The following is a 72,089-nucleotide window of genomic DNA, read 5'->3' on the forward strand; positions in this document are numbered from 1 at the left end:
ATAATTTTTTTCAACTGTGCACATATCATAAACAATATTCTAAACCTTATGATGGTATTGGAAAATTATCCAAATATAATTGAGTTTGTTTGTGCTTTGGATATCTTATCGTAACAAACAATAAGCACTGAAATTTAATTTGGATAGAACATGAGGCGCGCTTTGCGAGCCGTATCCTGATAGCAGTGATTAATATGAACTTTCATTGTCTCTGGATTCTGGAAGAGCATGACTGCAGAAAGAACATTTACACAAAAATGGCTACATACTGCCAGTCCAAAGAACAACAATGGGTAATAATAAAAAAAAAGTTCACCAGAATCTCCAAGAAGATATAAAGATTTATTTATGATATTCATTTAATTGCACATATAGAGAAAACTAATCATTCCATTGCCATAAATAGGCACTCTATTTTTTATCTATTTTATTACCCTCTTAGTCGAGAACTCGAAATCTAAAATTTTAACCTGCAAATGAGAATGCCTAATGTGGTTGATTAATCACACCTTGAGTGAAAGCTGGGGAAATTTGATGATTGATTATTGAAAGGAATACATGGTACATTATATAGGCAAGGATCGACTAGGGTTTATAGAACACACCCAATCAACGGAAATCCTTGCCTAATACACATCAATCTACCATAAAACCCACGGCAGTCCAGGCCACTAGCCGGCGCCCTAAGCCCAATGGGCCAGCCCAATCTATCACGCTAACATTGAGGAACAATACCCTTATGTACCTTAAATCGAGAAAAATAGTGCAGATACATAAAATCAAATATAAACAAATAGGAAATAGAGCATTATACTTTATTCTTCGTAACCATATTTTTTTCAAAACTGTAACACGCTAACACATTTTGAAGGAAACTGGTAAACTGTAGCATTAGCAGTCTTGCATACACCAAAGGTGCCTCCGCAGCTGCCTGTGCTCCCCCCACATTGTGCCTAAAACGTTATTAAGAAAAGCCCGAGTTCCGAACATGGAATCATTAAGATTGGCCTAGAAACTGATCCACGTCAATGAAGATTCAGATAATGGGTATAGGAAAAGAAGTCATCTTAAAAAGAAGAACAAATGGCACCTTTAATTATGAAAGAAAGAAGCCTCTGTTGCATGTTTTCATTCTTATTTTTGCATGTTTCTAGCTGAATGAAGAAACTGGTCTTTTCAAACATCATCGACCGGAAGCAGTGCACTTGCCTTCAGACCTGAATTTCTTGCCAACCAAATAAACAGAAAAGCTGAGAGCAGAACATAAGTTTCAATAAATCATCAGCGGGCACAGGTGAGATTTCTTTAGCCTCTTTCTAGAGCTTTTTTTTACCCAACACACATAAGTGACATTCTTCTATCAAACTAATATTAGTTGGGTGAAGTTTGTCCTGTCAGATTAATTATCAGTGTAAGGTTATCACTACGTAAGCAAAATAAACAAAAATATGGACATTCTTGTTGTTATTCACTAAAAAATTCCAGCTTCCTAGCTCAGCTTCCTAGCTACAAAGCATTGAGTCCACGACAAACTACAAAACTTCATCTCTAGCTGAGAGAACCGGAGGTGAGAAACCAGAACCTGCAATGCTGCAATAGTAAGGAGCACGGATAAGGCACTGTTCGCCTACATGGCCGTTTACACCGTTTATACGGCGTGTAAATACTACTCGATGGGTAGCTGTATAAACCGATTAGCTGTGCAAAACCATTTCGACCATTTAAAAGGCCGTTTAAATGGCCGTTTATACCTACTTTTGCTAAATGATAGGTGACCAACCGTTCACCGTTTAACATTTAGGCTGACATTGATAAGGATAATCTAAATCGTGTAAGTATCAGCCACAAAAATGCTATGATAGCTATGATATCAGTGTAGGATTACCCTAAAAAAATAGCTATGATAGAACAGTTCTCTCGGGCAATCATAAACTTTGCTATTGTCCTTTGTCTACATGATATAAAATTTCTCTTCATACAATAGTATAGCTTCAAAAATCTACATGCCCCAGCATGCAATCCCTTGTAGCATCAATTTCACACATTTTATGATATGGAAGCTGCCAAGGACCTCTTTGTCTAATATGGAAGCTAGCTCACTTAATGAAGGCTACTGGTTCAATCACGAGAGGAAAAATAAGCAAGTTATGTACTTCAAGTAACATAAGTCAACAAAATTCAATTAACATACTCCACAATGAGAATTGAAGTTGGAATTAATAAAATAAGAGGGTTCCTTTATATTAACAGATGATAGTTTATTTCAAAAAATAATAGTTTCAACAAATGGCACACATTAAGTTATGCATTGAACAATGGAATGACAAATTATTTTTCCCTTTATGAAATCAATGAGAGCCACATTAAATTATTTTTACTTTATAATGCATTAGTTGTTTTTCCTTTATGATATAATAAGCTCAAGGTGTTAGATTCTATATGTATCCAAAGGTCCCTGGCATAGCGCTAATATCAGGACCATCTTTATGAGAGCCACAATTTTCAGAGAAGAATGTTGTATACTTCTTCCAAGAACCCAGTAAATCTCAATTCTGCATTTTTCCTTTCCACCAAATTCCTACTCTTCTTCACTCTGTAAAAATGAATCAGTTAAAGTCAATCCAAGGTAGAACATATTGCTTCTAGGATCACACTATAAATTATGAATGAACCCCTACTCTTGATCTCTCTAGCTCCAAACTCAAAGGCACACAATTATAGCTGTTGTGTCGACAATGATAAGCACTTGATTTCGAGAGCAAAGATGCGACTGTGCAAGTTTGATTAATTCAGTTACTAGCAATTAACCAAGTGTAGATTATGCCAACATTGCCTTTTTTTGTTTTAAGAAGTTCATTCCAACCATATCCTATGAGTTTCCGTAGAAACCAAATGCTGTTGTTGACTAACCATAAATGATTTACCTGACTCAAATTATCGTGAACTTTCTGGTGTAAAAACAAGTTTGTACCAACCATATCCAATCTCACACACTGACATAATGTCTTATAAAGTATACCAAACAAATTTCAGTAGTTGAGACCTCTATGATCAGAATGTTCAGAAAGCTTATGCTTTCCTGCTGCAATCACCAGAGCTTTGGGTAAAGCATCAGCAATCACGGGTGGGCAACCTGCAACATTTAATATGTTCGAAATGATTAGCAAGGAGATAGACATTGATGCATAAATCGCAACAGGTAGGAAGCTAGGCAACATTCAGGAGGGCATTGAGCTCAAAGATGTTTACTTTTCATATCCAACAGGCTTGACAAGCAGATCTTCAAAGGCTTCTCTTCCCTTGCATACAGACCTGGAGGAGGTGGCTCCCACCATCGCTGTGGCTGCGGCGAAGGGTTCAGCGCTCCCCATGTTGCTGAGAACGTGTGGCTCTCCATGCCCGAGCGACGGCGACGAGCAGCGGCTACGGTGAAGGGGAGAAGATAGAGAGAGGAGATAGGGATTGATCTGAGAGAGCTAGGGTTGCGTTGCCAAGGGGGTTTCCAAAAAATCGCTGGATTGTGGGTTGAGTTTGGATATATTAGAGGGTCATTTTACACAAATGCCAGAAGACACGTGGCAGCACAGAGGGCAGTGAGTGTTGTGCTGCCTCCAATAGGCACCTCTCTTTAATAATCCCGATGTTTGATTTGAGATTTATGGTTTCTTAGTTTTAAATCTTGGTAATTCCTAAATAATAGTCGAGTGATTTTGTTCCTTAGATATTACTTGAATTTTGTTTTGAGTAGCCGCCTACCTGGGTTGCTTTCTCTTGGATCATTTGTACTTATGTTGTCTGGGCCACTTATTTTTTCCCCCTTTGTTGACACCAGCTCTCATATCCATACTAATACTAATATACATGTGGCACAACAAAAATAACGAATAACGATTGGTCCAGCTAAAAACATACTTTGCTATCTTACATGGGCTGGGCGTGGACTGATACTCAAGAAAACAGCCCACGCAGGTATGTGCTGAAGAAAACAGTGCGTCAACGTCTTTGATGATGGACCTAGCGTTACACGGCCCAGAACCAAGTATTTGGCCCGCAACTGGTGGGGAAGTGAGGCCCAGTTTAGCTGAGAGGGTCTTGCGTTAAAAGAGAGAAGTCTGTACTCTGTAACGTGTGCAAACCTGGCTGTTAATTAATGGTTTGGAAACTCTGCACCCCGAGCTGAACATGGCAGTGCAACCACAGATTTTTCCCACCAGCAGCAGGCCGAGCAGATTTTCCTACCATAGTTCGTCGTGCACCCCAGCCACCATACCCAGTATCCTAAAATGTTTCTTCATCAAGTATCCGTGAGGTTCGACATGGTGAATCAATAATAATCTGTCATGCATTTATCCAATCAAAGTATTTCAAATCAATGATCCAATCCCGATGTAAATGTCCTTGAAGTCCTGATGCAGCAGTTTCCATGAATTGTGGTTATCAACCTACCATGACCTGGGCATTACAGAAAGTGCTTTGGTTTATTAAGCACAAATTGGCCACCTCACGCTCCTCATTTACCCAGTCCCAGTACATCCAAGATGTACAGATTTTCTAAATTTACTTGCAACCATTTGAAGACAGAATAGCTCTCGGTAATTTCAGTTTCACACCAAGAGTATCATGGAGCCAGGACAGCATTTAAGGCATGTGTGCCGGCCAAACATCACAAACATTTTCATGAAGAGTTCATGTCTTTTGTAACCTTCATATATAATCCAGAACAAGGTACAATATTGTACAAATAGCATTTTATGCATCAAGCAAAGTTACTTGAGACTAGACCATTACAATTTCAACTGTAGGGAACACAGACTGAGATGTCCGAGCTCCTTATTTTCAATGAATTATACAGCTCAGGAGATTGACATACTAAATCTGAGCACGTGATTCATGCAAATAAATCATGATACGGTGCCAAGAAGCTTCTCGATGTCATTCTGTAGAAATCGCAACAATGAAATGCATCAGAATTTAATGGAACAAAGATATGCAACAATGTAGTTGGCAGGAAGAGAAACCCACCTCTATCTTCAAAGGAGAAGTTGTAGGAGCATATCGCCCAACAACCTTGCCATCTTTATTGACAAGAAATTTGGTGAAGTTCCATTTAATTCCATCTCCAAGGAAGCCTCCTTTCTGTGATTTCAAATACTTGAACAATGGCGCGGTATCCTTACCATTCACATTAATCTGGGAGACAGTGAATGACATTTTGAGTATGCATGTATGTATATCCAACAAATATATAGTTTGCACAGAACACCAGTCACCAAGGGAAGCAGGGATCACCAAATACTCTATCTGTGTTATGGTGGGCTAAACCTACCAGCACCACAAACCGACCCGTGGCTAAGTGTGATGTGCCAGAGTGCGGTCACCGCGGCACAGCATGATGCCAGCGCGTTCCAGGCGTTTTGGAGAAGATTAGATTGGGTTGTTAGTTTCATTAGCATTCTTAGAGTTTGTTATTGGATTTGCCTATAAGGCTAAACAATTGGTTATTGAAAGAGGTTAGCTGGTGATTGATTTCAATCTCTTCCGCTCCCCCGTGTCTTCGCCTCCTCTCTTGTCCTCTCGCTCGTGACGCAGGACACCAGGACGGCTCCAGCCTCACCGCCGCCCGGGACCAAAGCCCCAGCCACCTACTTCCCATGACTACAACCTGTGCAATCGAGTCGGCTCTAACAATCTGATTCCAAATGGAATCCATTTGGTCCCATGTACAGGAGTCAATATGTAAAAGGAGAAATGCCAGATGGAGACATATTTGGAATAAGAATTTGTTGATCTACTTCCATCTTCTCCTTAATAAAAACTATAAACTCTTTGTATTTCTTTCTAAAAAACTCACTGACCGACTAGTCTAGCTACCTACCATCGCAACCTCCATAATAGATTTATCCCACTCTGTCGAAGCAGCACCTTTCCTTTTTTCTAAATCAGTCGGTCATGATTTTTTCTTTTCTCTTTCAGCAGAAGAAACAATTATTTTATTTGATTATTTATTCTTTTACTTTATTTTTTTCTGCAGATAATTCTGGTCAATTTACTAAAACACAGAGAGACTTTCCTGATAAGAACTGTCAGACCTTGTAAGCTATAAGCTAGCAACTTACTATAAAAACATATTTATCAGAGGATATGAGTATATAGTGACAGGATTGATCATGAGTTTGTCATGATCGGGCGCACGTATGCCAGGCGCCGACGGGCCCGAGATGTGCGGCGCGAGTCCGAGCACGCAGGAGGCGCGGTGCGCGCGCACCATGAGGGCACGAGTGGCTAGTTAGGAAGGTCATCATTAGTTGGTTTTCAGATCCTAAATTAGAGGACTCGGTTTGGGCCTTTGGCCATATATGCATGTATCGTGAACACTGGAGAATCAAGAAAGATATTATCTCCAACTTCCTCCATCTCTCTCTCTCTCACGTAAGCCTGCGGCTAGGGTTTCACCTTGCCGGAGAAGACGGGTCGAGGCTACGAACTACGTAGCCGAGGTCCAGCTACCCAGGGGTTTGAGGCCCTTGACAGAGTTTTGGCAGTTTCCTGTTCTATTCATTGTGTTCATAGTTCCAGCTGGAGGTATAGTACATTAACTGGACTTTCGTAATGGACAAAGGGACCACAATAAAATTCAAGTATGCAAAAAACAATAATAATCGAAATAGATGTGGAAAGTTGATGATTGTTATGAAATGTGCCCAATAGAATCAAGACATGACAATTAAGGTAGAAGACCCCCAATTTATATATTGATGTTATTATTATTGTTAATGCAAAAGAAGTAGAAGTAACAAGTACCCCAGAATTTAAGTTTCTTACCTTATCAAAAATAGGAAACTCTGCTTTGAACCTAGTACAAACTGTCTCCTGAATATCTTCATTACTGCCAGGCTCTTGACCAGCAAATTGGTTGCATGGAAATGCAAGTATCTCAAGGCCTAAACCCAAATAAAGAAAAGAATCTTGATGAAGTAAGGTTTGTTTATTAGGTAAAAAGACATGTTTTGATTATCTCAGGTTAAATGAGTCTGCACAGGATCTCAGTTCTGTAAACATACCTTTTGTTCGGTACTTGTCATACAAGACATTCAGCTCTTTGTAATTTGAATTAGTCAATCCACTGCAAAAATAGAGTCAAACCAATGAAACTCCAGTTTATATATACTTCAACTGTGTAATAAAATAAGAACACAGCTATATGGCATATATCTCAGCTGAGACATAGAGACATCTTATCCAGTCCTACAACTGTTACCCCGACAAGAAAAGAACACGTACAACAAACCACAAGATTGCTACACTGGAATGATTCGTTTGGAACATGATTGGTCTGTAACATGGCCAGCAACAAGCTACAATAAATATGCGACTAAGAACAGAATACCTAATGTCAGATTCACCATTCAGAAACAACACAGAGAAGCCATTATTTCTCAATTATAGCAGAACCAAAATGCATTCTTTGGCAACATGAATTCATTGCGTGCTTCAGTTTAAATCAGGTACGGAATATTGTTATCATGGCATTCTAAGGAAAACAGATACAGGTAGGTCTATAATCTTGTTAGACAAACTATGCGTTTATGAACTTCCCCAAATATAGAAAAAGTAGATCAACAAGATTTATGATCAAATGAATGAATCAAAATATTTGTAATAGCGAACCTGTACTCATGAGAGGACCAGTATTTTTCACAAATTGACAATATTATCTGATACTAACAGCCACACAGATAGAAACAGACAAGGAATTCCAGGTTCAGATTCAAAATTACCATTGCGATGCAACATTAACAATAAGAAGAACCTTTCCAGCATACTCACTCAGTTTTATGTCATTGCCCCTAATATCCTTGAGAAGAACCAAACATCAGTTCACAAATGAAAATGTGAAGAATGCTATTGAGTACACAAATAACTATTTTTAGTTACAAAAATTATAAGAAACTCTTTTAGTTAATCATGCCAAGTGAAAAAGGTGCACAACTTCCTCCTAGACTATTGAAACTTGCAAGTTATGAATCTGGCACAAAAGGTACCATACCAAATACCAAGTACCTTGCCGAATAGTGATCTTACAGCTGTCTATCACGCCCTGAGCGAACAGTATATGCATACACACGCTGTGATAAAGATATTAGATCGCTTTTGACATAATTCTAGCCAAAAAGTTCATCTTTGCAGTGACAGTGACAGCAACAGAATCCAGCCAACCTAAATAAGGAAAGGGTGGCGTTTCAGCTCCAGAGGGCGTAACAAAGAAAAGCCAAATCCTACGATTCCACTATGGGGACATGTTCCTTCTCATGTTCACTCAAGTCAACACATTTATTCCCCATACACCTGTAGCCATATACAGATCGATCATCTACATAATCTTCAGAACAACGCAGCAGGCAGTAGGAACAATAAAATCAGCACCCCATCCGCAATTAATACCACGGAAATTTCACAACAAAATGAGCAATCTTGGCCACTAAAACCACCATCCTACTACTAATTACTCCAATTGCAAGCAAGATTTCACTACCCTAACAAAAGAAAACCCAATTATTCCACGAGACCATGAGGCAATCAATTGGCTGGAAAGCAAAGGAGAAGGACGCTTAGCAGATCTCCCCGTATCAGGAGGCAACAGCTACCAACCTTGACGGCGATGTCGTAGATGGAGGCGGGCAGGTCGTCGGCCATGTCTGGAACCGTGGGGGCGCGGGAGCGGGAGACGAAGGCAATGGCGAGGGCGAGGACCGCGAGGGATAGCAGGATTCGGGGGCCGCTGAGCCCGCCTCTAGTAGCCGCCGCAATCATGCGGGTTGTCGGAGGGCACGCCAGCCGGCAGCCGTGAGTTTGGTTTGACTGGGAGTTTGGGAGCGTCCACACCGGCGTACCCGTTTTCGATCGCGAGGACGCGAGGAAATGCAACGTCAGTTTTTAGTTTAACTAGACCTTTTTTAATTCACCGAAATTTTTGAATTTTGATGCGTACCACTTTCGTTGTTATTCGATAATCAATATTTAATTATGGACTAATTCATCTTATCATCTACAGTTAAACTGTGTGATTAATTATTTTTTAACTATATTTAATGTTCCTGTCTAAATAATGGATGGGGTGGATATTATACAAAATTTTTGGAAACTAAATATGATCTTACTTTTTCTCCAAGAGAAACATGTACCTTAAAACAACTGATGTGCTAATGCTAACATGATAGTATTCTAAGAAAGTAAAGTACACACATTGCAAGTATGAAATACGGAAACGTAAAAAGGAGAAATGAGAACGCAAACTCTCAACATGAAGATTTATCTCGTGGTATCAGTAGGCACTAAGCCACTTCTAGTCTACGTTGTTGAAGCATTCTATCGAGAGTATTGCTTCTCGGCCATCAAGTCTCTTCTGGGACTCTTATTGACTGGACACCAAGGCTTGCCAAATCACCGCGATCACTTTAACCCCATTTTCCACTAAGGAGTTTCTCCACAAAGGATGGGAATCTCCACGTTCCTCATACAAAGCCGTCCACATCGCTCCACGCCAAACCTGAGGATCGTAGACTTACTGGCGACACACCAAGACTCAAAGGATGGCTGACACACCAAGATACAAGATTGAGCAACTCTAAAGCACAGCACACATGTCACACAACCTTGCTCTCACACTCAAACTTGTGCTAACCTAACTCTAACACTCACGAAAGGTGTGCTAAGGACTACAAATATGATCACTTTGCACTTGGATGTCTTGTGGATGTTCTTCAATGTGTATGGGGCCTTTTTGAACTCTAGCAAACTTCAAATAGCCGGGTGAGATGTATATAGGCCATCAAGACGAACTAGCCATTTGTAGCTATTATCCCTTTCTACATAGAGCATAGATAAACTGATGGGGGCATCAGAATAATAGGTCACACTACACTTAAATAGTAGCCATTGGGCAGCTGCCACAGTGGTAGGCTTATGTAATTTCTCCGAGGCATTACTCCTATGGGGCATCGGATAAACCGGTGCTGAAGAGATTCCTATTCAACTTTCCTGCAGCGCTGATGTCAATGCTCTAATGGATTGGATCGATGGAGCATTGGATAAAAATCGGTGCTAAAGACTTTTCTGATCCTCCAAAACATCATCTCTGGACAATGCTCCAGTGGTTACTCCGATGCTGAACCTCGTCAGTTAAACTGGTGCAACTAAGATTTCTTTACTTGGCTCCCAAATGCACAGTGGATTGCTGGGTACTAAGGAATCGGTTATTCCAGTGCATGGTCATCAGAAGAACAGATGGCCAGTGGTTAACCGGTGTAGGTGATTTTTTCTTATTTTCTCTTTGCACTTGTATAACTCATCGTGGCAGTTATTCGGGTACTTGAAATATATTCTATCTATGCTTTTTCACACTACTATATAAATCTTTTTAGAGACGTGCATTTTTTATTTTCAGAGGTGATTTTTGGAAATGCCTTAGAGTTATAGTCAGTGTAAATACAACATTTCAGAGATGTTTTTTGCCCGCCTCTGTTAATAAAAAATAAATAAAAAAGGTTAGCCCGCCGAGCCCATCTAGGCCCGGCGAGCCCATCTGAGCGGCCAGCCGGCCGCGGCCGCCCCTCCCAATGGCCTCCGCGCGCCGCTGGCCGAGGCCTCCGTGTGCCGCCGCCGCCGCCGGCCGCAGCCTTCCACAAGCCACCGGCCGCGGCCCTCCGCGCGCTGCCGGGCGCGGCCTCCGTGCGTCGCCGCCGCCGGCCATCGCGCCACCGACCATCGCGCTGCCGAGCCGCCGCGCCGCCGCGAGCGTATCCGCCGCCCCTCCGCTCCGCGCCGGCCGGGGGAGGCCGGATCCGCCGCCTCTCCTCTCCACGCTGGCCGGGGAAGGCCGAACCGCGAGCAGCCACCACCGCTAGGTCGGGTCACCGTGGGAGGGAGGGGGCGGGGCCGCGCCGCCGCTCAGGGCGCGCCGTGGGGCGCTGCTGCACGGGCCGCCGCCTCTGGTCGCGATGGAGGGCACGAGAGAGGGTGAGTGATGAATGAAACCCTAAGTGGTGGAGTATTTATAATTGAAACCATCTATCGGGCCGAGATGGGTTTTTTGGGGTGGGCTTTTTAACTGAGACGGGCCATTGTAATGTGACCGCCTCTGAAAATAGGAGTATTAACAGAGGCGTTCACGTTAAAGATGACCACCTCTGTTAATCAATTTTCTGAGGCGATTTTCGTAATCGCCTCGGTTAATTAGAAATGACCGTCTCTGTTAATGATGGGCATTAACAGAGGCGGTTGTTTTTTATGTCCACCTCAGAGGCATTTTTGAAGTGCCTCGCAAAATCCATAATTGTAGTAGTGTCACTACACCTTGAACATCTTGACTGCGAATTGGACATCTCCACGGTAAATTGGACATCTCAAATATGGTTTGGACTTCATCCATGAGAACTAAAAATTCTACAAGATCTCACAAACTTGTTAGTCTCATTGATTGAGTTATCACTCGAAATGGCCTAAATGAAGCCATATTCTTTACAACCTCCTCCCCCAACCTCATTGCCAAAGACAAAATCTGAACCACCTTTGCTTCGTCCACAGAGTTAATCAACTGGCGCCAATAGAATTGCTTGGGGGTGTGTTTAGATTATTTTGGCAAAATTTTTTGAAAGAGAATCTTGCTAATTTGGAGTACTAAATGAAATCTATTTACAAAACTTTTTGCACAGATGTGTTGTAAATCGTGAGACCAATCTAATAAGCCTAATTAATTCATGATTAATCTACGATTAGTGGATGATTATTGTAGCATCACTGTTGCAAATTATGGATTAAGTAGGCTCATTAGATTCGTCTCGCGATTTACAATCTATCGTGCAAAAAGAATTTTAAATAGACTTCATTTAGTAATCTATTCATGTATCCAAATATTTGATGTGACGTTTTGAGGGGGAAGTTTGGAGATCTAAACTGACCAGATCTACGAGGTTGTTTGGCCAAATTCTTCTTCTGCGCGCTGCTGGTCAAGTCTCATCCCACACCCAGTCTTTTTTGTTAAAGCTGCAAAATGTAGTTGGCAAAAAAAATGCTGCATATTAGTTTGTGTGTTCTAATAGTAATGTTTTCTAAAAAATGTTTAGACAAAATTTCTTCAATAAATGTATTGTTATGCCACAACAGTAAAATTGCTTATTAGCAATTAATATTATTGCCTCCGTAGAATAGTTTTATTGAAAACTAACATTAAATAGTCTATATGAGATAGAAAAATGACCTAACCGACCTAATTAAAATGCCTACTCCCTCTGTCCTGAAATATAAGATATTTCAATATTTTTGGAGAGTCAAAGTTTTTTAAGTTTTACCAAACTTTTAGAGAGGATCATAAAAATATATGGCACCAGACAGGTATATTATAAAATATATTTTTGATGGAGAATCTAATAATACATATTTGATATCATAAATGTTATTACTTTATTGTATAAATTTGATTAAATTTGAAAAACTTTGACTCTCCAAAAATATTGGAATACCTTATATTTTAGGATGGAGAGTATAGGAGAAAGAAAAATAACATAACTGACCTAATTAAAATACCTATACGAGCTCGGGATTGCAGGTGTGGGAGAGGGAGGGAGGGAGAGAGCACATGGACCAAGCAGATGGAGCGCCTAGGGGGGAGTTGCAGCGGAGGCCCGGCCTCCGGAAGCGGCAGCGCCCCGTGCCAAAGAGGGTCCACCCTGACCCGCGCCCCTAGAGTATTTAAAATGCCCATATGGGAGAGAGAGAGGGAGGGAGAGGGAGGAAGAGAGAGCGCGCACCTTGCAGATCGAGCGCCCACGGGGCGTGTCGCGGCAGAGGCCCTGGCCTCCGGGAGCGGCGACGCCCTGCGTAGGACGAGAGCGGCCGTGCCCCCCAGACTCTGCGCCGGCGTGGAGCTGCGGTGGCCCCTCCGTCCCAAGCCCCCGCACCTTTCGGGCTTGCTGCGTTGAGAGGGAGCAAGCAGTGATTAGAGCAGAGATTAGTAGAGTAGAGATGTAGCGGAGACTGCGAGGGAGCAAGGGTCTTGTTTGGTTTTCAGAACTCTAGAACACCATTTTTGAGAAAGGAATCTCGCAAATACTAAATAAAATTTAATTGCAAAATTTTTCACGACGAATCTAATGACGGTAATTAATCAATAATTGGCTACAATAATACTACAATAACCATTATTTAATCATGCGGTCAAAGGTCTTATTAGATTCTTCAGAGTTCCTAACGCAAGAGTTCTGGAGTTATTTTGTAAACTGACTTAGCTTGACACTGTAATTAGCGGTCAAAATGTTGATTTTCTAGAATTCTAGAAAACCAAACGGGGCCAAGGAAGACGGGAGAAATAGAGAAAGCGAGCGGTGATTGAGAGGGAGAGAGGAGGCTGGCGAAATGAATTAGCGGACGGTGGCTGTTGCAACTTGAAATTTCAGTTGGATGGTTATCTAAGAGACACTATGTCCATGGTCTGATGCAAGATGGATGATAGATGGAGGCGGCCATGTGGATGTGCAAACACTCGGCCGGCTGTAACTAAGTCATTATCTATAAAATTTAATAGGAGAGATCTAAATGCTTTGTTAAACACTAGCTAGAATTAACTATAGATTGCCAAACTCTTGTTAGAGTAGTGTTGAAAACTGATTGAAAATTCAGAAAACAAAATCAGCATATATTTTTTGAAAAATTCAGTGAACAAAGGATTGGGAACAGATTTAGTAGAAAACAACTCTTAAAAAAAAATTGAAACAAAAAATTCGGAAGCAAAAGCTTGGACCAGAATTCAAAAATCCAAAAACAGAAACTCAGAACCAAAACATGTCAACAAAAAGCTGAACAACAGATTCATAAAACAACAAAATTTTAGCAAAGTAAGGCTGGATATGGATGGCTGAACATCCGAATTATCTGGATTCATATCCGTTTAAAACACTAATATAGATATCCGTATTCGTATCCAATTTTGATATGGATGTATCCGAATTTGAATTTTAGAATTTTTCTTTGTCCGACTCCATATCCGTATTCGAAATAAATGTGGAATATCCTATTATATCCGTATCCCCAAAGAAAATTGACTAGTAAAACCATCTTAAATTTATCTCTATAGCTAATTCCTAAATGATGTACACCGTTTAAATTATTTAAAAAGCTAGATGACCACAATGTTAATTCCAATATTATTAATGACATAAAAATTAAGTTTAACTATTTTAATATATTTATTTAATGAAAAAATTATTTTATATGAGTCAAATTACTTATTTATTTAATGGTGAAATCATTTCATATATCTTAATTATTAAGTATTTAAATATTTATTTACTTTGCATTTAAATAGTTTATATATTTAATATAAAAGCTATACATAGATAAATATGTTCTTTATCTTCTAATCTTTTACTCTCTACTTGTATAATGATTCCGTTCTACTAAAAAATCGTTGATAAAATAAATTGATACTCGCATTGGCACTATGTTTCAAATCAACAAGGTATCCAGATTCGAACCTGAATTCAAACTATTCGTTCCGTATTCGTATCCGAGAAAATCCTATTCACATTCATATCCGAATTATAATATGATAAAAGGTGAGATCCGAATCCGATTTCATATCTAATCCGAATCCATCTTTAGCGTTGAGATTTCAGGGATGCGGATGTTAGGGCCCTTGATGTGAGATCGTACGACGCAGAGGGTAGCCAACTGATCAGAGTAGTTGCTATTCGAGTCCAACACGACGGCCGCCAACTGATCAAAACGACCAACCTACGCGAAGACCAGAATTTGCAAAGGTTCGTTCTACTCGCTGCTCTCTCTCTCTCTCTCTGCGATCGCCACGCTCGTCCCGACGGCGGCGGCGGCTTGCTGAATCTCAAGGAGACGATTTTGCTTCGCCAGGCCGGCCGCCATCTGGAGTCGCCGCCGTTGATCGCGACGCCGCCGACGCGAAGATGTCTTCAGCTTACGTCTACGGCTTCAAGTGCATCGTCATCGGCGACACAGGTCCGTGTGCGTCGTCGCTCTGATGGGGATTGCCTCTGGTTATCCCTCATACGTGCTCCTCAATGGTCGGTTGCTGTGCTGTGCGTGCAGGCGTGGGGAAGTCGTGCCTGATGCTGCAGTTCACCGACAAGAGGTTCCGGCCGGGCCACGACCTCACCATCGGCGTCGAGTACGGCGCGCGCATCGTCCCCGTCGACGGCGTGCCCACCAAGATCCAGGTCTGGGACACGGTACGTTCGTGCTACTCGTAGCAAGGGCAACTGCTGGTGCTGCTTCTTTTGCTCCAAAATCTTAGGGATTATGCACTGGCAGCAGTTAGGACTGCCAAATAATACACCTGCGTGCACATCTCACATTATCATCTCGTAAACTTAAAGGCAGGGCAGGAAGCGTTCCGATCTATAACAAGATCATACTACAGAGGAGCCGCCGCGGCGGTCTTGGTTTATGACATCACCAGGTATTAGCACAATTTCTCCCTTCTGTGGTGGTATTCATCTTTCTGAACACATACATTGGTTGGTTCTTATGCGCCCTTGTGCAACCTGATCATCAGGAGGGAGACCTTTAATCATGTCGCAAGCTGGCTAGAAGATGCCAAGCAGCTTGTTAGTCCCCACCTGACAATGGTGCTCGTTGGAAGCAAATGTGACCTGAGCAATAGGCGCTCCGTCAGCTATGAGGAGGGTGAACGGTTTGCCATGGAGCATGGAATGATCTTTTTGGAGGCGTCGGCGAAAACTGCGCAGAATGTTGAGGAGGTGTGATTAGGCCCCCTGTGTGATAGTGACTTGGACTGCAATAATTGCACTTAATTTTTTATGGGGGAAAACTAACATTTTTTTTGTTGTGCAGGCGTTCACTGCTGCTGCAAGAATAGTGATCAAGAAAATTAAAGACGGTGTCATCGATTCTTCTGGCACCGTAAGTTTTTCATTTCCGTAAATTCGCACCACCACTTTTTCTAACGTCAGTTTCTTCATGTTTGTGCTGACCAAAAGATTTTGCAAAGATATTTGGCCATCTTAAAAAAGACATCCAAATTTCGAGATCATAAGAAATCATGCCTAGCCACCTTGTTGAGATTTATCCTGTTTAGGCATTTCAAATTTCTAGCTAGCTGCTAAGGGCTACACGGCTAGTCCGTGCTGCCTGATTAGTACGGGCGTGGCTCATTGTCGCTTCGGGTCATAGTTTCGCAAACCATCACCCGAAGGAACCACGAGTGCTTCTATCTTCTTCCTCACCCTTTCTTCTACCTCCAGCTCCTGCTTTCCACCACCCGCCACCCAGCCCCTCCCCCACCCACTAGCGGGACCCTAGCCCACCCGTGCCAACTGCCCTCCCACCGCCACCGTCGTCACCGTCGACTCCCCCGCCCTGGCGCCGCCCCAACCGCCATCTCCCACCGCTCGGCCGGCGGCATCCCCACCGCCGGCCTCGCTACCCAAATGCCCCCCTCCTCCGCCAGGCCGACCTGCCGCCGCCGGCCCTCCCTCTATGGGTGGTGGTGAGCAGTAGTCCCCCCCCCCCCCACTCTGAAACCCTAACCTAGCACAGCGATGGTGACGGCAAGCGGCGGCAGGATTAAGTGGGTCGAAATAGTAATTTGGACAAAATCATCTAAACGCCTGCTTTCGCGATGGCATTGCGTGCGCGATGTATAGCTTCTGCGGATTAGTACCTACTAGTGCAACACTGGACCTTGGATCCTTATAGTAAATTGATTTTTTTTTCGGGTAGGAGAAAAAGCAATAGTTTGGGAGTTTTGGGAATGCAATCCTTATGCCATTTGTTTACTGTACAAATACAAATGATCATAATAAGAGAATAAATCTTTAAGTGTACAGTGATCAATATCTCAAAATTGTCGCTTACAGAGTATGTCATTGTTTACTAAGGTCAGTTTTATTACATTATTTCACTGTATATTATTTCCTTCTATTTGCTGCAGTCAAGTACCAAAATTATCCCGGACAAAGATGAATCCAGTGGTGGTGGTGCCAAGCCCTCTAAGGCCGGTCGCTGCTGTAGCTAGCTGGTGGCGATGAGACAAATAAACCGAAGTCCTGAATCCTTCGAAATTCAGATGGTGCATAATGAAATTACTATAGCTTGTTGTCAGTTAGATCTTGAAACATACGCCGTCATGTATTTAACTATTTAAAAACATAGAATATATGGTACATGATGTGTGTTCCGCCTGATGTTCAATTGGAATATGCAACTGAATACTACTAGTAGTAGTGTGTTTTGGGATTTGTTAGTCAGTGTAACTAGAACAGAACTGTAGCACATAAGTGGATAGGAATAACTTATTTGTGTTTCAGGTACCTATTGATAATAGAGACAATCAGTTGATGTATTTTTTAAGTCATTCATGTTTTCAATGAGAGAAATTTTAATTGTCAAATTAATGTAGAGTGTGAAGCCAAGCCAGAATTATTTGTTGAACAATCAATTGTGGTATTTAATTACTACCACGCCTAATTTTATATATGCATGATTATATCTTTAACGAAATTGCCAAAGTTTCTATTGGTCATCACGTAGATTCCATCACTAGGATTATAGTATGCCACAGGTCCTCGGAGTTTGAATCTCTAACTAGAACTGGCGCCCTTTGCACGCCCTATCATAAGTTCATGACCGTATAAATAGAAACAATTTTGAGGAATGAGAACAGATAAAGTTAATGAGAAGAATAAATCCATGACAAAACGTGTAGTAGCAAAACTTTCATTCCACAAACTTTATCCCGCATGTTTATGCCCATGTAGAATCAAAATATAGTTACAATGTCAGGAACCCTTTTTCCAGCAGAGCAATACACACACGGTATATATATACAGAGGTAGGCAAATGAACAAATGAAAAAGTGAACAAGCATCAATTTTTTTTATGGAAATTCTGTAATTCAACTCCGTGGGATACCGTAAATTCAAAATCTTACAACAGTGCCTCATCAGTCAAGAGATTTAAAAGCCAATCAGATTCTTCATTCAAAAGCTCACTGCAGTAATATAAAAAAATCATCAGAGTCTAGAAACCAAGTATACAAATTCTACCATTTGTTTCAACTTACAAAAAGCCTTAGGTAATTTGATAACACTGTCAACAGACGTGCCAACAACCTGATGCAGTGAAGAAAGCACAGAAGTACGCCCACTCTAGTGTTTGGGTGGATCCTGTTACCACCTCTAGAAAAATAACAGACTATTATTATTATTATTATTATTATTATTATTATTATTATTATTTGAGATTACACGGTACAACTCACACACTCACAACGCACGCACACTCACACTCCTATGAACACACGTACGCAAACCCTACCTCTATGAGCATCTTCGATGACCGAGCCGGCAAATCCTCGAGATTGACGAAGTCATCACAGGCGCCTCGCTCTCGACGGGAATTTCGCCTAGCACTGAATGCACAACGCCGTTAAATCCCAGAATATTCACTCCCATGAGGAGTCGAACCCAGGACCTCAGGTGCTACCGGGGCTCTTATAACCACTAGTATTATTATTTGATCATTGAATCGTTTATTTCTCTTGAAAGCGGTTTAATTTTTTACAGACATCTTTTTCAGGAGGTCGACATCTATTATAGGGCATGTTGGAATTTATGGGCTTGGCCCATTTAATTTTATTAGCAATAAAAGAATTAAAAGCCTACTAATAAATGCTAGGGAATCAAATGTTTAATTTCGTATGGGGATTTGAGGAGGATCTCAACCGACTTAAATGATGGACCTTGTGTACACCCCTTGTGAAGCCAGTAAGAGGAGATTAGCGAGCCACACGCGCGCTCGCTTGCCTCGCCAAGCCGAGGGTGTGGACGTGCGGTGCAGTGCGATGATGTTGAATGCAATTAATGCTAGTTATCGGTAAATGATGACTGAGAATTAACCTTGGCTGTTAATTGTGATTCTCATTGAATTTGAGGCACCCCACACCTATATAAACTAGCCCCTCCTCTCATTCTCAACACAACACACAACCACTCTGAATCAAAATCTCAAGATTTGGAATTAAAGATTTGATCTCGTGGCACAGACTATATCCTGATGGTTTATATAAAACTTAACTGCTCAGAAATAAGTCAATCACAGGATGTCTCCTGGTCTTCTAGGAAATCACCAAATTGTCACCCGGTGGTTTTATTTAACCGCACGATGACTCTCTAGGGTTTTTACCCCTTCGCTCTCCTGGCCGCCGCCATTTCTAGATCTGAGCTTCCGCCTCCATTTTCTATCTCCAACCAAATCCTTGATCCCCTCTGATAGCCCCCAAGGGTCTCTACTAGATCATCTCGTGACATTTCAGATGGCTCCAAAGAAATCCAAAACCAAGACGGAAGTTGTCAAGAACCTTGCAAAAGGTTGGAAGAAATGCAAGATGACTGAATCGGACATCACCGCTTTGGTTGATGAGCGTCTGCTTCAGTCCCACGCCGTCATCCAACGGCACCATGCTGTAGGAGAAGATCGTCAGTACGATGGTATGAACGAAATCGTGCTTTTCTACGATTTCGTTGAACGCGATCTTGCAATCCCAGCCTCTGATTTCCTCCATGCTCTTCTGAAGTGTTGGGGAATCCAGCTTCATCATTTGACCCACCAATCTATTCTTCATCTTTCGATTTTCACCCATTTGTGCGAAGCTTTTATCGGCATTGAACCACATTTCTATCTTTTCCAACATTTCTTCTTTCTCCTCCCTCACCCAAATGCTAGCAAGCCCGTTGAAGTTGGTGGTGCTGAACTAGACCTTCGTCCTGAGAATCAGGACGAGAACCTCTTTTACCAGCCCTCTGGGAAGGGGATAGAGTGGAAAAGCTTTTGGCTTTATATCGAAAACCATCAACCAAGTATATTAGAGCGGACTCACAAAGCCCCCAAGGCAAAGGGATGCTGGGCAAACCCGAGCCCTGGAGGAGATCAGGTCCAAAAATTGCGCACAACCATTGCCAGACTGAAGAAAGTTGGGGTAACTGGTGGTTGAGTGGTGTACTCCTTCATGAGTCGCCATGTACAACCTCTACGGAAAAGGGCACACCCTAGATTCCGTTATGAAGGCCCAGACGATCCATCACGCTTTTCTCCTGAAAAGCTAACTCAAGCTGAGGTCATCAAGAGGACTTGTCGAGTACTTGATGATGTCGACAAGCTTCCTCTTATCCCAACTACACTCTTCAACGATCGGCATCCACCTGAAGAGGCTTGGGTAAGTACTTGATAACCAATTTTGAGTAGTTTAAACATGTTTTCTTCCACTATAACCATTTGAGTGACTTTGTAGGTTAGTGTCAAGAAGTATAAATGTCAGCCTACCCTTCCTTCATCTGATGGCCAAGACACCCAAATCTTGGAATTGCTCGAGAAGTCTGATGATGACTGCACCTGTAACATCCCGGATTTTTCCGGAATATTTAAAAGTAAATAATCGTGAATTTCAAAAAAAATTCTGGTATGCAGTAGTTAAATCCATGTAAGTGCTATTTCTGCCTCCTAAAAATTCTTAGTAATTAAAAACTTGCAATTAATTAAGGATTATTTGATGCTAGTGTGGAATATTTGGAGTTTTTGGATTTTATCGTCTCTACGTTGTTTATTTGAACTCGAATCGGATTTAATTTCTCTTGCTTGAAATTTGGTGGAAATTAAATTGAGGTGTGCCCCTCAATTTAAATTTAAAATGCTAACTACCCTACCCGGGCCTAACTCTAATCCACTGACCGACCCGCTACCCGGACCTGTAATCCAAGCCCTAACCCTGACCCGAACCGACCCAAACCCTAGTACTGGATCCAGCCCAAACCTCAACCCAATCCCAAAACCCGGCCTGCTAACCCATGCACCCCAGCCGTCCTGCAGAGTAGTCTGCACTGGCCCGTTCGGCCTGCTTCGCCCTTGGCGGTCCAGCTCGCCACCCCTATCGGGCCGTAGCCACTCCGAGTGCCGGCCCACCCTGCCAGCCCACACCTGCAGGATACCCTGCTCCTCCGGTCGCTCCTCATCCCGCCCGCGCGTGCTGACCTGCTAACGCACGCGCAAGCCAGCGCGGTTCCCCGTGCCTCGCTGCAACTGCTGGCAGGTGGCCCCCACCTACAGCTTTCCCTTCCACCCTGTTCCTCTTCTCCCTCTCAGCTGCTGCTTTTGCTATGCTTTGCGACGCCACTGCTGCCCTGCACTGCAATGCCACGCCGCTTGCGTCACCGCACACCTGCACCACTCCGCGACACCACCTCGCAACCACTTGCTCGCTTTTTCCCCCCGGCTTGACCGCCCATGTGCCTCGCGGCACCCATCACCATCGTACCGCGATAGGACTCGCCGTGGCTGCGCTTGCTCTGTCTTGCAGCAGACCGCACCTTGCGCCAGCCGCACCTGCTGAGCCTGCCCCCTCTGCTTTCGCTATCGGTCCCGGCACCCGCCTGCCACACCTACCCTCGCCGCGAGCGCTAGCCGCCAACACCGTAGAATCGCCTGGCCGCGCCATCGCCCCGCCATGTGTAAGGATCGATATACCAAGAGGGGGTGAATTGGGCCTTTTTCAAAAATATAAAAAAAAATTAAGCAACCTTAACCTATGCAATACTAGTAAGGCTCAATTCACCAACCGGCTAACTAAGCAAACTACACAAGCTATAAAGAATACAACAAGATATGAAACTAAGCAAGGTAGAGCTAAGTTATGATCTTTAAGGTCAAGCACATGAATAATTGCATGAAAATAAGTGCTTGAAAGTAAAGAGTGGGCAAGAGACAACCGGATTTTTTTCCCGTGGTGTCGATGTGTTGGCACACACCCCTAATCCACGTTGTGACACTCACTAAGAGACTTGTCACCTCCCATGTCACCGATACGAGGGCGCTCACTAAGAGTCTCCGTTCACCATCCCGGCGTGGTGGAGCTCAAGCCACGTACAAACTTCTTCGGTCTCCCACAATCAACTTGACAAGCTCCGGAAGAAACACCTCAATCACCAAGATCGCCTAGGTGCTGTCAATCACCAAGAGTAACAAGCTAGGGCCTTCACTTGAGCAAGAACCGATCACCAAGAACAGATGCACACAAGCTTCTCTCTACTCAAGTTCTTAGTCTTACTTCTTGAATGATTGAATGAACAAATGTGTGGAATATGAAGCTCAAGGTGGCTCTCAACAATAGTATGAGTGTATGAATGTTGCCTGGTGTCAAGAGAGCTCAAAATGACCCATTGGATGGGTATATATAGGCAGCTCACGCGGATAGAGCCATTGGAGAAAAGCTGCCAGAAAAGTACGCAACACCGGTTAATCCGACGGTCCTCCAAAAGTCATCGTCGGTTTAACCGATGAATGCAAACTGCCCATCTGGAAAACTAGCCATTACAACTCGGGTAGATTAACCGACGTATCATCGGTTTAACCGGTGAGTGTAGTTGTCCACTGATCAACTGAAAAACCAACTCTCTGGACAACTACACCGACGTTAACTCAAATCCATCGTCGGTTTAACTGGTGAGTATAACTTCTGAAATCCCTGAAAAAACCAACTCTCTGGACAATTGCACCGATGTTAATTTCAAATATCGTCAGTTTAACCGGTGAATGTAACCTTGAAACACCCTAGAAAACCAACGTTCTAGACAACTGCATCGACGTTAATTTTCAAATATCGTCGGTTTAACCAGTGTATGTACTTGTCCAGACTCTGATAACTGCATTTAATCGATGTATAGAAAATTGGAGTCGTCGGTTAAACCGGTGTATAGACTTTTTCTGATTTTGCCTTTTCTGATTTGAGTCTTGAATGAAATCCAAATATTCTTGAGATATAAGTTGAAAATTACTTATTTGAACTTCTAGGAACCTGAGTGACCATAGTGTGCATCCATTTTTAATTGACCATGTCCATGCTCAAGTTACTTGGCCTTAACCCCTCTTAATAGTGCGATCTCTACAAAACTATAAAACCTAAACTAACCTAAGTGTCCTTCTCAACCTTGCGACACTTAGGACTAGAAAGATCCTTAGTCTTGTTACATACTTGAGTTGAATACAGAGATCGCCTTTTTGAATAATGAAATTGAAGGGCCTCTTTAACATATGACCAAATGAGCGATAATATTTCATTAAGCTGCACAAACTCATTAGTCACAATAATGGTTGTCATTAATCACCGAAACATACCTAGAGGGCCTAGATGCTTACAATCTCCCTCTTTTTGGTGATTGATGACAACACAAACATAACAATAACGAGAGAGCGAGAAAGATAAACAGGAGAAACACAAGCAAACTCGAAAAAAGAACCAAAGAGCTCAATGGCTCAAACGGAATCCATAGATATGTCTCAAAGTACAGCATACGCAAGAGTCAAATGTACATATCCATGAACTAACATCAAATGAGATATAAAACATCAAAGTCCTGTAACTACGAGCTCTCTCTAGCTCTACCCTCCCCCTGACTCCAACTCCCCCTAACTCTCTCCCCCTTTGGCATCAAAGCACCAAAAAGACGAGCTACGGGTCCGGCTGTCGCGGCACGACGAGGAAGCGGTACAGGTCATCGTCGTCGGACGGAGAACCCTCGGTGACGGACGGGAGCTGAGGGTCTGAACTGTCTGGAGGTGTAGCTGTCGTGGAGGCTCTCGTGCTGGCACTGCCTGGGAGAGGGTCCGTAGAAGTGGAAACCAGGTCAGCAGAAGAAGTGTCAACATCTGAAGTCGTGACTGTTGAAGCTGCCGGCTGCGTCGACTGCGGAAGTATAGACTCCTCTCCTCCTCCTCCCCCTGATAGTGGTGCCTGTGGTACGACGGGGAGGGCGACTGACTAAACCGCTGACGGTGAGTCCTGAAAGAGCGTAGTCGCTGGCAGTGGCGAGAAGAGCGGACGACCGGCAGACCCAAGAAGTGCGGACATCAAGAACGTGGTCTCCGGTGTCGTCGAAGAAGCTGGAGCTGCAGTTGGGGCTGGAGCTAGAGTGACTGCAAGCTGAGGTGCTTCAACACCCTGAAGTCCTGGCTGCTGCGGGGCGAGTCTGGTGTGAGTGTATAGCTGTGTGATCATCCCAAACATCGTCATCATGCCCTGCTGCATCTGCTGGAACTGAGCGTCTGTCCTCTGTGAAACTCGGTCAATAAGCCCAACAAAATGCTCCTCGGCTGCAGCACGCTCTCAGGCAGCCTCCCTCTGAATAGCTGCAAGCTGAGCCTCATGGGCTCTCCTGGCCTCCTCCTGTGCAATCCGATCCTCTCTCTGCTGAGTGACAAGCTGCTGAAGGAGAGAGGTGAGCTCGGACGGCTGAGTCACCTGGGACTCTGTGACAATAGCAGCTGCTGGTGGCCATGGAGTTGGCTCTCTGGACCCTCCTGCCTCGTGGTCGTGACTAGCTGGTGCTGCAGGAAAGTACTCGTCATCCTCGGAGGAGTCTGACTCATGCTCAAACTAGGGAATCTCATCATCTCCTCCGGGAAGCTGTGCCTCGGCTGTTAGTAATGCCTCGTCCTCCTATGCCAGTCGGGCCTGCACCTCAGGTGACAGTCGTGCCATAGCTTCTCTGTCTGCCTGTCTGCCCCTCTTCCTGTCCTGTGGTGCTGTGGGATGGTAGACTGGAAACCTGGGAGCCTCATCCTGACGGTAGACACTGCTGATGGGTGACTCAGCTGGCACAATCATAGAGCAGATGTAACTAATCCAGTGAGCATAAGGAAACTGGCGTACTACACCCATCGAGTCAGTGATCACATCCTCTATCATAGCCAGAATAAAATCCACTATATCAAATGGCTCGTGAGTGAGGATGTGTAGGAGCAGTAACTGCTGCAGACCTGTGAACCCCTCTGGGTAGCCACTCCTCGGCAACAAAGTCCTCCGGAGTGCCATGTGAACTGTGTACGCCTCTGGGGTCAGCAGGCTGGGAACTCTGGCATATGATGCTGGAAATGGTTGGCGGAAGCACTGAGAGATCACCTTGTGAGAAGGTGCAATCCCGCTAATCATCGCCCTGCGAGGTGGATCTGCATCTCCATATACTCTCTCATGCAGGGAGACATCGACTAAGTCGACTCCAAGGATCCCTACAATCGTCGCCCTAGACAAACCAAAGACCTGGCCTCCAAACATGAAGTGCACGACTCTGCGCTCGTGTAACACCCTAATTTAAATTCCAGCATTTTATTAATAAATTTAATTAGCTTTATTTAATTTTCTAAGGCTTATTATGTTTAGTCTGCATTTAATCTAATTTTGTTTTGCAAGGAATTAAAATTTTTCTAGGATAAATATGTTTGTGCAATCATGCTGGTGCATAGTTTTATTTGATTGAGTGTGGTTTGAATTCAAATAGTGTTAGTTTGGCTTGAAATAGGAAAAGGAAAAGAGAAAAGGAAATAGAAAACCTCATCTGGACTCAAACCAGCCCAGCATCCCAGCCCGACCCCTAGTCCCTTCCCTCTCCCGTGCTGGGCCCAGCAAGGCCCATTCCGCACCCCACCCCGTTATCTCCCCACGCCAGCTCCTTTCTCTCCCACAGCACGCGCCCCAACTGACAGCCTGGGCCCCCTGTCAGCCCCATCTTCCCCGCCGAGCCGCTCCACTGCTCCGCTCCGTCCGCTCCGCGAGCTCCATTTTTCGCTGCCCGTGGCCCCGCTCCACCCCGCGCTCGCACACGGACCCACACACCAGCCTCGCCCGCGCCCTTCCCTTCTAGAAACCAGCCCGGGATCGGATGAGGACTCGATCCTGAATCACGGCCGCGTTTCTCGCCGGACTTTTCCTTCCGGGGCACGCCCGCCCGAGATCCCGGGACCCCTCTATAAACCGCCCCGCGGAACCCCTGCGCCCACCATCCTCCCATCAGCGCCGCCCCAAACCTAGCCACCGCTGCCCTCCAAGCTCAGAGCAGAGCAGGGCTCAGCGCCGCCGTGCCCTCACCGCTCTGCTGCTCCACGGCCACCGAGAGCCACCACTGGAGCTCCGCCTGAGTGCCAGGGACATCCCCGGTCATCTCCTTAGCCCTTTGCACCGCACTTCACCCGGGATTTCAAACTGAACCCGCCGCCGGTAAGCTACGCCGCCGCGGAATTTCTTCACCGCCGGTGCTTCCCCTGCCACGCTGACCACCTCCCTGGCTTCGCAGCGTGACTCAGAACTCACTCGTGGGGATCAGAAGCCCGGAGCCATCCTGCAACAACCTCGCCCGCGAGCAGCTCCGAGCACCGCTGCTGGATCTCGCCGTCGAAACTTCTGCGCCGGTCCTTCCTTCGATCCCGACCCTCGGTGAGCACTCCCCGACCTCCTCTCTCTCTTGCACTAGGATACTTAGCCCGTAGGTCACTCCAGCTATTGGCACGGCGTACACCGGCGCTCCGCCGCCGCGTGCGCCATGGCTCCGTCGTGGCGGAGCCTCTACAGCACGGCAGCACCCCGCGTGAGCCTAGAATAGACATGCCCCGGCACCGCGCGTGCACGCACCAGCTTGCACCCGGATTCGAGCCTTGACTCGGTCCGAACGTGAACTCCGACGAGGTCAGTGGCCGCCGACCCGCCCTCGCCGGTGAGAACCCCTCTCCCAGTCCCGCACCACCTCTCCGAGTGTTCCAGTGAATCACACATGCCGTTCTCGAGCATTTGGGCCAAATCCCAGGCCAAACCATGCATAGGGGCACCTTTTTGGCCTTCTCCGGTGAGATCGCCGCCGCGGAACTCTGTTCCGGCGAGTCACGCCGCCCCCCCCATGCGTCCATCTTCCCTGGATCGTCCGATCTCAGATCTACGGCCCGGATTAGATCGGCCCGGAGTCAAACAAGTTAAATACCGGTCAGCGCTTGGTCTTTTGCAGAAGAGCCCCTCGGTTTCTTGAGTATCAACCCGCACTCCTTTGTAGTTCAAAAATAATTGCAGTTAGGCCCAAAACTTTGCAAGGACCCCCCTGAGCTTCCTAGAAATAGAACCCGCCGTCCAGGTCTGTTGCTTTTGCAAGTTAGACCCCAGAGTTGTTGTTTAATTATGTTTAGACACTCGGCTTTTGCAGAAAACCCCCTGGAACCCAGTTTTTCTCGCAGATAAGTCCCTAGAACTTGTTTTAGGCCTAGATTTTGCATTTTAGCTCCGTTTTAGGCGTTCTTTATATCCACGGGATCGCTATAACACGTAGAATAGTTCCAGCTTAGTTTTGTCTGCTGTTTTCATGTATTGTTGTATTGTTTCTTACTTTTTGCTATTGTTTGCATGTATGTTTATGTTGTGTATTGTTTTTGGCCATGTGTTCGTGAGTAGACGTTGAGCTACCGGAGGAGCCCCAGTACCAGTACCCGGAGCAGCCGTCTTCCGACCAGTTTGAGCAGCAGCAGGAGCAGTACGAGGAAGGCAAGTATAACATGAACAACATATCACTTTTAAATACATTTTCATATTGCATTTTAATACTGTATGCCTATAAGGACTTTCCTAGCCACTTTATATCCTTTATATATATATATCCTTTGGGTTGCATTTTGGTTAGTTGTGCTAGGTGCCGTGCTATAACACACTTGGTCCTTTTTAATTAATTTGATTAATGGTTTATGCAACTTAATTCTGGTAGTGGCCCTCTGTGCTTCGTGCTTGGGTGGCTCACGTCTCGTTAATGCCTATATGTTTTGTTAGAAACATGGTTTAGGGGGCCAGCACGGTGCTTAGTGCTTGGTTGGCCACTCTCCATAAGGACCGGTTCATAGAGCGACCACCTGGGACAACAGCGCTACCACAAGACTGGAATGGGACGGTCTTGGCATAATAATTAGGTCTTTTTGGTTTGGAGTAACTTACCTGTGTTGCAGGGGCGGTAAGCTTCTATGGCCCTCGTGCTGAGTGGCCTCGTCTGGGCTTCGTGTCTTGACGCCCACTAGACCTGCTCCATAGTCGCCGATCCACCCTCGTGGTTACTCCTTATCAACGAGATTCTTTGTAAAGGCCTCGTAGTGAGTTTGCTAGTCATCTCACCTAAGGAAGTGTGATGAACAACTAGCATAACTCACGACTTGTGGGTAAAGATGTGTAACCTCTGCAGAGTGTAAAACTAGTATACTAGCCGTGCTCACGGTCATGAGCGGCCCAGATCCTCCTTTTGATTAGTGGGGTTATCTTCCTTTGACGAGTCAGGTTTCCCCGGGTGGCTTGGTTTGGTATGGTTCTCAGTAGTAACATGATTAATTCTGATTAATTACTATGTAACTGGGTTTATGATAATTCATCCACTTGTAGTAAATAGCTTTAATAAAAATTTTCCAAGACTAAAAGCTAATGCAGTTGAGTCAGCCAACCTTAGAGCCTCATAGTTTGTGTTATACTTGTTGAGTACAAGTTGTGTACTCACTCTTGCCTACTGTACTCTTTTTCCTCTTGGGGATACTCTACTGTTGCTCAGTTCCTGCCGACACGAGGGAGTTCGCTCAGCGCTACCAGGACTACGAGGACTTCTAGGCGTTCGTCTCCCAGTCGACGTCCCTGTGGCGCCCTGCTCAGTTTCCGTCGAGAGTTATCGTTTATGTATTATGCTTCCGCATACTCTGTACCAGACATTTTGTCATTATTGTAATAAATAACATTCGTACTCGCTTTATTATATTCTTTTACGTGATATGTGCTGTGATATACTGTTCATTCTGTTGTATATACGTGTGACTTGATCCTGGCACGTATATGATTGCTCGGTTTATGTCCTTTTATAAACCGGGTGTTACAGAGTGGTATCAGAGCCGTATCGACTGTAGGACGAAAGCCTAGATAGAACTGGTCGAGTTTTAAGTCTTCTTCTCTCTCAGCCTTATCTGCTGAAACTATTTTGCTATTATATTCCTTGAATTCCAAGATTTTTACTTGTCTTGCCTTGATTTCTCTCTATAGAATAGTTTCCGTAGATTCTGGCCTAAAAAAAATCATCTGACCATCATAGGTATAAGCTAGATGACCCCTTTATAATAATACGATAGCACGTTCTGCGACGCGTTGTGTTAGTCGAGTTGTGTGTTAAACTCGGCTAAGTTGTGAAATTTGTATGCTTGTTATTATGCTACATGTTTGATTTGGATTTTTGGTTGATTGTATAGTTTAGTAGTTAAATTTGTTTAATGAAAATCAGTTTTAAGTTAAAGTTAACTAATTAATGAAACGAGTTAGATCGTTGGGGGTAAAACCGTCCACTCTATCCTGTCTACTTTATCATGCCCAAGTTTTCTTGCAGAAAAATATCGTATCCAACTGAATTTATTTCTGCAATATCCTTACTCATGAAATCTTTTGTCCAAAAATCTGATGGTGAACACCAGGCGTGGTTCTGACCAGCATGGACAGAACAACCAGGGCCAGAACAACAAGGGTACTGGGATCCCGATGCCTCCACCTCTGACCCCAAAGCAGTACTTACAGCTCTAGATGCTGATGATGGCTACCCTGAACAACACTGTTCAGGCACTTCAGCAGGCTCACACTTAGCCTCCGCCTCCTCCACCGCCGCAGACCCGCGACAGGCGTGCTGAGTTCCTGAGGGGTCACCCGCCGACGTTCTCTCACATGTCCGACCCTCTTCAGGCTGACGACTGGCTCCGTGCAGTGGAGCGCCAGCTGGGCATCACCCAGTGCGATGATCGGGAGTGAGTCTTGTACGCAGCAGGACAGCTGCGAGGTGCAGCTTTGGACATGTGGGAGTCCCACCCAGTTCAGGACCGCGAGGCGCAGCTTTGGACATGTGGGAGTCCCACCCAGTTCAGGACCGCGAGGCCTTCACCTGGATCCAGTTCTGGGAGCGGTTCCGCAGCCACAACGTCCCCGCGGGCGTTATGAAGATGAAGCAGAAGGAGTTCCTTGCACTGAAGCAGGTAATCTCAGATATAATCATTCAGCGCTTCCTTTTGAGCTAATACCCCCTTGTTCTATCTTTCTGAGTCATGAATTAATCCTTCGATATATATATCTGTCTTTTTCACTTCAGGGGACTATGACGGTCACGGAGTATCGTGATCGTTTTCTGCAACTTGCTCGCTACGCCCCTGCCGAGGTTGCGGATGACCGCAAGAAGCAGGAGCACTTCATGGAGGGTCTTGAGGACTACCTCCAGTACGCGCTGCTCAACTTCCGCTTCGACGACTTCAACCATCTGGTTGACAATGCGCTCAACACGGAGCGCAAGCACCTGGAGATGGAGGACAAGAAGAGGAAGATTGTCCCCGTTTCTTCCGGCAGCAACACCCGTCCTCGCCTCCAGCCGCCCAGGCAGTACCAGCAACAGCAGTACCGGCCTCCCCAGCAGTACCAGCAGAGGCCGTAGCAGTACCCGCCTCGACAGCAGCAGCAGGCAGGTCAGGGCCTGAGGTTACCGGCACCTCCGGCTCGTACTGCTCCACCAGCTCCGCAGGCTCCACGGCAGGTAGCTCCTCCTGCCGGACAGCAGGCTCAGGGACCCCCCTCGAACTTGCTATCACTGCGGCCAGCCGGGGCACTACGCCAACTCTTGCCCCCGGAAGGCGCAGGCGGGACAGCAGGGGCGCCCAGCTCAGCCCAGGGCGCTAGCAAAGGGTCGGGTGAACCACGTGACGGCCGAGTCAGCGGCCGAGGCTCCTAACGTGGTTATTGGTACGTTCATGGTCAACTCTCACCCCGCTACAGTGCTTTTCGATACCGGTGCTACTCATTCTTTCATTTCCAAGTCATTTGCCGAGAAGCATGGTATACCAGTTTCTTGTATGAGGACAGCTATGGTAGTTACCTCACCTGGGGGTCAGATACATACATGTTCTATATGCTCCAGAGTTAGTATGGTCATAAAGGGGGTAGAATTCCGCACTGGTTTGATCGTCATTGATTCCTCGGGGATAGATGTGATTTTGGGCATGGAGACCCTTACCAGATGGGGAGTCCGTATTGATTGTGCTTAGCGGACAGTTCACTTGTCAGCATCTGATGGCCAAGAGGTGATAGTCAGTGCTTCAGAGCCCTCGGGATTTCTTCATCAGATGGAGGCTAGACCCACGGATGGTATTCGCGTGGTGTCTGAATTCCCGGATGTCTTTCCGGATGAATTGCCAGGTATGCCGCCTGAACACGACATCGAGTTTTCTATTGATCTCTTGCCTGGCACAGCTCCTATTGCAAAGCGGCCCTACCGCATGGCACCTATAGAGCATGAGGAAGTCAAGAAGACTATTGATGAGTTGCTAGCCAAGGGTTATATCCGTCGCAGCTTCTCTCCTTGGGCTTTTCCATTGTTGCTAGTAGATAAGAAGGATGGCTCGAAGAGAATGTGTGTCGATTATCGGGAGCTGAATGCAGTCACTATCAAGAAGGATCTCTTTGATCTACTTCGTGGTGCCCGTATATTCTCGAAGATTGATCTTCGCTCCGGTTATTTTCAGCTGAGGATCCATCCTGGGGATATTCCGAAGACGGCATTCACCTGCAAGTACGGGCTGTATGAGTACACATATATGGATGAACATGATTTTCATGGATTATCTGGATGTCTTCGTGGTGATCTTCATTGATGATATTCTGATCTTCTCCAAGACAGAGGAAGAGCATGAAGAGCATCTGAGACTCGTGTTGCAGAGATTGAGAGAGCATCAGCTGTATGCTAAGTTCAGCAAGTGCGAGTTCTGGATTGACGAGGTTCCATTCCTCGGTCATATCATCTCCAAGGGAGGTATTGTAGTTGATCCGAGCAAGGTGAAGGATGTGCTCGAGTGGGAGACACCACAGACGGTGAAGGAAGTCCGGTCATTCTTGGGCTTAGCAGGATATTATCGGAGGTTCATTGAGAATTTCTCCAAGACCGCAATGCCTTTGATTTCCTTGCTAGAGAAGAAAGCGGCATTCCTATGGACTGATGAGCGTTAGATGGCCTTTGATGAGCTGAAGAAGAGGTTGACTACGGCGCCAGTCCTTACTCTGCCAGACCAGAGCAAGAGGTTCCCGGTGTACTGTGATGCTTCGAATGATGGTCTTGGTTGTGTTCTGATGTAGGAGGGCAGAGTGATTGCTTATGCTTCACGGCAGTTACGTCGGCATGAGCTGAATTATCCCACTCATGATCTTGAGTTAGCCGCAGTCGTGCATGCTCTGAAGATTTGGAGGCATTACTTGTATGGGCAGCAGTGTGATATCTACATTGATCACAAGAGCCTCAAGTATATTTTCTCGCAGAATGAGCTGAACATGCGGCAGAGGAGATGGTTAGAGTTGGTCAAGGATTATGACCTGGAGATTCACTATCATCCGGGTAAGGCTAATGTTGTGGCAGATGCTCTGAGCAGAAAAAGCTATGTCAACATGGTCGTGGCTTTCCAGATGCCTCCAGAGTTATGTGAGGAGTTTGAGCAGTCTAGGTTTCTTGCATCATACTTCGAGTGCAGCATTCGAGGCAGTACCCACTCTAGAGGCAGAGATCCGGCAGCATCAGAAGGAAGATGAGAAGCTGCAGGAGATCCGTGAGTTGCTCAAGAAGGGCAAGGCTCCTCATTTCAGAGAAGATGATCAAGGTACCTTGTGGTACAAGAACCGGATCTGTGTGCCAGATGTGATGGATCTCAGGAAGTTGATTCTGAGTGAGGCTCATGATACAGCTTATTCTATTCATACGGACAGCACGATGATGTACTATAATCTGAAGGAATGTTTCTGGTGGTATGGGATGAAGCATTCAGTGGCAGAGTACATGGCTATTTGTGACACCTGTCAGTGTGTCAAGGCTGAGCATCAGAGGCCAGCGGTTCTGTTACAGCCTTTGAAGATTCCTGAGTGGAAATGGGAGGAAATCACTATGGACTTCATTGTTGGATTGCCTCGTACTCAGAAAGGGTACAACTCTATATGGGTAGTAGTGGATCGTCTGACGAAGGTTGCTCACTTCATTCCAGTGAACACTACTTACTCTGGTGCTAGACTTGCAGAGTTGTACATCTCTCGGATTGTCTGCTTGTATGGTGTGCCCAAGAAGATCATATCAGACAGAGGATCTCAGTTCACTTCACGGTTCTGGGAGCAGCTCCATGATTCGTTGGATACGAAGTTGCGCTTCAGTACAGCTTATCATCCTCAGACAGATGGGCAGATGGAGAGGACCAACCAGGTATTGGAAGATATGCTGAGAGCTTGTGCCATTCAGTACGGTACTAGTTGGCATAAGTGCATGTCATATGCTGAGTTTTGATACAACAACAGCTATCAGGCCAGTCTAAAGAAGTCCCCCTTCGAGGCATTGCATGGCAGAAAATGCAGGACTCCTCTCTATTGGGATCAGATTGGTGAGAAGTAGCTCTTTGGCCTTGATATCATAGAAGATGCAGAGCAGATGGTTCAGGCTGTGCGAGAAAATCTGAGGATTGCACAGAGCAGGCAAAAGAGCTATGCAGATGGCAAACGGAGAGACCTGACTTTCAGTGTTGATGATTATGTGTACCTGAAGGTGTCTCCGATGAGAGGAATCCGCAGATTTAATGTCAAGGGGAAGTTAGCACCTCGGTATGTTGGTCCATTCAAGGTGCTAGAGAGGAAAGGCAACGTTGCTTATCGCCTGGAGTTGCCCACCAGCCTCTCAGGAGTTCACGATGTCTTCCATATATCTCAGCTGAAGAAGTGTCTGCGAGTAACTGAAGAGAAGGCACCACTGGATGGGTTAGAGGTTCAGGAAGATCTGACTTATACTGAGCATCCGGTGAAAATTCTGGAGACATCAGAAAGGGTTACTCGGAACAAGCGCATCAAGATGTGCAAAGTTCAGTGGAGTCACCACAGTGAAGTTGAGGCTACATGGGAGCGAGAAGATGAGCTGAGGAAGACATATCCAGATCTCTTTGCTAGCCAGCCCAGCTAAATCTCGGGGAAGAGATTTCTTTAAGGGGGTAGTGTCTGTAACACCCTAATTTAAATTCCAGCATTTTATTAATAAATTTAATTAGCTTTATTTAATTTTCTAAGGCTTATTATGTTTAGTCTGCATTTAATGCATTTAATCTAATTTTGTTTCGCAAGGAATTAAAATTTTTCTAGGATAAATATGTTTGTGCATTCATGCTGGTGCATAGTTTTATTTGATTGAGTGTGGTTTGAATTCAAATTCATACTTGAATTCAAATAGTGTTAGTTTGGTTTGAAATAGGAAAAGGAAAAGAGAAAAGGAAATAGAAAACCTCATATGGACTCAAACCAGCCCAGCATCCCAACCCAACCCAGTGGCCCACCTTCCTTTCTCCGGGCCCAGCCCGACCCCTCCTCCCTTCTATCTCCCGCGCTGGGCCCAGCAAGGCCCATTCCACACCCCACCCCGTTCTCTCCCCACGCCAGCTCCTTTCTCTCCCGCAGCACGCGCCCCGACTGACAGCCCGGGCCCGCTGTCAGCCCCGTCTTCCCCGCTGAGCCGCTCCTCTGCTCCGCTCCGTCCGCTCCGCGAGCTCCGTTTTCCGCTGCCCGTGGCCCCGCTCCACCCCGCGCTCGCGCACGGACCCGCTCCATCCCGAGCTCGCGCACGAACCCACACGCTAGCCTCGCCCGCGCCCTTTCCTTCTAGAAACCAGCCTGGGATCGGATGAGGACTCGATCCCGAATCACGGCCGCGTTTCTCGCCGGACTTTTCCTTCCGGGGCACGCCCGCCCGAGATCCCGGGCCCCCTCTATAAACCGCCCCGCGGAACCCCTACACCCACCATCCTCCCATCAGCGCCACCCCAAACCTAGCCGCTGCTGCCCTCCAAGCTCAGAGCAGAGCAGGGCTCCGCGCCGCCGTGCCCTCGCCGCTCTGCTGCTCCACGGCCACCGAGAACCACCACTGGAGCAAAGCCTGAGTGCCAGGGACATCCCGGGTCATCTCCTCAGCTCTCTGCACCGCGCTTCACCCGGGATTTCAAACCGAACCCGCCGCCGGTAAGCTACGCCGCCGTGGAATTTCTTCACCACCTCCCTGGCTTCGCAGCGCGACGCAAAACTCATTCGTGGGGAGCAGAAGCCCGGAGCCGTCCTGCAACAACCTCGCCCGCGAGCAGCTCCGAGCGCCGCCGCCGGATCTCCCCGTCGAAACTTCTGCGCCGGTCCTTCCTTCGATCCCGACCCTCGGTGAGCACTCCCCGACATCCTCTCTCTCTTGCGCCCTGCTCAGTTTCCGTCGAGAGTTATCATTTATGTATTACGCTTCCGCATACTCTGTACCAGACATTTTGTCATTATTGTAATAAACAATATTCGTACTCGCTTTATTATATCCTTTTTCGTGATATGTGCTGTGATATACTGTTCATTCTGTTGTATGTACGTGTGACTTGATCCTGGTACGTATATGATTGCTCGGTTTATGTCCCTTTATAAACCGGATGTTACAGCTCGGGAGCAATCCAGGCTGTGGCTTAGAACACTCTGACCCAGTCCTCTATATATCTGTTCTGCTCCATCTCATGTAGCCTGGGCAGATTCTAAAGTGTGCAAAGTGCTCTCTAACGTCTGCTCCCCCTGTGGCTGTCGTCAGCGAAACCCAGTCTAGCACTCTGTGTGGGAAGATCCTGTGCCCTCGCCTCTGGTAGGTCTCGTAGAAGCTGGCCTGAAGAAGTGTCCAGAACCTACGGTCAACCCTGCTGTCACGAGTCACGGGGAACCAGTCCTCCTTTGTCATGCTCCACCTGAGCCTCTTGACCATCGCCGCATTGGCCTTGGTCAAGTTCTGGAGCAGCACACCTGGCTCCAGACGCACAACAGTGTCCATACGGAACACTGCGCGCTCGGCCTCTAGGGCCTCGGCTCTATGGGCTGCTGCTGCTGTCCTACGAGGCACCTGTGACTGGTGACCACCTCGCGTCCTGGGCCCGGTGCGACGCTCGGTCGCTGGTGGAGACTCTGCTCCTGGGGACGTCTGCCGAGTGTGGCCAGACCGTCGTAGAGTCGGTGACCCCTGAGTACTCTCTCCCTGAGACTACTCTGACTGTGCTGCCTCTAAATCTGCGTCTGAATCTGCAGCTGTCGGTTCCCCTTCAGACGAATCGCCCTCGATCTGCTGTGTAGTGGCCCTGGCACCTCGGACCCTGCCCATACCTCTGCCTCTGCCTCTGCCCCTGGCTGGCTGCTCTCGAATAGCGAACGGACGAGCACGGCCTGATGCCTGCTCCTCGGTGGCCTTGGCCACCATCTCGGCCCTCTCGGCCTCCCTCTCTGCACGGGTTTGCTTTTGGACTGGCTTCTCGACCACGACCTCCTTCCCCTTCCTTTTCTTGCGACCCATCTCGATCAGACAAAGAATCAAACACCTTGTGAGCACTGAGTGGGCTGTGGCTGCGTGGGGAATGGCGTGAGGTGCGGCAGCGGCGGCTCAGTGCGTGGCGATGGCGTGGAGTGGCAAGCGGCGGCGGCGAGCAGCTAGCGCGGGTGGTGGCGCACGCGGGCGGCGGGGGCTGCGCGTGAGCGACGCGAGCGCGCGCGGGCGGAGCGCGAGCGGCGGTGGCGCAGGATGCGCGTGGCCGCAACTGCGGGCCGGCGTTGAGCAGCGGCGCGTGGAGGTGCGAGACGCAGTGGTGGTGGCTTGGGCCGGCGGCGTACAGGCGAGCGCGGGTGCGAATCGGCGGCGGCGGCGAGAAGGCAATAGATGGAACTGAAAGAGAAAAAGAGTCCGGCGGCGCGAGGAAGAAACATATATGATAAGTGCGCCCGCGATTTTTCTTAACGCCGGTTAAACCGATGCTTAGGTTTAGAACGCCGGTTGATTGCATCGGTTCAGTTCACCAGAGACTCCAGCAGAAACCCATCTGAACACCGGTTGAACCGATGATATGAATTTTGAACTCACCGGTTGAACACTGCTATCACCGGTTGATTGCTAGGTCAGAACTTCATTACGTTCACCGGTTAATCCTATGCTCCGACATTTGCATACGCTGGTTGAATGCCTGAATTTGACTGAGCTGAGACAGAACTTAGTAACGCCAGTTAAACCGATGGTGTTGTTCCATTAAGCATCGGTTTAACCGGTGAACCCGAAAAAACTTTCACTCAGCTCACTCTTCTATGCTAAGTCCAATAAACTTATAAAATTCAACTAAACACAAGTTAATGGACTTGCATAGGCGACTTTACCCCTCAAAATAAATAGGATAGCACACTAGCTTAAATAGTTTTCTTTTCAAACACAAGGAAAAACCGCAAAGCGAGACAAAGCGCCAAATAAAATGTATGAGCCATGTCATAGGAATATTGAAGATAGAGAGCTTCAAACTCATCATGACATGACTCACTAGGCAATAACGCACCTAACACTTTGTTCTTTTCACTTTTCATGAATTAAGATCTTGCATATGAAACAAGTCTCATTTTCATCAAGTGATCTCCTTTGTGACCCTTACGCATGCAATGATGGTGCAAGCTAAAACCACATGCGAGAGAAAAATAAACATGAAGTGCACATCTATATGACAAGAAATGCATAAAAGAATTTAAGTTCTACTTGTCAAGTTTGAACCCACAGGAAGCTTCTTCATGATGAGCCTTTCTAGAAGCCTAGAGGAAAACAAGTGGACCACCACCTCTAGCTAAACCCATGCTCATCACTATCTTACCATGGTTAGACAAGTGTCCTATATGTATGCATTTTTCTATATGACATGGCAACTTACATGACGTTTGCCGCATCTAATACATTAAGCTCATTCCTTAGACTAACAAATGTACTCTCGTCTAATGGTTTTGTGAAAATATCCGCCAATTTCTCCCCGGATCTCACACCTTGAAGAGATATGTCTCCTTTAGATTCGTGATCACGCAAGAAGTGATGGCGAATATCAATGTGCTTTGTGCGAGAGTGTTGAACCAGATTTTTGGCAATTTTTACGGCACTTTCATTGTCACAAAGGAGTGGTAACCTATCTAGTTTCACACCAAAGTCCAAAAGGGTTTGCTTCATATATAGGATTTGGGCACAACATGCACCGGCCGCTATATATTCCGCTTCCGCGGTGGACAAAGCCACAGAATTTTGCTTCTTACTCGACCAAGAAACTAGAGAACGCCCAAGCAAGTGGCAACCCCCGGAGGTACTCTTGCGATCCACACGGCTTCCGGCAAAATCCGAATCCGAGTATCCCAAGAGATCTAAGCTAGCGCCTTTGGGGTACCACAAGCCTATGCTTGGGGTGTGCTTGAGATACTGAAGGATCCTATTCACAGCCGAGAGGTGTGATTCCTTTGGGTTTGCTTGAAAGCGGGCACACAAGCACACACTAAACATTATATCAGGCCTAGATGCGGTAAGGTAAAGCAAAGACCCTATCATAGAACGATAGAGGGATTGATCAACCGGTTTTCCGTCCACATCCAAGTCGAGATGCCCATTGGTTGCCATGGGTGTCTTGATCGGCTTGCATTCATCCATCTTGAACTTCTTCAAGATATCTTTAGTATATTTTTATTGATGGATGAATGTACCTTCCTTCAATTGTTTGACTTGAAAACCAAGGAAGAAGGTCAATTCGCCGATCATGGACATCTCGAATTCCCTAGACATCATGGTAGCAAACTCATGGCTTAGTAAATCATTAGTTGAGCCAAAGATAATATCGTCAACATAAATTTGACAAATGAAAAGATCCCCGTTGACGTCTTTTGTGAACAATGTGGTGTCCACCATCCCGATCTTGAAGCCTTGCTTGATTAGGAAGTCACGAAGCCTCTCATACCAAGCCCTTGGAGCTTGTTTGAGCCCATAGAGTACCTTGTGCAACCTATAAACATGGTTAGGATTCCTCGGATCTTCAAACCCAGGAGGTTGCTCAACATAAACAAGTTCGTTAATAACGCCATTTAAGAATGCACTTTTCACATCCATTTGATATAATTTGATATTATGATGTGAAGAGTAAGCTAGAAGAATGCGGATAGCTTCAAGTCTTGCGACCGGAGCAAAAGTTTCACCAAAATCCAAACCTTCGACTTGAGAAAACCCTTTTGCCACAAGTCTTGCTTTATTGCGTACCACCACCCCATGTTCATCTTGCTTGTTTCGGAAGACCCACTTAGTGCCGATGATGTTCTTGTTTTTCGGAGGGGCTTCGAGGACCCAAACTTCATTGCAGGTGAAGTTGTTCAATTCTTCTTGCATGGCCATCACCCAATCCGAGTCCTCAAGCGCTTCCACTATGCTAGTGGGTTCAATACAAGAAACAAACGAGTAATGTTCACAAAATAAAGCATGCTTAGAATGAGTTCTTACTCCCTTGGAAGGACTACCAATGATTTGATCAATTGGATGATCCTTGGAGACAGGACCATGCTTCACTAACGGTACATGCGTGAAAGTTTGTTGGGGTGGATCATGGATGACTTGTGCTTGTGGTGGAACATTTTGCTCTTCTTGTTCTTGGACTTGGGGTGTTGGCGTTGGAGCACTTTCTTGAGATTGTGAATCATCCTTTTCTTTATCTTCATCCACTTGGGGTGCCGTGGAGGTGCTTGGTGTAGATGAGGAAGGTCCTCCCCCTTGATCATTGCCTTCATGCACCTCTTCCGGCTTGATATCCCCAATGGACATCTTCTTCAAAGCTTCTTCAATCTCCTCATCGCCTACATTGTCATAGCCAACAACTTCCTCTTGGGAGCCATTAGATTCATCAAACTCCACATCACATGTTTCTTCAACTAACCCGGAGGTTTGATTGAATACTCTATATGCTTTGGAGTTTGATGCATAACCAAGAAAGATTCCTTCATCACATCTACTCTCAAACTTACCAAGCCTTTTCTTCTTATAAATGAAGCATTTGCAACCAAAGACTCGAAAGTAGGATATGTTTGGTTTCTTCCCGGTGATGAGTCCATATGGCATTTTCTTGAGGAGTCGGTGGGGATACACTCGGTTGGATGCATGGCAAGCCGTATTGATTGCTTCCGCCCAAAACATCTCGGACGTGCCATAATCATCCAACATTGCTCTTGCTAGAGTGATTAGTGTTTTGTTCTTTCTCTCCACCACTCTATTTTGTTGAGGCGTGTAGGTGGCGGAGAACTCATGCTTGATGCCCTCTTCATCGCACCATTCTTCAATCTTCACATTCTTGAACCCGGTGCCGTTGTCACTCCGGATCTTCACAATTGGGGAGTTGTACTCCATTTGAGCTCTTCTTGCAAATGTCTTGAAGACTTCCGGAGTTTCACCCTTATCGCCTAGAAACATGACCCAAGTATAACGTGAAAAATCATCAATGATTACTAGGCAATAGAGATTACCACCAATGCTCTTGTATGTGGTTGGACTAAAAAGATCCATGTATAGTAGCTCGAGCGGCTTGGAGGTAGACAACATCGTCTTGATGGGATGATGTGTTGCAACTTGCTTTCCGGCTTGACATGATTTACATAGTTTGTTCTTGTCAAAGGTGACATCCTTCAAGCCGGTGATCATCCCTCTCTTGTGGGCTTTCTTGAGATTGCTCACGCCAATATGAGCAATTCTTCTATGCCAAAGCCACTCAAGAGACGACTTGGTGAAGAGACATGTCATGGAGCTTGTTTGCTTTGAAGAGAAATCCACCAAGTAAATGTTGCCATGCCTAAACCCCGTGAATACCAATGACTTGTCTTCTTCAAGGGATTACTACAACACCATTCTTGTCAAAGGTACACGTTAGTCCAAGATCACATAATTAAGCAATTGAAATAAGATTAAAACTAAGTGCTTTTACAAACAAGACATTAGAAATGGATAAATCTTTAGAAATTGCTATTCTACCCAAACCTAAAACTTTTCCCCTTGAGTTATCACCATAGGTGACATGTTCATGATCGCCGGGGTCTTCAAGAGAAGTGAACATGCTATTATTGCCGGTCATGTGTTGAGAGCAACCGCTATCAAGTACCCAATGTTTTCCACCGGCTTTGTAGTTCACCTACACACATGAGAATCAATTTTGAGTTTTTGGAACCCAAGCGAGTTTTGGGCCTTGCACATGTGTGACAAGAGCTTTGGGGACCCAAAGTTGCTTGGGGAGCTTCTTCTTTGCTTCCTTTGTGATTTTGCCAATGAATTTGGCCTTCACCTTGCCCTTTACCTTACTCAAAAGAAAATGGTTATTTTGATGCATAAATGAGTAATTCTTAGGTAAAGTAGGGAAAAGACGTGATGGCAAGGGACACTCCCTAGTGTGGTGCCCGGTGACTTGGCAATATTGGCAATATGATCCAACTTCTTTTATGAAGCTAGTCTTGATCTCCGGAGATGGAGTAGTGCCTTGATTTGGCTCCGGAAATGAACCAAGACCTCTCTTGCCATAGTCACGAGCATTGTTGAAGAGAATTTCCTTATGGATGTATTCTCCTCGTGAGAGCTTCTCCACACTACTCTTGAGGCTTGCCACTTGATCCATCAATTTCTTTTCCCTAGAAGGAGCAAGCTTGGGCACAACATTAGTAGCACATGCATCATTGAGTAGGTCATCACATGAAGTAGAAGCATTGACCTTTTCAATATTTTCATTGAAAGAGTTCTCAAGACTTTGGTCAATTGCTTCATAGGCAAACTCAAGTTCTTGATATTTGTGAGCTAACTCCCTATGCCCTTGCTTGAGCTTTTTGTGACTCTCTTCAACTTGCTTAGCAAGTGCAAGTGACTCATGGTGCTTTTTGAGCAAGTCATTGTACTTGCCAAGCAAATCGGAGTGAGCTAGCCCTAGCTTGGCATGAGTGCTCTCAAGAAGCTTGACCTTGCCCTTTTCCCTCTTGATGACGGATATATACTCATTGATGAGGTTAGCAAATTCATTAGGATCAAGCTCATCATCACTATCACTATCACTATCCGCCTCACATACCTTTGTGTTACCTTTTGCCATGAGGCACATAGGAGGTGGAGGTAGCGAAGGTTCTTCATTGGTGAGAGGAACGGTGACGATGTCTTTCTCATCACTTGATTCTTCACTTGATGAGACATCGGTCACCCATTCTTGTTTTTCCACCAAGAAGCTTCTCTTGGTGTGGCCTTTCTTCTTTGGGAAGAGCCTGGTCTTCTTGTCATGGCTCTTCTTCCCAAGTTTCTTGTTCTTGTTCTTCTTTTCATCTTCATCATCATCGCTTGAATCATGACGATGTTTGCTCTTGTTGTACTTCTTTCTCTTGTCCGGCTTGGGGCAATCGGGAGAGATGTGACATTTTTCTCCACAATTGTAGCATATTTTGTTCTTGACATCTTCCCTTGGCCGGAATATTCTTCTCTTAGGGTCAAAGTTGTAACCCTTCTTGTTTATCTTGTTACTTAAGCGTGTGAACTTTCTCATCATGAGAGCAAGTTCTCCATCGTCTTCATCATCGGATGAGCTTTCATGATGATCATCTTCTTCATCGCTTGAGCTTGATTCTTGCTTGATCATCTTGAGCGTGCGGGACTTGTTGGCCTTGGTTTTGAGAGCGATTGACTTGCTTGAAGTTGGCTCTTCAGACATACCAAGAATACCCATTTCATGAGCGTGAATTTCACCCATAAGCTCTCCCACTTCCATCGTACCAAGATTCTCCTTTTGAAGCATAGCATTGATGATATTGTACTTGGGATTCGAAAGGAGCATGAGTATCTTGCGGTTGATGGAGCCACTGTCAATTTTGGATATTTCAAGTGCATTAATGTCCTTGACAATGACATTCAAGCGAGAATACATATCATTGCAATTTTCACGAGCTAGCATTTTAAAAGAATCATACTTAGCTCTAAACAAGTGATATTTTTGCTCACGAACTTTAGTGGAGCCTTCATGAATTTCAATTAGCTCTTTCCAAATATCACTTGCCAAGTCCATGCCATTTACTCTAGCAAAGACTTCCTCACTAATGGCTTCGAACATTGCATTTCTAGCCTTTGCATTCCACTTTAGTTGTTCGGGGGTGGGATTTCCGGTGAACCCGGTCTTAGTTGCTAACCACACTTCGGGGGCAATCGCATCAAGATATGCGGCCATGCGAACTTTCCAATAAGCAAAGTTCTTACCCTCAAAGTGAGGAGGCGAACCACCCATCTTGGCCATAGCTCTAGGCGGTGAAGCCTAATGATCCAAATGAGCAACGAGGCTTTGATACCAATTGTAAGGATCGATGGACCAAGAAGGGGGTGAATTGGGCCTTTTTCAAAAATCTAAAACAGAATTAAGCATCCTTAATCTATGCAATACTAGTAAGGCTCAATTCACCAACTGGCTAACTAAGCAAACTACACAAGCTATAAAGAATACAACAAGATATGAAACTAAGCAAGGTAGAGCTAAGTTATGATCTCTAAGGTCAAGCACATGAATAATTGCATGAAAGTAAGTGCTTGAAAGTAAAGAGTGGGCAAGAGACAACCGGATTTTTTCCCGTGGTGTCGATGTGTTGGCACACACCCCTAATCCACGTTGTGACACTCACTAAGAGCCTTGTCACCTCCCATGTCATCCGAGACGAGGGCGCTCACTAAGAGTCTCCGTTCACCATCCCGGCGTGGTGGAGCTCAAGCCACGTATAAACTTCTTCGGGCTCCCACAATCAACTTGGCACTCTCCAGAAGAAACACCTCAATCACCAAGATCGCCTAGGTGCTGCCAATCACCAAGAGTAACAAGCTAGGGCCTTCACTTGAGCAAGAACCGATCACCAAGAACGGATGCACACAAGCTTCTCTCTACTCAAGTCCTTAGTCTTGCTTCTTGAATGATTGAATGAACAAATGTGTGGAATATGAAGCTCAAGGTGGCTCTCAACAATAGTATGAGTGTATGAATGTTGCCTGGTGTCAAGAGAGCTCAAAATGACCCATTGGAGGGGTATATATAGGTGTAAGGATCACCGGGGTGTCCGACCCTAGAGGGGGAGGGGGTGAATAGGGTCGCTAATCGCTTTCTATCCTAGGGCTCAATCTATTTGCATAAGATAAACCTAACACGTCCTACACATGCTAGTTATGACTAGGGTTTACCTTTGCTACTCTCTACTTACCCCAAAATACTTGCAACCTATAGCCAGTCCTAAACAAACTAACTAGGAAAGTAAAGGCACGTAAGATAAAGTAAATGCAGAAATGTAATATGGTAAGTAAAGAGGTAAATGCAAGAGAGATGCAAACTCCCGAGTAGACACGGTCATGTAACGTGGTTCGGCACAAACGCCTACGTCCACGGGACACCGAGGCTCTTCCGATCACCGTCTTGCACTACGCCACCAAGGCGATGCCGGCAAGCAAAGGCAAGTGCCCACAAGACAACGAGTCTCATGCACCGCCACCGTGTCTCTCGGTCACCCAGCCGAAATCCACTACGGAGCTTCTCCACCAAGGAGGGGGTCTCCTCTTCCCCCGCACAAAGTGTCGTTACCACTCCACACCAAGTCGGAGGGTCACACGACGGATCACAAGGATTGCTTGCCGCAGCAAGACTTCTCTCAAGGGAGCTCTCGCAAGTGCCCTGTTGCATCTGCTGGAACTGAGCGTCTGTCCTCTGTGAAACTCGGTTAATAAGCCCAACAAAATTCTCCTCGGCTGCATCATGCTCTCGGGCAGGCTCCCTCTGAATAGCTGCAAGCTGAGCCTCATGGGCTCTCCTGGCCTCCTCCTGTGCAATCCGATCCTCTCTCTGCTGAGTGACAAGCTGTTGAAGGAGAGAGGTGAGCTCGGACGGCTGATTCACCTGGGACTCTGTGACAATAGCAGCTGCTGGTGACGATGGAGCTGGCTCTCTGGACCCTACTGCCTCGTGGTCGTGACTAGCTGGTGCTGCAGGAAAGTACTCGTCATCCTCGGAGGAGTCTGACTCAAGCTCAAACTAGTGAATCTCATCATCTCCTCCGGGAAGCTGTGCCTCGGCTGCTAGTAGTGCCTCGTCCTCCTGTGCCACTCAGGCCTGCACCTCAGGTGACAGTCATGCCATAGCATATCTGTCTGCCTGTCTGTCCCTCCTCCTGTCCTGTGGTGCTGTGAGACGGTAGACTGTAAACCTGGGAGTCTCATCCTGACGGTAGACACTGCTGATTCCTGTGGTGCTGTGAGACAGTAGACTGTAAACCTGGGAGTCTCATCCTGACGGTAGACACTGCTGATGGGTGACTCAGCTGGCACCGCCCGACCTGCTCTTGCCACTCTGTTTCTCGCCGCCATGGCGGACTCTCGCTGTGCACGGTCACCGCGATCCTACCCCGCGATGTCGTGCGCACGTGGCACGACTGTCGCCGCCGCTCTGCTGGCGCTTGCCGCCGCCAGGCCGACCCGGACACACATCTGATCTATACCACGGCCAAAAGGCCCGATCTTTGCCCCGCCGAGTGTGCGGCATGGGCATGCCACGCGTGCTCGCGCACGTCACCCGTCGCTACCGTGCATGGTCACCGTGTTCCGGACCCGCGACGTTGTGCGTATATGTCTCGCTGTAGCCACCGTCGGCCTAACCCCGCGCCACCGCACCCGTGCGACCGGCACGGCCGCACACGGCCTCGGGATGCCAAGAATCCCCACACACGGGTGCACACCCTTGAACCCAGACCCAAGCCGGACCTCGCTTGAGCCCCGGCAGAGCCAACCACCACCGTCGCCTAGGGACCTCGCCACTGCCGTGGCTGAGTCCAGGCCATGCCTTGTGCGCGCCAAGCGCGAGCGTGCACACGTGCACCGGCACCCAAGGTCAAGCCTTGGCTTGCATGGATGTCACACCCTGAAATTTTTGGATTTCAAGATGTGATTAAAATTTAAAATAAATCATCAATTTTCTCATAATTTTAAAATTTTCCCAAGATTTATCTTCTTTACAGAGAATTTAGTGTAAAAGAAAATAAATGTTGGCTGTTTTTCTAAATTAAATGAGGTCCTTTTGTTTGTTAGGCATTCATGCTGAATTGCATTGTTTCATTGATTGAGTTCAGATGAATTTAAATTCTCCAAATTTAAATTCAAATGAATGTGTTTGAATCCCTTTATTTCAAAAAGAAAAGAAAAGCAAAAACTTCTCTCTTCCCTCTAACCCGTTTTCAGCCCAGCCCATCTTCCTCTCTCTCCTTCATTTTCCTTTCTCCCGCGGCCCAAAACTCCTCTGCCGACCCACCTTCCTCTCCCGGGAAGCCCAGCCCGATGCCTCTCCCTTTCCTCTCTATGCCGCTGACAGGCGGGTCCTGCCTGTCGGGATCGTCTACCTCGCGTGAGCGACGCGGACTCAAGGAGTCCGGCCGCTGCACGCCCCACGCCGCTCCTTCCTTCTTGGTCCGCACGCCAAGGCCCCAGCCCGACCTATAAAAGCGACGCCCGCGTACCCCTGGAACCCCAACCCGAGCCGCAGCCGTCGCCCAGTTCGCGCAAACCCTAGCCATCGCCATTGACGAGCTCGAGCTCGGAGCCCGCCGCCGCGTCGCCGTTCTACGTGATTGCCGCCATCCCCGAGCCGTCCGAGAGCTTCGCACCAAGGTTGTGGATCCCGCAGGCCCCTTCTCTCCCTCTCTCTCGCTCTGCTCCGCCCGGTCTTGTTCGCCGCCGCCGCCGTCCGCCATGCGCCGCCGCGAGCTCCGCTCCGCTCGCTCTAGCTCTACGCCACCGCCCTAGATGAGTTGCCCGCACCGCGCGCTTGCCCCTAGTGCAAACCGCGCTCGAATCGAGCACCGGAGGACCAAATTTGGTCTACGCCGGCGAGGCGCCGCCGCCACTAGCTCGCCGCCGGTCGCTTGCGCCGCCGCCCTCCGCCCAAACCGACCCAAGCCGTTAGATCGCGATCCGACGGACCGGATAAGATCTGACCCGAGTCAAACAAGCCTTATACCGGTCAACCGGGGAACTTTTACAAAAGAGACCCTCAATTTAGTGCAAATCAACCCGCGGTCCAGCGTAGTTGAAAAATAATTAGGTTTAAGTCCTTTTATTTCTGTTTTAGCCCCTACACTTTTGCAATTTTGAACCCGCTGTCCCAGAGCTGCAATTTTGTAGGCTAGCCCCTGTAGTTTAGGTTTAATCTCATTTTAGTCCCTGGTTTCTTTAGAGCTAGCCCCTGAAAGTTTAAATCTATCGCAAACAAGTCCTTAGAACCTTGTTTTAGCCATATCTTTCACGTTTCAACTCCGTTTTCAGCGGTTCTTGCGCTCACGTGATCCTTGTTATCCCCTGTGAGCACACTTTGTTGTGTCTTACAAATCTTTTCTGTTAGTCCTTAACCCTTTTGTTAATCGTGACTAGATCCCTGAAGCACCGTTTAGTCTATAGAATCGCCGTTTTAGTTCTGTTTTCCGCGTTTCTTGCGCTCTCGTAACCGTAGTAGCGAGCCCTATCCTTTAGTACGTTCTTTTAAAGCCTTTCTTCGTTTTGGTGTATTGTTCTTAGTTGTATCTTTTGTTTGTTGCTTTGTATGTTTGCCTGAAGATTGTTCCGAGTAGAAGGATCGTTGTTCGAAGATTGAAGATCAAGTTTTCCAAGTGAGCAAAAGCTGAAGAGCAGTAAGAGTAGCTTTTCGTTGGAGAAAGGCAAGTGACCCTAACCATACTTCTGTCTATGCTTATTTACAAGAATGCTTGATTTAGTTGGAACATGGAGACCCACCCAAGAAAACAGTACAACCACAATACTATATGGCTATGGTCTTGGCTAATTAATTAGAGACTCTAGCTTGTGACAATCTTACCGAAAGGGCAAGAGGGGATGCATCGACGGGGTATAGCTCGATCCTCTTGGGGCAATTGGTATTGTTTAATGGTCCTTTGGCAAGGTACCACCTCATTAGGACAGTGTTATGACCGCTTTGGCTTGAAATCTTAGCGGGTTGTCATGAGTTAGGGAATCTTTGTAAAGGCCTCGTAGCGTCCCTATGCAATCACACCTCGGAAGTGTGGTATTGTGCCTAGCTAGCACATTGCGTGGTTGGGTTCAAAGTTCTTCGGAACTTTTACGCGAATTGTGGTGAAAGTGTACAACCTCTGCAGAGTGTAAAACTGATATATCAGCCGTGCTCACGGTCAAGAGCGGCTTGGACCCTCACATGATTAATAAACTTAAAGATGGATATAAATCACATTCTGGTTATTTCTTGTGGCCTTGCTGAGTACCAACCATAAGTGTACTCACCCTTGCTTACTGCTGCTCAGAAGGAGAAAGTTGTGGCGAAGTCTTTTGAAGATGTTGCTGAGTTCTAGGCGTACGCAACCCCCAGTCGATTGCCTGTGAAGTTTGGAGCCTTCGTTTCTAGGATAAGCTGTATAACTCTGATAGTCTTTTATTTGTTGTATTTCTCTTTTTCGTGATACTGTTGCTGATTATTCACTTATAACGTCTCTATATGTATGAAACTTGATCCTGGCATACATATAGCTATGCATTCGGTTTTGTCCTTAAAACCGGGTGTGACAGTGGACTGTTTACACTGGACGCACGGACGTCGCACATGGACCGTTGGCACTGGACGTACGGGACGTGGCCAAGAGAGGACGTTCCTGGCTTGGGATTATCCGCCGAGGACATTCCTGGCTTGGGATTGACCGACGAGGACGTCGGTCTCTTAAGGGGGTGAGTATGTGATATCCTGGCCCAGGGCTTAATAGGATTAATAGGATACTCATACCAATAAGTTGCAACTTTTTTTTAGAAGCCGATCTCCAAAGAACTCCGAGATTAAGCGTGCTTGGCCCAGAGAAATTTGTGGATGGGTGACTGATCGGGAAGTTCTTCCCGGGTGCGCACGAGTGAGGACAAAGTGTACAGAAAAGACTTGTGTTGGTCTGTAAGGGTAGTCTATATCCTAGTTAAACTGTAAGATATAAGCAGGCCCGGCCTCGGGGAGGTGGGATGTTACATCAGGTTCTACTTTCAGAAACCCGGTTCGTTTCATCACCCTTGCTGAGGTGCTTAAAAGGAAGCAAAGAAGTGAAGGGCTAGGGGATAAAAACCCACTAGCTGGTCCTTCCAACATCGCTATTTCACCTGATAGTCCAAGATCCACGCTCTTGAATCGGAAAGCATCTGAGCCTGACGATGCTGAGTAAGTGCCTTCAAGACTTGTTCTGTATGTTCATTTGATATGCTGATGCTAGATTTTATTTCACAAAGTCTTGAAGCTATCAAAGCTGGGGGTTGAAAGGCTCCAGAATCTTCATCCTTAGCTGCCCCTGACTCTCCAATAATGGGGGTGGTCAAGGAAACCGCGGAAAGCATCTGAGCCTGACGATGCTGAGTAAGTGCCTTCAAGACTTGTTCTGTATGTTCATTTGATATGATGATGCTAGATTTTATTTCACAGAGTCCTGAAGTTGTCAAAGCTGAAGGTTGAAAGGCTCCAGAATCTTCATCCTTAGCTGCCCCTGACTCTCCAATAATGGGGGTGGTCAAGGAAACCGTGAGCACCAGAGAAGGCGCAACATCTTCCGGACCATCAGAGCAATCCCCACAACAACTCCGGAGGGTGGGTCTCCTCAAGCTAAAGGATCGCCATCATGTGACCCAGAACAACAAGCTGAAGGATCGACTGGTAGGCCTGCACACATTATCCCGCTGCATACTCTTCCTGCTTCTGTAAGATCCAGGCTATCAGAAGATATCTTCGAGGATCCCTTGCTAACTCCGGAAACAATGGCGGAGTTACGGGATAAGATGAAGTGGACCTTTCAGTTTATGTAGAGGTATGTTTCGATCTCCTCGAGTACTTTTTGCCTTTTGCTGCGAGTACATCCAATACTAAACTTGTAATTATTTTCCCAGACTGTTGCCATTTGGTCCTTTCTGATGTCCCAGGCTTTGCTAGAGACTGAGGATAATAGGGAACTCCTTGTTTAGAAGGATGCATTGGCCAAGAAGTGATTTGATGAGTTCATGGACATGCGAAATAAGCATTACAACTATGTCGGTGAAAGCACCCGCGAGTGGTATCAGCTGAAAAAGCGAGTCGAGGGTCTGGAAAAAGATAAGAAGGAGCTGTAAGAGCAAATTCAATCCTCTCCTGGTGAAGATAGCCGAGACCACAAGTGATCAAGGAGGTAGGTCCTTTTTCCTTCCTGTATCAAGTTGTAAAATTTAACTCAAAGGCTAAAAAAATGTCTTGCTGTTTTTAGGCCACCTAGTGGATCATCGGAGCTTTGAAGCTGCTGCTCAACGCGTTGTGGAGATGGTTGATCCGCTCGAGGAAGGAACGTTGAGTACCAAGACTCTAGTGGAGAGCTTGGAAGAAGCTCCTCAGAAGATCCTCAGCTATGTCTCCGATAACACGAAGGCATATGTGGCTCATGTCCTGGCTTTAGTAAAGTCGTACTAGCCTCAAGCAAAGTTGGCTCCTCTTTCTTCTGGGGTTGCAGTCAACTGCCCGGAGGAAGACTTCCTCTAGTATAGAGAAGAATCTGAACCACTGGATGGTGACATTATCAAGAGCTTAGAATAGGACGGCGTGGTTTACGAGCAAACCAGTAACAGATAACCGCTGCGCTTACGTGATGAAGAATGACAAGTTTATGTGATAAAGGTCATCGAAGCTCTTACCCGGGAGGGACCCCGTCAGGGTATGCACATCACTGGACGTTCCCTAGGTTGACCAACAAGCCTTAGGACACCATCTATGGTCGTGGAGATCAGTAGACGAACAACATGGAGAGGTTGGGAAAGATTTAGTGTTTGGAGGTAAAAAGTAAATGCATAGTATATTAGTTCGATTGGATGTGTCACAATCGGCCATAGCCCTTTATATTTATAGGGTGCGGAGGTTTGTATCTATTAGGACTCAAAACCCTTACAAATCATGTGTCAAAATACAACTTCTAACTCGCATTGGACTTTTCAGATCTTTCTGACCGGTCCCCCAACTGGTCTGACTGAGATGCAGGTCTTCCTGAAGCCATAACCTTTTCATCCGGAAACCAAATTGGATGTTCTATATATGCATTTCAATCATCTCGATGAGAACTATGCAATGATGCAATCCAATTGGCAATTTGACAATTTTACCTATACCAATCTATCCGATTTACATGATCAGTCTGACCAGTTTTCCCAAATTGTCTAGCAAACCTTAAATTGTGCCAATTTTGGGTATCAAAAATCCCTTAATTGTGGACCAAGAAAAGAAAGTATTATAAGTTGCATGATAATAACAACTCCTACAATAGCAAGAAAGAGATCTCATACTCATTGATCTTAGTTTATGAGGTGGTTGTTTTGCCAAGAAATCATACTGTGGTCTCTATCATCCCCTCCATCCTCCACATCATAACAAATCCTACACGGAACTGTACAATACAATCTATGAGAGTGCTGACGTATAGCAATGTAGTTACCCTTATGTCGTGATGAATTTCCTGATAAAAATTAATAGTATAAATCGAAGCAATAGGTTTTTTAACTCTAGTGGATGGATCACCACACCAAGACGTGGTTCTGCCAATGTAAAATCAACAACATATATAGAAAATATTTGTACTCCAATCACCCCTAGTTTCTCATCAGATCACTTTGGAAATAAAAAACTTACACTCATTCAACTCTAATATACAACAAGCCACTACTCTTGTGGCAGGAGAGCATACAGAACGATGAGTTCATTGCCAATTCATAGTATACCTGAATGAAGGATTTCCACTTCACAAGTCGGGCCACCTAGAAGTCATGTCGCGTTTGCTCTGTATTCCGACGAAGATTCGTGTTATTGTTATACTGTGATCCAAATTCTATACAAGAAAAAGGCCAACTTCCGACGGAGCGGAGCGGAGGCCCGTCGCCGGGAGGCTTGGGCCGGAATGGTACATATACCCTTGATTAGGGTTTGCTCCATAGTTCATTGATTCCTCTTGTAAGCCGCCGCTAGGCGTTGTAAACACACACCCAATATAGTGAAGTTCTTGCTGGCTGGTGCCCGTGGTTTTTACCCTTTGCATTGGAGGGGTTTTCCACGTTAAATCCTCGTGTCTTCTGCAGTTTGATCTTCATTGTTCTTTGTCATTTTATCATCGTCGCTTCTAACAAGTGGTACCAGAGCCATGGTTTCAAGTTAGGGTTTCGTGATGGCGTCGATGAAGTATGATCTACCACTGTTGGACTATAAGACGAGGTTCTCGCTGTGGCAAGTCAAGATGAGAGCTATTTTGGTGCAAACCAATGATCTTGATGAGGCGCTGGAAGGTTTCGGGAAGAAGAAGAATGATGAGTGGATCGATGAGGAGAAGCGCAAGGACCGTAAGGCTCTATCTCTTATTCAACTTCATCTATCTAATGATATTCTACAAGAAGTGCTGCAGGAAAAGACTGCTGCAAAATTATGGCTGAAACTGGAATCAATCTGTATGTCGAAGGATCTTACCAGTAAGTTGCATATGAAGTTGAAGCTATACATGCTTAAGATGCAGGAGAGTAATTCGGTGTTGGGTCACCTATCTATCTTCAAGGAGATCGTTGCTGACCTAGGGTCGATGGAGGTTAAGTATGAAGATGAGGACTTAGATCTTCTCTTATTATGCTCTTTGCCAAGTTCTTATGCAAGTTTTCGTGACACCATACTATTAAGCCATGATGAACTAACCCTTGCGGAATATATATTAGTTTTGCAGTTTTAGAGTGGAGGTATAAGTTGTCATAGGTTTTGTTTTAACTCTATTCCATATACTATCTCCCCTTGATTGATCAACAATGTGAATTGACAATTGGCACTGATTATTGAGTAATTGAGTATGAAGTACTAACTACCAAGTACTGCTAACCATATTTTAATACAAACAACAAATGGACATCATGAAGATAAAATATATTTGTCAAAGACAGAAAATAGAGATGACCAAGATAAACCTGTGACATCCCGGCCCAACAAGGATGAATTTGAGCCCACTAGTGGCCCAAGTGTGAGTGGCATGGCATGAGTGTGGGGAGTTGTTCCACCTTGCTAGTTGAGAGTGAGTCTCACCAACATATAAACCCAAGTGCCAAGTGCATTTCAACCCCCGGGTTAACCCTTTTACGCAAAGCGAGGACAAAAGCGTAAGCGGGGTTGGTGCGAGTGCGTGTTTTACTCAACGTGATGGGACTGGGGCGTTACAAAACCCTTTTGCAGATGAGATGCATGTAGATGCTTGTCTCTTCCTATGAGTTGGCAGCACCATAGTGGTGATGTAATCTCCTTCCTCTCTACCAATGAAGAAATAAGAACTCGAGAGCATGGCGCCTTAACGGAGCTTATGGCTGCCGACTAGCCACCAGCGTAGCCATCCACAAGAGTTTTCTCTTCCCCACTGGCGTTGGCCCCCACCATAGTGCTTCAGCTGCAGCTGAATGCTGTGCTACAAATGTCTTCTCCCCTATCCGGCCACCTCACGCTGGGCGCTAGCACCGGCGCCTTGTAAAACTCCTCCTTTCCGGCTCACAATGGTCAGAGCCATAAGAAAACAAACCTCCGTGCACTATCAACACTTTCTTTGGCAAGACTGTAGCTCTAGTTCCACAGCCAGTTTCTGCCTTTTCGGCCCCCTCCCCCTCCTCCGGTGCCTCACAGGCAGCATGAGGGGGGTGGACCGCCCCCTCTAGTTTTATAGTGTAGTAGCTTAGTCGATTAGCCAGTAAGTAGTTTGCTTGGATGAGTGAGCTGCGGTTGTTGGAGCTCCGTTGTCGCTTCCTTGTTGCCACTACCACTGCTGTCATCCTCACCTTCGAGCTCTTCGCTGGCTGTTGTGCTACCAAGGTGAGCCTGAATAATAAATCAACCCTTTTCTTCCTCTGCCCTGCTGGATCCGGTCTCCCTCCTGTTGACGCAAAATGATCACACACCAAAGCCCGAGAGCCCTGTACGCCAAGCTCGGACTGCACTTGATTCAAATCAAGGCATGCCAGTCAATTTGACCTGTAAATTAACAAGGAAACAACAAACCGTCAAATACGAGAGCGTATCAGCTGGATTTCCGAATAACTTTCATGCCTCGTATCGGCAAGGCTCTGCCGATACTGAAAACGACAACAGATCGGGTATAAAGAGCGTGTATTAAAAGCGATCTACAGGGAATCGGCAAGGAACTGCCAATACCGGTATGCAACTAGATGGCTAGATATAAAACCGACACGTGCCAGATAACAATGCGCAAACCCACGAATGTATGGATCTGAACAAAGCTAAACTTATAACCGATCTAATCAGCTTTACAAGGTTTAACGTGATAACCAGAGAGCTTACAGCCGATCAAACAAGTTACTAAGCCGGGTAAATTGTGAATAGATCTAAACGAGAAAATAACGATGCGCCCGAGATCAAAGATTAGATAAATTCGATAACTTTTGAATAGATCTGAACGAAGCCACAGCGATGCACCCGGAAGCTAAAGCTCAGATTTACTCGGTAAACAAAAACTTACCAGCAAACCAAGTCGCTCGAATATGAGGCGTCCTTGATCAGCTCGAAAGAACTCGCGAAAAAGAAAAAGATGGCGAAGTCGCGGACGGAAAAGTAAATTGCAAGTAGAGTAAACTTTTGTTTGGTGGATGTGTATCAATCTTCTACAATGACCGGGGGCTCATATTTATATCCCACGCTAACAAAGTCCTAGCCGATTACGGCAAAGTACAATCTCTAAGAAACTATTTTTGATAAATAAAAACATCACCTTCCAAACCAGTATGATCCCAAATCAAATCTTCTCACCAACCGCTGGGACTCCTAATCGGTAACTAATCGCGGCCGATCCTCTTCTCCATGTACCACCACCGTTCCTTAAATTGGCATTTCCCTCCTTCATTATTCTCTTGACACGTGCCAAAAAACGGCGTCAACACATGCCCCCCCCAGTTTCGGAGTGAAATATCATTTTGCGCCAAAGTTCTCTCTTCAGCCGCAATTATTTCCTTCAAATGGTTGCTTGGAAAGCGCTCCATGCCGTTCCACGTATCCAGCACGGATGGCTCATTAACTCAGAATACCATCTTCTAGGGGGTTCACTCTATAAATACAGCAATGCACTCTTCCCCTTTCTCCTTTACCAGCCCCCATTCTGCAATCAAGCCTTTCTCTCTCCTCAAGAACTTATCTGCTCCGCCATTTCTAGATCTCCAATTGAATTTTCCCCAGGCAACAGGACCCCATCAAGGCTTCGTAATGGCTTCCATCTCCGAAATCCTTCAAGTAAGTAATCTTTTATCCTCCTCCCCGCGCTGTTATTTTCGATCTGTGGCTTACAATCGTTCTTATTCTCCTTTTCCGCCATGGCTCTTTGGCCATTAGGAGTTCAACCATCATCCCCCTTTTTGAACAATCCAGCATGGTCTGTTTGGGTCCTATGGGCGACCTTGACCCAACTAGTATAATCAACATAGAAACTAGTAGGATCCCCTTCAAAGCCTCCAACATAACTTCAGATTGGTCCCAGGCCTTTAGATCTTGGCCGAATGTCACCTCTGGGTGGAGGAACTGGTTCCACAGAGTAGCGGGTGCTCATCGGGCTGTTTGGGAACAGTATGATATCAGCCAGTGCTTGGATTTATCCTTATCTGAGATGATCAAGAATGAGTCGATGCTCACATCGGCTTCTTTTTTCTGGTATGATCTTATCATCCAGCAGGCATCAATCGGCACGCAAGATCCGCCGATTGCTTCACAAGACATTCTTGTTGATAGTAGTATTCCAGCATTGCCGCATACGTCTCCCTCTGCACTGGCTGTTGATGAAATCCTTCTGAAACAAGAGAGACATCCTCTCGATAGACCTCTTAAACCGAAAAGAAATAATCGGCTAATACTCATATTTTATTGATCAGGCCCAGGATAGTCCAGACAACAATCTGTTCTCCTTCCAGCTTGGAGTAACTACCGCAGAGGATAATCATATCGTCAACAGAATCGGTACCATTATCAGAGGACACAAAGGCCAAACTTCAAGAAGTTCTGCAACTCTTGAACCAGGATATTGGCCAACTTGTTCGAGATGCTGAGCCGATTCGTATTGTCTTGAAATCCCTGAAAGGTAGCCTCCAAGAATCTCTTGTGGAAGCACTGAACCCTGCTGCATATATCGAGAGTCGTCAGATTCCAGTTCTCAGGGCCCAGAAGCGACTTTCTGATCGGCTCTGTCAAGAGCAAATGATCAAACAAAGGGATGACTGGAACGATCTTGCGGAAGTGACTCGCGGAAAGATTATCTTCTTGACCCAAACCAAAGCAGAAATGGAGCAATCCAAAAGACACCTGGAGGCCAAGCGAGACCGTCTCGCTAAAGAGCTGGAACAAGTAGATCAAGAAATTGCCGATGTGAACAACAAACTGTCTCAACTTCCATCGGCACTCTAGCAACTCGAAGCAGAGAAACACGAGCAAGCCCACCAGGCTTATCAGCTTCATAAGAGTCTCCAACCGATCCCTGGTTCTGCTGAAGCTGATAACAAGGAAGTCCATGAAGCTGATAATATACGCCTGCGTGCGATAATGGCGATTTAAACTGCTCTTGGATCATTGTAACATGCTTCCTACCTTTTTGTGATGATGCTGGAACTTAGTTAATGTAATGCAAACAATGCTAATTGCCAACTTCATAACATTTTGTCTCATCACATACTCTTCCACTTTCTGTATATTTGGATTTTATTGCCCTAAGGTCGATACAAAATTATATCGGCCATTCAGTAACCGATGTTATCAAAACACCATCGGCTTTCTTTTACATTTTTTGCTCTAAAGGCAACATCTATTATGTCAGCTATACTTCCAAAACTAGCCGATGCTTAAATCATCATCTTTACACATAGCCGTTCAAGACTCATCTGTAGACTTAGTTGTTTGACTTGACGACATCTCATAATCAGCAATCTTCAAGAACTTTGTCTCCCATGCTTGGCCAGAGAAACAACTTATCCTCTCATAGCCCCATTCACAAGCCTCTGCTGATGCAATACTGAACAATGAATCGGCAGAAACAACTTCAACAACATCGCCGATCCATTGTATAAGACACTGATGCATAGTAGATGGTATGCAACAGTTGGCATGAATCCAATTTCTCCCCAGCAGCAAACTATATGAGCCCTTGCCATTGATAACAAAGAAAGTAGTGGGAAGAGTCTTACTGCCGATTGTTAAATCAACGCATAATGCTCCGACTGCTGGAGATACAACTCCCTCAAAGTCTTTAAGCATCATGTCCGTCTTGGTCAGGTCTTCATTATTTTTTCCAAGCTTGTGCAGCATAGCATACAACATTATGTTTACTGCCACACCTCCATCGACCAACATCTTTGTAACAGGCTTACCATCAACAAACCCTTTCAATAACAAGGCCTTAAGATGTTTGCATTTTTCATCTTCCAGCTTTTCGAAAGTAGCTGGTATAGGTTCCAAATTCAGTTGAGCCACAACTTCTTCCAAACTTTGCTTTTCATCATCGCTATCTGGTGCCATGAACTCAGTGGGCAACATGAAAACCATATTGATAGGCGCAGCCGATGACCTTGGACTTTGTCGATCATCAGCCCTTGGCTTGACACGCCAAACCTCTGACTTGACTCCTTTCTTCTTGGGAGCCTCCTTTCTTTCTTCCTCCAGCAACTCTGTCTAGCGCAGCCTCTGAACTCGCCTCTTGTACGATCTAGTCAGACCCGTTGGACACCACTGAGGCAGATCAACGTTGTCATGATATGGCTCCCTTTTTGGATCCCTGCGATGTGGGTACTCATCTGGAACTTGAGCATTGGCCATCTATTCCAACTGCTCGTCAGTAGAAATCCTTCCTCCTGCAGGATCACGCAGCATGGTCCTGTCCCCCAGCCGATCATGCACTGAAACCCTGCCCCTCAGCCGATCATGTATAGGAATGCGTTTATCATCGTTCCTCTCTCTAATGATCGGTTCTCAAGGCCTCTGGTCAAATCGTGGGTTCTTGTACGATCGGTCTTCACGGTAGAAACCGTTGCACTCTGGACAATTATCCACTGTCGGCAGAGTCAAACCTTCCTCCCAACAGTACACAAAGAAAGGACATCTCCAATGTCCCTCATGATGCGTGCAGCTTTTTCTCTGTACTGTCGTCTCTCCTGGTCATGCTGGAACTTGTTCAGCAGCATTTGGGATGTGACCTTCTTCTTTGGTACCCCAGATCCTTCAGCTTTTTCCTATGGCTCTTTGCCCTTGGCTTCATCGGTCGATATCTGAGCCTTGGGATCAACAACTCTTGATTATTTGGCCGATTGAGACGTGAGCACCTTAGTTTGCAACGCATTCCTCTTTTCCCCAACATCTACCATGTTAGTAGGAAACAGGTGCCCATCTATCTTCATTGGCTTTTTGGGTGCCTCAAACTTGAGCCTACCTTGTTCGATAGCCGATTGTATCTGCTGACGGAACACTTTGCACTCATTTGTGTCATGAGATGTTGCATTGTCCCACTTGCAGTACTTGATGTTCTTAAGCTCTTGATCTGTCGGGATCTTGTGACATGGCTTCAGCTTGATCTGACCCTCTGACAGCAACAGGTCGAAGATCTTGTTAGCTTTTGTAATATCAAACCCATACTTCTCGGGTTCCTTGTTGCCAAATGGGTATGAGATCGGCTTTTTGCACTGTTCTGAACCCAATCAGCCTATCCCACCATCTAGTCATCATCAGAGTCGGAGCATTCTGAGTAATCAGCAAAGTTAACTTTCTTCTGAAAGTTACTCCTCTTCTACTCGTAAGATTTGACCTCCCCTGTCATTCTGTGAGCCATCTGACTAATGTTGTAGAACTCTTGAGAAGCATACTTCTTTTTGATATGTGGCAAGAGTCCCTGGAAAGCAACTTCTGCAGGCTGCTGATCATACAGAACCAAACTGAAGCACCGGTTCTTGACATCTCTGAACCTCTGAGTAAAAGCAGCGACCAATTCATCGTTCCTTTGCCTCAGGTAAGTCAAATCGGTCAGCTTCATTTCATGTACGCCGGAGTAGAAGAACTAGTGGAACTGCTTCTCCAGATCAGCCCAGAACAGTATGGAGTTGGCTGGTAACGTTGTAAATCACGTAAAGGCCGATCCCGACAAAGACATAGAAAACAAATGCACCTTCAACACGTCGTTCTGTGATGCTTCTCCACATTGCATGATGAATCTATTGATGTGCTCTACTTTGGAGACCTCCCCTTGCCCAGAGAACTCGATGAAATCTGGCAGCTTGTACTTATGGGGCAGTGGAATCTGATCATACGCAGCTGGATATGGCGTCTTGTACACCAAATTCTGCTGCTTCAGCCTGAAGCCAAACTGATCTCTTATCACCTCAGCAATCTTTGATGCCCAATCAATCTATTGACTAGCGGATGACGCTGTCTATGACGCTGGTGAAACCATCGGCAAGGCTGTCGATGCTGGCTATGGACTGGGTGTAGCTATCGGCTAAGCAGCCGATGTCGTCTGTGTGACATGCAGAGTGACTTGATTGGATGGTGGCTGATAGAGAACCATCTCATTACTAGTACTGGCCTGCATTGACCCTTAGGTTGCTACTGCGCCATAGGATGTATGTTTGGCACATTCACATGGCAAACATAACTTGTCACAGGATCATGGAATATCCAAGTAACTCCATTGGCGTGAGGAAGTCTAGTCACGAGGACTTCTGTAGGAGACTTGGGTTGTATCAGCATTGCCAAATTTTGCGGATGAGATGTCGGCCCAGAAGCCGACACGTTGGTAGGTCCCGTTGGCGATGGTGCTGATGCAGTTGGAGCCGCTGGCTGTGGAGCCACCGGGCTGTCTTGCGGCTGGGTCGGCTGTGGAGCCGACACAGTTATCTGTTGATTCGCCGGCTACTATGCCGACGAGCTTGCTTGCCCCCCTGTAGATGGAATAAAGAACTCTGGAGGCATACCATAACTAGTAGCAGGATCCCATTCAGTAGGGAATCCTGTCATAAAACCTCCCTGTGCATGCGTGGCCATTGGCGTAGAGCTTGTAAACACATGAGCGAACTGAGGCGGCATTGTCGTACCAATCGGCTGTGAAATTGCAATACTTCCCTCTGCCTGAGTTTGAGTGTTAACTGGAGGCACTGCAGTAGCCGATCTAGTAGGGGCGAAGATCATCTGACTAGCCTGCTGATAGGTCGGTCCCACAAAACCTTGCAATCCACCCTCTTGTAGTGTCTTGAGCACAACATTGTGAACAGAATTGGCCATGATCGAAGAGTGGTTTATAAAAGCTTGTCTGACTACCTGATTCACCATGTGCGCCATCCTGTCTTCTTTCTGTGACTCATCATAGGGTGGAAGAGTAGGAAAATCAAACTTCTTGAATACCTCTCCACTCCTATTTGTACTGAAGGATAGAAGGCACCGCTGCTCATAAGCGTCAGTAGCTGCCTTGAGTTCTGCTTTCAGTTCATCCTTCAGTTTGTCCTTGTCGATCGGGATCTAGTTGTTTGGTGTAACCTTGTCCTTGTCATCGGACATGTTGATTCTTCTGGTCACACAAGGCGTGCCAAAAGATGTGTTGATGCAAAACGATCACACACCAAAACCCGAGAGCCCTGCACTCCAAGCTCGGACTGCACTTGATTCAAACCAAGGCGTGCCAATCAATTTGACCTGTAAATTGACAAGGAAACAATAAACCGTCAAATACGAGAGCGTATCGGCTGTATTTCCGAATAACTCTCACGCGTCGTATCGGCAAGACTCTGCCGATACTGAAAAACGACAACAGATCGGGTATAAAGAGCATGTATTAAAAGCGATCTACAGGGAATCGGCAAGAAACTGCTGATACCGGTATGCAACTAGATGGCTAGATATAAAACCAACACGTGCTAGATAACAATGCGCAAACCCACGAATGTATGGATCTGAACAAACCTAAGCTTATAATCAATCTAATCAGCTTTACAAGGTTTATCATGATAACCAGAGAGCTTACAGCCGATTAAACAAGTTACTAAGCCGGGTAAATTGTGAATAGATCTAAATGAGAAAACAGCGATGCGCTCGAGATCAAAGCTTTGATAAATTCAATAATTTTTGAATAGATCTGAACGAAGCCACATCGATGCACCCGGAAGCAAAAGCTCAGATTTACTCGGTAAACAAAAACTTACCAGCAAACCAAGTCGCTCGAATTTGATGCGTCCTTAATCAGCTCGAAAGAACTCGCGAAAAAGAAAAAGATGGCGAAGTCGCTGACGAAAAAATAAGTTGCAAGTAGAGTAAAGTTTTGTTTGGTGGATGTGTATCAATCTTCTACAATGATCGGGGGCTCATATTTATACCCCACGCTAACAAAGTCCTAGCCTATTATAGGAAAGTACAATCTCTAAGAAACTATTTTTGATAAATAAAAACACCACCTTCCAAACCAGTACGATCCCAAATCAAATCTTCTCACCAACCACTGGGACTCCTAATCGGTAACAAATCGCGATCGATCCTCTTCTCCACATACCACCACCATTCCTTACATTGGCATTTCCCTCCTTCATTATTCTCTTGACACGTGCCAATAAAACGGTGTCAACACCTCCATTCCGGAGCTACTGTAGCGAAAATGGCCTCTCATGCCATATTTCAATATAATGTTTTGGTGATTGATATAGACAACACAACACTTGGACTAATATGATTGTTAACATGACCATTCTCAGGCTTTTAGGTTCAAGTGATGACAAAAAGAAGATAGGCGTAGCTAGGCCCGAAGGGCCACACCTACGGTGGTTAAACCGAGACAGAGACATTTTGCTATCACCGGTTAAACCGATGATGAGAAAATTGTACTCACCGGTGCAATGAACCCAGAAGCTGAGGCTAGGGTTTTGCGTCGGTTGAACCGACGATGAAGATATTGAATACGTTGGTGCAACGGCAGAAGAAGACCAAGGGAAATGCATACATCGGTTGAACCGATGATACACCGGTCAATTACGTCGGTGTAGTTGACCAGAGAGTTGGTTTTCGGGAACTCTGGGATAGTTACATGCACCGGCTAAACCGGCGATGAAGATGCATTCACCGGTTAATTACGTCGGTTAATTAAGGTAGCCGTTGAAGTATAACGGCTAGTTGGAAAAAGGTGCTCACCGGTTAAACCGGTGATGACACAAAGTGGATCATCGGTTTAACCGGTGATAGCGCTTTTTGTCAGCCACTTTTCCAATGGCTCTTTTGGGGTGTGTGGACTATATATACCCCCCAAGGCCGGTTGCTGCATATGGTTGGACGCCAGAAAAGTTGAAGGAAGTGTTGCCCAAGCAAACTAACATCTCCAACCATCCTAGCAAAGCTTTGTGTCATATCTAGCTTGTGGGAAGCTTTGAGAGAGTGCTTTGTGCACTTGTATAGGGATTAGTTCTTGCGAGAGCTCCCTTGAGCAAAGTCTTGCTGTGGCAAGCAATCGTGTACTCGTCGTGTGACCCTCCGACTTGGTGTGGAGAGGCAACAACACTTTGTGCGGGGAAGGAGACCCCTCTTGGTGAGAAGCTCCAATAGTGAAGACGGTGCCGTTGGTGACGCTTTGAGAGAGACGGTGGCGGTGGCCTTGTCTTGGTGACTTGGCGCCACTTAGCCTTTGCTTGCCGGAAGCCTTGGTGGCGAATGCAAGACGGTGATCAAGCGAAGAGACTTGGCATCACACTTGTTCTTGTTGGACAAGTGGCCAGTGGACGTAGGGAGGGACTTGGTGTCCTAACCGAACCACGTTAAATCGTGTGTCTTGGTGTCTTCACGGGAGTTTGCATATTCTCTCCCTCACCTCTTTACTTACCGTATTACGTTTCCGCATTTACTCTATCTTGCGTGCCTTTACTTTCCTAGTTAGTTTGATTAGGATTGGCTATAGGTTGCAAGTCTTTTAGGGGTAAGTAGAGAGTAGCATAGATAAACCTTAGTCATAACTAGCATGTGTAGGATGTGTTAGGTTTATCTTATGCAAATAGATTGAGCTCTAGGTTAGAAAGCGATTAGCGACCCTATTCACCCCCTCCCCCTCTAGGGTCGGACACCCCGGTGATCCTTACAGCTACTGATGTTTCACCGCCCGTTCTGGTGACTGGAGTTCGCTCTAGGCTTGGTCGACCTTGTGGTTGCCAGGGGGAGCGGTGCCCATGCCACCACGCTATCCTGAGGGAGTGTATCTATATGTTTACTACTCTATCTCAAATTATATATATGTCCTTTTTGGTTTCGTAGTTATATAGTTTTTGCCATGCATCTAGATGGCACATCTAGATATATAGTAAAAATTATGTATATTGAAAAGTCAAAACGATCTATAATTTGAAAGAAAGGGAGAAGTTTGTATGAGGCAGCACACATGTTCTTCAGGTTGCCGATGCACGGGCCATAAGTTATGGCAGTCGAGCACTTCACCCAAGTATGATGACTCCAGGCGTCGTTGTTTTTTCATTAGAAAAAACTTTATTGTGAGACTATTGGAGATGCTCTTACTCCCAAGTCCAAAAACTCTGTAATTAGAAGCTAGCCCAAGTACACATCTCATAGGCCAATTGCCTATGACCCCAAACCATTGTCCATACATTCACCTTGCTGGAGCAAACAAAAGCCCGCTGACTCCCTTTGCTTTTAGAGCTGGTAGTGCCAAGGTGTCCGATCTAGGTGCTAGCATCGGACACAAGAGCAATGGTAATAAACACCACCACAACATGTACATCATGTTACATGCAACAACTAATAAATCCTTACACATCCTCATGTCACTAATCCTCATATCACTGATAGACTTTTCTAACTCATATATGGGCAAAAAGCAGAGCCGGTTCGAGTGTTGGTGGGGTGAGGCAGAAGATGAAGAGAGGAAACTAGAAATACCAGAATATAGAAAGAGAGAGGAACAAAGCGAGGCAAACCTTGCAACATAAAAAAAACATTATAAGGCAACATATTGATTTTACTATTGTAACTTCACAAATAGTGAATGAGAAATTATCTATTGTATGTGCAAGAGATGGGCGCAACAGTCGATGGAGCCAAGGAAAGAGTTGACGGTACTACGTCAGCAAGTTGTCTTTAAGATTTTGTGTCATTTAAATTAGGAAAGTTTGTTTTGTGATAGTCAAGTTGTAATCTCGCTGTATCGGCAATAAGATCTAGATTTAGGCTATTTATAGCGGAATGGCAGAGGCGTGTTATACGTACCTGGATTCAAGTAACAACCAACTAATTCACCAACTTTTGGTATTACATGTTTAGACCTTTCATCCTCTACTCCCCATCCAATAGGAACACAAACCAACGGTAATTTACAAGCAAGTGGCTATAAATAGCAGATCTCCGGCATTTGTAAACTTTGATCAACCACATCCAACCAAAAACTTTACTTTCAATTGTATCTACTTTTCTCGCAGGTAGCTTCGCCATAGTTGCAGTAGATTTTTTCCTTTACAATTTCATCTCAGCAGTCACGTTCATCGTTTGCTGGTAAGTTCCGAGTCGAGTTGTGTAGATAGATCCAGGTTGACGGTGTATCGCTTCTTCCTACCAGTTCAAAAAGGATACTATAGGACCGTTAGCATACATGTCGACTATGTGCTTGAGCCGCGAGGGGGGGGGGGTGTCAGGGCCTCATGAAGCCCAAAGGCCTCAGCAACCCCAAGTAATGTAAGGTTCATGGAATCAATTCAGCTAGTAACAACTTGCTTTGCCAATTGAGCCCTCTTTATAAAGACCATTCATAACTGTGTTGTATGGATTAGTCAGGTTGAAACTCCCCAGACTCTCTCGGATTGCTTAATAAATAGAGCTAGAAGCCCTATTGGGGTTCTAGATCAATCACGCTTGGGCAACGAAATCAAGTGCTAGTCCCCTTTTCTTTTTTATTGAATTAACTAATTCATTTCCTTTTTAGTTTTGGATTTTTTTATATTTTTATTTGATTTGGCATTATTCAACAAGAAAAAAAGAAAAAATTTGACAAATTCCTTTTTTCTGAAAATTATGTGATAATTATGAGAACCAATCCTACTACTTCTCTATAGTGCTCAAAGTTATCGAGCAAGTTGAATCCGCCGGCGGGATTTAGCTTCACCAATTTATCGATAAAAGTTATCAATCTTTTTGGTTAATTGATTCATTAATTTAGGTTGTTGTTGCTTTTATCATCAGTTATTGGTATTTGCTGAGATCTTGATAGGTTAATCCGTAATCTAGTTTGCTTTAAGTTTTTACCACAAGTTATCAACATCTGCTTAGATCCTTCTAGGTTAAACCGTTTAAACTTGTTTGTTTTAAGTTTTTGTCACAAGTTATCCAGGAGCTTAGATCTATCTTCATCGGCTAAAGCTTTCGTGATCTGTTCACACAGGCCGGTTTCGACTTGGATCGAGGTGTTGCTTGCGAGCTATGTTGCTTTAAGCATAGTTTGCCTTCCCTCGATTGTCTTTATGATAGCCGATTGCGGGTGTCATCAATATCGGCTGGCTAGCCGATAGCCTTTTGAATCTAACGTCTACTCTCCTTGTCAACTGCAGGTCAAATTAGCTGGCACGCCTAGCGCACCACATGCGCACCTGTTGGGTTCAGTACATCAGAGCGAAGCAGATCTCCCCGGCCCTAGCGTACGTTGCGCATGAGGATTTCCTGTCTGGGGGGGGGATTTTTTGCGTCAACACGCTTCTTGGCACATCCAGTGGGACACGTCATCAACATCCACGACTCCAACATTTACCACTACATCAACACAATCAAAATAAAATCGACCACCGATGATGCTGATAAGGAAGGTGATGGATATGAAGCCAACAACAGCAACATCATCAACATCACCGAAGAGTATCTCAATGACTTCCAGGAGTAGCAGATGGCCCAGGCCATCAATGGCTTCAAGGCTGCTTGCCTCCAGTCGTTCAGCTTCGTCGGCAGAGATGTGAAGGTCATTCAGAAAGGTACTTTCCCCACGCCACATCATATCACAATCTCTGAAGACCCCATGAAGTTCTAGGAGTTGTTTGATCAGGTCATGCATCACGCCATGATCAATCAGTTGAAGGTCATGATGAACTCCGTCCAGAGTGCCAACTATCAAATGATGAATAGTAATTCGACTCTTGGAAACAAAGGGCCATCTTACTCCCAAGAGGAGTCATCGGCCGCCGCAGCCAGCAGGGCAATGGCTTCTCCAGCAGTAGGCATCGGCTCCCAACCGATGGCAGATGGTGCTGCACTGACTGGCATGGAATTTGCTCCTATGCCACCTTCGTTTTTCCATCCACAAGACATTTCTATTCACGGGGCCTCTGATGCAGATGGCACCAACCTACAAAACTAGTTTGCAATCAATGGCTACATCGTCCTAGAGGAACCTCTTCAGCACTCCACCTGGCTATGTTCCTCTGACTTCTCTCGGGATGCCTCCTGAGATGATGGTTTCTTTTGGTCCGAGTGCTACTAACTCTGGGGGGGGCACCATTCGTCGTGCAACAGTCGACCTAGATCACAAGGATGATGGTCATGTTCCAGCAACCGTCATCACCACATCATCAATAGCAGGGGAGCACCCCAACACCAGCATCAGCTCCTCAGCCGATGGCACTGTACCAAGAAGATCCAGCTACCTATGCTCAGTTCGCCAACTTCTTGGCGCAGATGATGGGTCTCCAGCCACATGTGGTGGGCAGTCAACCCATCCAAGAGCAGCAAACAGTATGTTGGCACTCCTTACCCAAAGCGAATTACTCCGCAAGCGCACAGAGACCGATGTAGCTTTCACCTTGGAGTATTCCAGGGTATCGAATCCATGGGGAACGATAAAGCGCGACCAGACCTAGAACAAGTTCAACCGGACCCACCAGGGGAAGAGAGGTAAGTGGGCAGAGGGTCTAACGTCGGTTAGCCAACTCATTACTCAGAAGACTTGCAACTAAACTATCTTGATCTACTTCGGCGGCCTAAGCGAAGGGCTCAGACAGGAGTGAGAAGGGGCCCAACATACTTTTGGCAATCCTACTGCTATGAAAACACCCGAACGTGGTGGACTACAAAGGACGGACAGGGCTGTCACCACCTGCCGCCTACCACTGTGGTACCGTGGGGTGGAACACAACCCTATCTAACTAACCAAGTCTAGGCACCACGCCTAACACTATCGAGTTACGTACTCCTGCCTACCGACAAGACAGAAAGCACTCTCAAATAAGTAGAACTTGCTACTTACGCAGACTAGGGATCGCGCAGATCAAAGACAGAAAGTAAACAAGTAACTGAAGTAAAGAGAAAGACTAGTGAGATACCGACGAGAGACGAGGAACTTCATTCCGAAGATGCTTCATTCCTCTGAGGTGGATTACAAAAGTGGAGTAAGGCCGAGGGAACTCGGCACCACTCCTTTACTTTGGCTTTCGCCAAGACTCTCACCTCACACTCTCCCTATTCCACTAAGATGGACTACATCTTGCTTGAGCTCTTCTCTTCTCCAAAATGGTATGTCTTGAATGAGGGGTGGAGGCTCCCTTTTATAGTGCTTCCAAGGCAGTTATTACGAGGTCGCTGTTGGCGGCCGTAAATTCACATTCTAAGCCGACAACTTCTCGGAAATAATAAGAGCTTTACACTATGTTCCATTCATATTCTGTTTATTTCTAACGAGTTCCACGAGTTTTGGATGAGTTTTGCTTTCAGGAACAAATGTACCAAAATTGAGCAAAGTTGGGCAAAATCCCAGGCCGACCGGCCTCTCCTAGGCCGGCCGGCCTAGCACCTCCAAAGACACATCCTCGGCTTCGAACCAGTGACAATGTAACACAATCAAGAGGCTCTAAGTCGAGGGTTAGGCCTTGGATCAATTGGAATCACCGAAAGGCCTCAACATCCATCCAAAGGTTCACAAGGCAGCCCAAGATCACAAAGATTGCAGGAACCCACTTCCCTGGAGACTACCCAAGAGCAGAGCAAGGCCTCGGCGGAGTCAGAGGCTGAGATGGGCCAGAGGGAGGCCGGCCGGCCTCCCCCAGGCCGGCCGACCTAGCAACTGCGCAACCGACGCGAGACCAACTGTCAACCGCCTCCAGGGAATGATCAGAGCCACTATCCGAAGGTCGGTGGCCACGTGGCAGGATCCCTAGGCCGGCCGGCCTAGGGGAGGCCAGCCGGCCCCACTTGGAAGCCTCTCAGGCTAGGACTTGGCGTGGAAGCTAAGCACAACCGTCTTACCTGCTTTCAACCGACGCTACCTGCAGTAACGGCCAGTACCGACCTTGGGAGGCTATAAAAGGAGGCACCATCCCTCACTCAACACACACACCATTGGAGCTCTTCTCTTCCACTTGTACTTTCTAGAGTAGGTTAATAGCTCGGGAGTTAGAGTCGAGTCGAGCTTGCTCGGGATTCCGGAGTCCTCGGAAGTCTAGTATAGCTTGAGCATGGAAGTTTTCCTTTAGCTTAGGCTAAGTTATCTTTCTTAGTGACCGGGAACTTATCTTACGGGTTTTCTCGCCCGGACTAGAGTATCTCAAGTTAGTGCTCCAGGTTGAGGGGGATTTCTATCGAAGGCCTCGAGAGAAATCCTAACACTGAGTGCAGATGTGGTGTCTGACCTTAGTGTTAGCTAGAAAATGTGTTCCACCCCACGGAACTGTTGTGGTAGGTGGTCGGTGGTGACAGCCCTATCCATCCTTTGTAGTCCACCATGTTCGGGTGTTTTCATAGCAGTAGTGCAGCTTGCCGTTGGACTCCCCTCTCATCCCTTTCTGAAGTCCTTCCTCTTCCAGCCGCCGAAGTAAGCTCTGCTTTCCCGAGAAATAGTTAGGTGTTTAGTCTGATCTAGAGAGGCTAGCTTGATAGTTTAGAAGTGTTTCAGGTGTCTTTTCTCGCTCGTTGTCCTCCCAGCTGCTACCTCTCTAAGGTTTAGAATCTCCGTGTGTCACTCGGTCATTGCCTGGCCATTTATCTTATCTATCTATCTGGCTTACCCCCGTCGAGTCAGTCGATCGATTAAGCTAGTACGGTTATCATTCGATTTATGATACTCTTTACCATAGTGCTTCCCTAAGGAAAAATATGATACCCTTGAATACTCCAAGGTGAAGTGCTACAACGGCGATTCTGTGCGCTTGCAGAATATCTATTCTAATTGGGCATAAGAAACACCAACAAGCATTTCTGGCGCCATTGCCGGGGAAGCAATTGGCTAAAGAAATCATAGATAGCTTGATAAACTATAGTAGTCTGTTGCCGCTAACCCTAGCGGGCTTACCATTGCTCTCTCCATCTTTTGATCGATGTAGAGTACTGCAAGACCGGTTTTGACCTACCAAGTAACTTCCACCCAAATCCAGAAAGAATTGGGAGAATCGTAAGACGCCGCGTCGTCCCACCTCAGAAGAGACTCACTTGTCCTACCAGTTCACCCTCCACCTCAGAATCTTCATCCATGGCAAAGACTCTCCGTCAGTTTTCTGCCCCGTCCAGCAGCCACATCCCTTCTGGGCTGAATGTCAACCAAGCCGGTAATGACGGCTTTGACCTGAAGACTGGACTCGTGAATATGGTCCAAGCAAGTCCATTCTGCGGAAAGGCATCCGAGGATGCCAATGCCCATCTCCAGAACTTCCTGGAGGTAAGTAACACCATCAACCCCAAAGGAACTACTCTGGATGACGTCTGTCTTCAGCTATTCCCATTCTCACTGCTCGGGAAGGCCAAGACGTGGTTCTACTCCAACGAGGAATCTTTCACGACATGGTAAGCTTGTTCAAATGCATTCCTAGCCAAGTACTTTCCAGTGGGCAAGACCAATGCCCTCCGGAACAGGATCACCGAAATCTAGCAATTGCCGGATGAGACCATCCCGGAAGTCTAGGAGCGTCTCCAGGAGTACATACAAGCACGCCCACACCATGGCATAGAAGAGTGGCTGATCATTCAGAACTTCTTCAATGGCCTGAATCAGCAAGCCCAGGACCACATTGACGCAGCTGCGGGTGGTTCATTCCTTTCTCTCGCTGTTGCTGGACCAAAGGCGCTGATTGACAAGATAGCTTCCAACCAAAGTTGGAAAGGAGAAAGGAAGCCAGCCCGTCCCAGGGGCGTGCATCAAATCGACACGGTTGACATGTTAGCTGCCAAGTTGGAACTTCTGATGAAGAAGCTGGAATCTCCGCACCAAGAGGTTAATCAAGTTTCGGAGTCTCGTATGATATGTGAAACATGTGGCGAGACTGGGCACTCGGGCACTTCGTGCCCCTTAACTCAAGAGGACGCAAACTTCGTTGGGAGCAACAACAATCCCAACTCGGGATTTCGTCCTCAGCAGGGTTGGAACTCCAAGCCCAACCTTCCCTTCGGTCAACAACAAGGTACGAATTTCAATAACAGCTTTCAACCCACATTAAAAGACCTAGTGTACGGCCAAAAGCAGATAAATGATAACATTAGTAGGAAATTTCTTGCCAATGATAAGATCCTAGAATCTATAGCTGCGCAACTAGAGGGATTCAATTCTGTTATCAAGAATCAACTGAGCTTTAACAAAATGATAGAAACCTAAGTAGCTCAGCTTGCATCTTCATGTCCTAACATTAATGCGGGGAAACTGTCCGGGCAACCGGAAGTACTCTCGAAGGAAAATGTTAGTGTGGTGACCACGCGTGGAGGTAAGACCACGCAAGAGCCACCTTTCCCAAAAGATGTAGGAAAGCAGCGGAAGACCATAACCGCTAGATGTACTGACATTGAAGACGAAGAGCAAGAGGAGGCCTTCGACTCCAACACACCTGCTACCCAGGAAGACCACGTGGTACCCCCGAGAACTTCACGGGATTTTCACGACACAACTGCCTTACCGTTTCTGGAGCGGATAAGGAAGCCAGTGGCCGACGAACAATTCGGCAAGTTCGTCGAGGTAATCAAGAAGTTATATGTCAATATACCACTTCTTGACGCTATGCAGGTACCCACGTATGCCAAGTATATCAAAGATATTCTTGGAAACAAGCGGACGCTTCCCACCACTGAGGTCGTGCAGTTAAAGGAAGAATGTAGCGCGGCTATACTCGATCCTCTCCTGGTGAAGAAGAAAGACCCAGGCTGCCCCACCATCACTTGCTCGATCGGGGCTCAACATTTCTCCAACACCCTCTGCGACTTAGGAGCAAGCGTCAGTGTCATGCCCAAGGTAGTTTATGACAAACTTAACCATCATGCACTTGCCCCTACTGCCATGTGTTTGCAGCTAGCAGACCAAACGGTCCGCTACCCCGCGTGAATAGTAGAGAATATCCCGGTGAAAATCCGGAATTTCTTTATTCCCGTTGACTTCGTCGTGCTCGACATGGAAGTCGACGCCAAGATGCCGCTCATTCTAGGCAGGCCGTTCTTGAGCACAGCAAACGCCCATATTGATGTCGGGGTCGGAGTAATCCAGCTCAACATCAATGGCCAGCAGGAGAAGTTCGCCTTCAAGCCGAAGGTCGAACAATGCAATCAAGTCAAAGAGGTCCGAAGGAAGAAGAAACCCGAGAAAGAGACAAAGAAACCTTCATTTCCGAATATTGAAGCCCTCATCGCATTCGTGGAGAATTTGCGGATTCAGGAGGAGCTACGACTTCAAGAGGAAGCGAAGCAAATCAAGCTTCACAATCAGAAGAATGCCAAACGTCGAATCCAGCGTAAGAAATTTCTGGACTCACAGGAAGTAAAGGTCAAAGCGCAACCCACACCCAAGAAGGTGTGGCGAAAGAAGGTGTCATCACCCAAGACTCCATCCGGCGATGACAAACAAACTGAAGGAATGGAGAGTCCGGCTCCGGACTCAAAACCCGAGCCTTCGCCATGAGGTACGTGGCACATATCCATCATTTGCATTGCATATAGGATAGTTTAAATTTTTCCTTGCATAATTTTCTTTCAATCTTACATATTCATGTTTTGAATTTTAGCCAACCCACGTTTAAAATTTGACACTCTTGCATCAATAGAACTTCACAAAAAATTTGAAATTTTTTGGCCGAGCTCTAGGCCGGCCGTCCCCACCTAGGCCGGCCGGCCCCACCTTGTTTTCTCTGGCAGGAAGCAGCAGGGAGTGGGTGCTTTGATTCATCATGAAGCAAAGGGACAAAGGGCGAGCACTCAACGTGCTGGAGGCAGGCCGACCGGCCCCCTACAGGCCGGCCGGCCTCTGCTCTCCGCTCACATCCCGTCACCACCGACGAGGGGCATTATCACCAGCTGTAACGAACATGGCACCATTTATG

The 72,089-nt window shown here is 46.1% G+C and overlaps 2 protein-coding genes across 2 annotated transcripts; one reads left to right on the top strand and one right to left on the bottom strand.

Annotated features, from left to right (window-relative positions):
- Positions 1-4,672: 4,672 nt before the first annotated feature.
- On the bottom strand, positions 4,673-8,880 carry LOC120686136 (probable glutathione peroxidase 2). Its single transcript, XM_039968305.1, has 6 exons — positions 8,650-8,880; positions 7,779-7,855; positions 7,062-7,123; positions 6,823-6,941; positions 5,023-5,190; positions 4,673-4,937 (listed from the first exon to the last, which is right to left on the bottom strand). The coding sequence occupies exons 1-6, from the start codon at positions 8,809-8,811 to the stop codon at positions 4,902-4,904; spliced, it is 624 nt and encodes a 207-aa protein (XP_039824239.1). The 5' UTR covers positions 8,812-8,880; the 3' UTR covers positions 4,673-4,901.
- Positions 8,881-14,886: 6,006 nt separating this feature from the next.
- On the top strand, positions 14,887-50,238 carry LOC120684899 (ras-related protein Rab-2-A-like). Its single transcript, XM_039966762.1, has 8 exons — positions 14,887-15,024; positions 15,115-15,254; positions 15,402-15,484; positions 15,581-15,785; positions 15,880-15,948; positions 16,979-17,041; positions 19,361-19,535; positions 50,039-50,238. The coding sequence occupies exons 1-8, from the start codon at positions 14,973-14,975 to the stop codon at positions 50,236-50,238; spliced, it is 987 nt and encodes a 328-aa protein (XP_039822696.1). The 5' UTR covers positions 14,887-14,972.
- Positions 50,239-72,089: the final 21,851 nt, after the last annotated feature.

Source organism: Panicum virgatum, chromosome 8N, assembly GCF_016808335.1.
Source record: "Panicum virgatum strain AP13 chromosome 8N, P.virgatum_v5, whole genome shotgun sequence".
NCBI lineage: Eukaryota > Viridiplantae > Streptophyta > Magnoliopsida > Poales > Poaceae > Panicum > Panicum virgatum.

Coding starts and splice junctions, on each gene's coding strand:
- LOC120686136 (XM_039968305.1), bottom strand. CDS start 8,811: ATGATTGCGGCGGCTACTAGAGGCGGGCTCAGCGGCCCCCGAATCCTG. Junction 7,856..8,649: donor TCTACGACATCGCCGTCAAG/GTTGGTAGCTGT, acceptor GTTCTTCTCAAG/GATATTAGGGGCAATGACAT. Junction 5,191..6,822: donor AGTTTCCTATTTTTGATAAG/GTAAGAAACTTA, acceptor ACTGTCTCCCAG/ATTAATGTGAATGGTAAGGA.
- LOC120684899 (XM_039966762.1), top strand. CDS start 14,973: ATGTCTTCAGCTTACGTCTACGGCTTCAAGTGCATCGTCATCGGCGAC. Junction 15,025..15,114: donor CATCGTCATCGGCGACACAG/GTCCGTGTGCGT, acceptor CTGTGCGTGCAG/GCGTGGGGAAGTCGTGCCTG. Junction 15,485..15,580: donor TTGGTTTATGACATCACCAG/GTATTAGCACAA, acceptor CCTGATCATCAG/GAGGGAGACCTTTAATCATG.